At 40.6% G+C, this 57,556-nt stretch overlaps 2 protein-coding genes across 4 annotated transcripts; one reads left to right on the top strand and one right to left on the bottom strand.

Annotated features, from left to right (window-relative positions):
* Positions 1 to 28,487: 28,487 nt before the first annotated feature.
* Positions 28,488 to 42,599, top strand: echdc1 (enoyl CoA hydratase domain containing 1). Of its 2 annotated transcripts, none has more exons than XM_048531230.2 (6): positions 28,488 to 28,913; positions 30,317 to 30,551; positions 31,430 to 31,572; positions 34,927 to 34,979; positions 39,132 to 39,212; positions 41,793 to 42,599. In XM_048531230.2, the coding sequence occupies exons 2-6, from the start codon at positions 30,329 to 30,331 to the stop codon at positions 42,193 to 42,195; spliced, it is 903 nt and encodes a 300-aa protein (XP_048387187.1). In that variant the 5' UTR covers positions 28,488 to 28,913; positions 30,317 to 30,328; the 3' UTR covers positions 42,196 to 42,599. The 2 variants fall into 2 exon arrangements, with proteins under 2 accessions (XP_048387187.1, XP_048387186.1); XM_048531229.2 differs by having other exon boundaries at positions 28,490 to 28,714.
* rnf146 (ring finger protein 146) lies at positions 40,600 to 55,463 on the bottom strand. 2 transcript variants are annotated; one of them, XM_048531769.2, is made up of 3 exons: positions 55,309 to 55,463; positions 50,828 to 50,936; positions 40,600 to 47,760 (listed from the first exon to the last, which is right to left on the bottom strand). In XM_048531769.2, exon 3 carries the CDS (start codon positions 47,757 to 47,759, stop codon positions 46,677 to 46,679), a length of 1,083 nt encoding a protein of 360 aa, XP_048387726.1. In that variant the 5' UTR covers position 47,760; positions 50,828 to 50,936; positions 55,309 to 55,463; the 3' UTR covers positions 40,600 to 46,676. The 2 variants fall into 2 exon arrangements, with proteins under 2 accessions (XP_048387726.1, XP_048387725.1); XM_048531768.2 differs by having other exon boundaries at positions 40,603 to 47,760; positions 50,832 to 50,936.
* Positions 55,464 to 57,556: the final 2,093 nt, after the last annotated feature.

The raw sequence follows: 57,556 nt of genomic DNA, 5'->3' as shown, positions 1-57,556 counted from the left end.
ACAATATTACAGTTGAAATCAAACCAAATCTGTACACCGCATTTTTAAAGTATGCAAAGACTTTTCAGAAGATGCAGAAAAGTATCAAACAAATAGTTTGGGAGATAAGGGACTTCTGTTACATGAATAGTTCAGAGAAACTGGGTTTGATCTCTTTAGGAAATGGAAGGTTAAGAAGACAATTGATGGAGCTGTTAAAGATCATGATGAGTAGGGATAGAGAGAGGTAGAATGATGCAGAATTTTTTTCCACTGTCAGAAGAATCAAGAACCAGATATTACAGATTTAAAGTCAATAGCAGATGAACCAAAGGATTTTTTTTAACCCAGTGAGAGTTTACTACCTGGATACACTGCCTGTGAATGAGCTGGAGGGAAATTGAAGTATGGTTTTCAAGACAGAACGAGAAAAGCAGATGAAAAGAATAAATTTACAAGTCTTCAAAAAAAGGGCTAAAACCTGAAATTAGTTAAATGGCTTTTACAGATTCAGCAATATCTCAACATCTCCTTGCTTCCTTTTGATCAGGTCCAATGAACTACAAGCCAACCTGGCAGTGAAGAAGTCGCCTTTAGGGCTTTTAGAGGATTCTGGGGCAAAGGTCTCACTTATTATCAAGAGCTGTTGACCAATCAGAGGCTAGGCAGCTGTTCTACCTAGCAACGCTATTGGAGAGGTGGTGGCTGCTGTCTGAATGAAAGACAATCAGGTTCCATGATGGAGGACTGATCCATGTGACAGGTAGGTAATCGCCAAAAGGATTTTACAGGATGGGAGGTCATAAGGAACAGGGTAGAGGGAAGGTCAGCAGAAAGAGCTGGGGCAGGTCTCAGTGGGCATTCCCGTCCCAGTGTCAAGTTCCTCAATTAGCCACTGAATGCCCCCACTCATTTAATCCCAACCATAGGAGGTAATAAGCTGGTTTTACTAGCCTATCCACCTGCTGCGTTTTCCATGGGACAATAGGATGGCCATCACTGGGTTAATCTGTGCAGTAGCACAAGAGGACTTCAAGTGGCCATTAATAGGTGGAGATGGGAATGTCAGAGATGGAAGAGAGTGGAGTTCAGGTACATCACTATCCTGGTTAATTAAATACCCTTCCCACATACAAATGTACTGCAATAGAGTGCCAAAATTCTGCTTACGGGTTTGGAAACCCATGGGTCTGTGAACTGATAATTTCACAGCGTACCCATTATTTCTCAATAATCTCAATGTAGATTCAAATCAGATGGGTTAAAAATATAGCACATCTAATTGCATCATTTTCCCAACAGGGATGTGAATTTATGATTGTCCCTATAGGTCAGCATGTATGATCCATGTTTCACCTGATCCCATAGTTTTACTCACTCAACACATTAGGTAAAAATGGCCCTTATGATTAACACTCTAGCTTTTTCCCTGGTGGTTCAAGTTTAACAGCTGTGGTCAATAGGTATCCTCTCCTTGCAATTGTGTGAGCACCAAGGCTCGACTTTCCAAATTAACATTCTGTAGCTCTCATCATCACTCTAGTGTTGTAGTGGAGAAAAAAGGAGTGTTTAAACATTAAGAATTGGAGAGCTTAGTCAAACGTTCACAGAATGATCACTAGCCCAGGTAAGGTATGACCCAACAGACAACATGCCCATGTTGTATTCTGAGGCATGGCGGCAGCCAATTTCCTGACCCATTTCAGGAAGGATTACTCCAATCTAACAATGTGAAGACTGGCAAAATTTGCCTCCTGGGCTTCATTCAATACTCTACTGCTTGGTATCTGATTAAACCCAGTTGCAAACATGTGGTTAAGTTTCATGGAAGGGATTTTGATGCAATATTATGACTGCATTTAGGGCAGGTGCCCTAAAGTATCCTTATGAGAATTTTGATCAGGGAAAGCATCCCCTGTCATTCCTTGCCCAATCCTCGCCAAGAGAGGTGACAAGTTGATCCATTTTTTTTTTAAACCATCCCACACCAACCAGAAACATCAACTGTCCTGCTCCTCTGATGCTGCCTGGCCTATTGTGTTCCTCTAGCTCCACATTGTTATCTCTGACTCCAGCATCTGCAGTTCTTGCTATCTCTGATGTTATGACATTGGTTGCTTTTAGTACAGTCACCCGTTCCCATGTACTTTTCGGTCTATTATCACAAACTAGAGGGCATAGGTTTAAAGCAAGAGAGGAAAAATTTAAAAGGGACCTAAGGGGCAACTTTTTCAGACAGACGGTGGTGCATGTATGGAATGAGCTGCCAGAGGAAGTGGTGGAGGCTGGTATATTTATAACCTTTAATGAGCATCTGGGTGGGCATGTGAATAAGAAGGGTTTAGAGGAGTATGGGCCAAATGCTCAATTTAGGATATCTGGTCAGCATGGACAAGTTGGACAGAAGGGTCTGTTTTAATGTATGCTCGATGACTTGATATGGGTTGCATTCAGCACAGCCACCCTCATCCACTCATTCTGGTAATTAGATTGATCTGCCTTCTTCATTGAGGTGTACAAAATAATGAGCAATTTTGATAGAGAGAACAAACATGTTGCCCCTGGAAGGAAGCCCAATTACCAAAGGCAGAGATTTAAGATGACTGGTAGGTTAGAGGAGTCATGCCAGAGGAAATGGTGGAGGCTGGTACAATTACAACATTTAAAAGGCACCTGGATGGGTATATAGATAGGAAGGGTTTAGAGGGATATGGGCCAAATGGTGGCAAATGGAACTAGATTTATTTAAGATATCTGGTCAGCATGGACAAGTTGGAGCAAAGGATCTGTTTCCCAGTTGTATATCTCTATGATTCTCTATGACACTGTGAGGTTAAACATTTTCACCCAAAGGATGGTGGACATCTAGAATTCACTGTCCAGTTTGATGGTGGAGTCAGAGGCGCTGAAACTTAGTTAAACGGGACTTGAGTCTTCACCTGAAATATTATAACCTGCAGGACTATGGAGCCGATGCTGGAAGGTGAAATTCAGATAGGCAGCTACCTTTTACCTTGGAGAACGCAGATACTATGGATGAATGGCCTCTTTCTGAGCCGATTAATTTTTTACAATTTTACAGTTCTATGCAGTGTTTCTTTTCCAATTTCTCATGTTATTTTCTTCCTTATCCTGTCTACTACTCATAGTTGTCCCTCACAAGAGGCTCCTTGTATATTATTTATTAAATTTAAAGTGCAATCAATTAATAACATTTGAAAGGACCTGAAAGAGTCTGTGAATCACAATCCTGTTGAAATCTCTGGCATTCTAAAGGTCAAATCCTATTCCTCACTCTGGAGCAGTGCAAAGGCTGGTCATCTAAGCTGGCAAAGTGCCTAGTTTTCTCTGCTATGTTCTCATTGCTATTTAAAGACGTTTGCACAGAACACTAACAAACAGAAGCAAATCGGCTGATCAGTGGAGATGCGTGCATTTTACTTATTTAAAGGACAAAGTAATTTTATTTTCTTACTTATAAATTTGTATTTCTTCTGATTTGGCTCATGTTTTAATAGCTAACCTTTAAACTAAATAGTTATGTTGAGATATTTTTGTTTCCATCAATTTTGCAGTATTTTAGCCGATTCAAGTAACGAATACAATGATATAAAGCATTTAGGTTGAAAACACTGAAGACAAAATATATGCTTTGTAATAATTTATTAGATTTTTTCCCTTCTGGGTGTTTCCTTGGCCTGAAAGAACAATTCCCACAGTAATACCAGCTGTCAGACAGTATGGAGGAACCTGAGAGACTGCCGCATAAATATGGAAATGGTAAGGTTTGTCGACCAAACAGTGTCCTGAAACATCAGACTGCACACCAGAGGCACAGACCGCCTACACCAGTTATTACCAGTGCAGCCAGTACAGATATTGAATGCTGCATAATGATTACTATGATTCATGTGTAGATTCAATGTTGTTCATTAGCTGTCTGCCAGTAGGAGTATCCAGTGAGGGGGAGTGAGGCATTATTAAGAATGTAGCAGCGAGAATCTTTTAAAGGGAAAGTGTAATTTATTTGTAAAGACTGTGCAAAAACATGATGAACAAATGGACGAAGGAGGAAATGAGCAGGTACCAACGTTGTACCAGGAAGCTTAGTGCACCCAGCAGAGAGTAGCAGGGCTTGTCTCTTGGGTTGAAGAAACTCTCCAAGCCTTCTCTAAGGAGATACTGGGAAAAGATTGCTGAGAATATGAAAGCCGGGAGAAATGCGGCAAGAACAGCAACCTGAACTGGAAAAAAGATAATTGATTTAATAATCAGAGCTGTTAGAACATAGAACATAGAACATAGAACAGTACAGCACAGAACAGGCCCTTCAGCCCACAACGTTGTGCCGACCATTGATCCTCATGTATGCACCCTCAAATTTCTGTGACCATATACATGTCCAGCAGTCTCTTAAATGACCCCAATGACCTTGCTTCCACACTGCTGCTGGCAACGCATTCCATGCTCTCACAACTCTCTGCGTAAAGAACCTGCCTCTGACATCCCCTCTATACTTTCCACCAACCAGCTTAAAACTATGACCCCTCGTGCTAGCCATTTCTGCCCTGGGAAATAGTCTCTGGCTATCAACTCTATCTATGCCTCTCATTATCTTGTATACCTCAATTAGGTCCCCTCTCCTCCTCCTTTTCTCCAATGAAAAGAGACCGAGCTCAGTCAACCTCTCTTCATAAGATAAGCCCTCCAGTCCAGGTAGCATCCTGGTAAACCTCCTCTGAACCCTCTCCAAAGCATCCACATCTTTCCTATAATAGGGCGCCCAGAACTGGACGCAGTTAAGGTAAGTAGACAGCTTAAGTTATTTCTCATTATAGTTGCACCATTCCTAATCATTACTTACAACTCTCATGACACTAAAAAAATGCCCTCCCCGCCCTACTAAACTGACCTGCACCCACTGTACTACACTTCAATAAACATACTTATCATACATTCATATACTCACACTGATCATAACTCTCATTTACACACAATTTACCTTTCACAGACAAGCTAACCTATGATTACATCAATATTCTCCAAGCACCACACAAGACTACCATTGACACGGATTCTTTCTCACAAGGAAAGGTTTTTCACAACATCAGGCTAACTTTGGATGAAGAAGAGCTTGCCTGTACACTTTCCAGCACCTTGAAATGAGTACTGAGACAATGGGAAGCAGAAGACCAGCAACTGTGGTCGCTAGTAAGATGTAACAATAGAATGAGGAAATTGTTACATGTCTTGCATGAGCTTTCCAAATAAGCATCTTACTTAGTTCTAATCTCCTGTATCTTGCTACAACCTGCATGCTCTTTCTTTTCAAATAACTGTAAGCCTATCTCTCTGCCTCCACCATACTGTCAGGAAGTGCTTTCCAGAAGCTAACTGCTCCCTGCGTAAAAACATAGTTTCTCATTCAATTTTTGCTTTTTTACTGATTGCTTTAAATCTGTGCTCTTTGGCCCCACTCTTTTCGTCCAATTTATTTTGTCCAGACTTCTCACGATTTTCACTTCTCAAGATCTCTGTAGCCTTCTCTTCTCCAAGAAGAACATACCCAACTTTTTTCAATTTATCTCCAAAACTGAAATTCTGCATCCCTGCAACAATTTTTGTAAACCTCTTTTGCACTCTCTCCAATGCCTGTATATCCTTCCTAAAGTGTGGTGGACACAATATGCCAACTGAAGCTGACTTAGTGCCTGATATAATTTCAATATAACCACCATGCTTTTTATTCTATGCCCCTATCGATACATTTCAGGATACAATATGTTTTATTAACTACATTCCCAATATGTCTTGCCACTTTTTAATGTCTCATGCACATAATACATAGACCAGAAGACATAGAACCACAAATAAACCATTCAGCTTATCAAGTCTTCTCTACCATTTGCTGACATCATGGCTGATGTGATCATCTTCAACCCCACATTTTTTCCTTTTTGCCATAACCCGTGATTCCCTTACTGGTTGAAAATCTGTTTCAGTTTTGAGTATACACAGCCTCGACAGCACTCTGCAGTAAAGAATATCACAGATTTACTACCCTCTAAGAAAGGAAATTAATTCTCATCTCTGTTTTAACTGGGTGACCACATATTCTGAGACAATGCCCTCTGGTCCTAGACTCTTCCACAAGGAGAAACAATATTTCCTCTTCTACCCTGTTAAGTCCCTAAGAAGCTTCAAATGTGCCTATAAGGTCGTCTCTCAATTATTTTAAACTCTAATCAATACAAGCGCAACTAAACCACCCTCTTCCGATAAAACAATCCCTCCAAATGTAGGACCAACCTAGTGAACCTTCTGTGGACTACCTCCAATGCCAATACAACTTTCCTGAAGTTGATAAAGCCCAAAACTGTTTATAGTATTCCAGCTGTGGTTTAACTATTGCCTTCTAAAGTTTTGGCAAGACCACCTATTTTTAAACTCCAGTCCCTCTCTGCTCCTGCATACATGAAGGACACTGATAAGGTGAATAGTAAGGGTTTTTTTTCCCTAGGGAAGGGGAGATCAAAGCTAGGAGGCATATTTTTAAGGTGAGAAGAGAAAGATTTGAAGAATACATGAGTGGCAACATTTTTATACAGAGTGGTGTGTGTGTGTGGAATGAACTGCCAGAGAAAGTGATGGATGCAGGTACAGTTACAACATGTAAAAGACATTTAAATAAGTTCATGAATAGGAAAGGTTCAGAGGGATATGAGCCAAGCACAGGCAGGTGGGACGAGTTTAGTTTGGGAACATGGTCAGCCTGGACCAAAGAGTCCATTTCTGTGCTTTATGATTCTATGATCCTTTGGAGTTGCATCCTTTTTTTTAATACTGTCTCAACATATTCTTCTGACTAAAATGTGTCACCTCAGATTTTTTGGTATTGAACTTCATTTGCCACATTTTTGTGCAATTTATGATTTTGTTGTATCTAATTCTCTTTGTCTCTATTGATCTCTTCTTTACCACATGCACACACTCTGTTAGCAAGCTACTGAATATTTTAAGGTTCATTTCATTCCCTATCCAGTCCATTGCAACACAAAATACCACATTTTTGTCTGCTTCATTGCAGCTGCTTAGAATACTGATGTCCACAGCCAGCAGAGGAAGAGGAAAACAGTGTTGAGAACATTCACTGTGTCTAGATCTAACTTGTGCATTTGCCAGCTGACACACTTGAACTTCACAAGGTTTCTCAGTTAGAGGAGAATTATACACTTGGTGACTCACTAGATGTAAGGCTACAGAACAAAAATTCCAAGTGCTGGAGAAAGTGAACAGGTCTGACAGTATCTGTTGAGAGGAACAGAGTTCATATTTCAATTCTCTTCCCTTCGAAACTGAAAAAAGATGGAAATGAGATAGATGTTACACTGTTTAAAAAAAGGGCAAGTGGAACAAAAGGGAAGGTCAGCAGAATTTTAAAGAAAAGAAATATTACACTTCGAAGGTGTCATGAAGCAAAAGACAGAGGGAGTTGTAATGGTTCTGGAGAAGCAACAAACTATTGGTTCAGAGTAGATAAAATTAGCAGAATAAAGTCAGCTCAGACTGAAGATGAACATGGTAACAAGATACAGGCAAGCAAATAAAGAAAAAATAAAATGGAGGATAGAGCTTCCGGTATAAAGCTGGTTAACTCTGATTTGAGTCTAGAATGCTGTGATTGGAAAATGAGGTTTCTCCAAACTTCACTGCAACACTGACCTAGGACAGAATTGTGAGCTTGAGCAAGATGGTATATTTCTCCCTAACCCAACCTTTCCTTTTCTTCCATTTATACCTCCCCCTTTTTTCCAACAGGATGGTATCTAGAACATTTCGATCTCTCTCCAGTTCCAAAAAAAAACAAATATTGGACCAAAATGATTAGGTGAAACATTGATTCTCATAGGAACCAATAGCAAAACTGTAGTTAGGTTTTGTAGGGTGTTCCCTTTTAGGGGAAAAAAATTAAAACATTACAGCTTCAAAATTGAAATATTTTACATTGTGAAATTCCTCAATTGGTAAAGGAAATCACTTTCAAAATGAAATAAAATAAAAATATGAAAGAAAAATGCGACTTGCTGTCTTCAGTTCTTCCTTTTCATCAATCAGCCTGCTTTCCGAGCCTCCTCCTTATTGATCACTGTAGACCCTCCCCTCTCCTCAACCCTCCAATATGATGCCCCACCCACTCCCCGATTCTTTGAGTTATGGGCTGCCTTCACTCCTTGATCTCTGAATTGTGACCTTTCTTCATCTTCAACCTCGAAGGAAGGGTCACTGGACCTGAAATGTTAACTCTAATTTCTCTTCAGGGACACTGCCAGGCCTGAGCTTTTCCAGCAACTTCTCTTGATGTCTCTGAGATGTAGCCTCTGACTCTCTCCTACCCATCCTCATGCCGTTTTCCTTTCTAGGCTCATGTTTCTGTCCTTGCTCCATTTTTGTGCAAAGCAGGAACACTAGTATCATGCAAGTTTGAATCCCCATGAGTTATTAGTGCTGGGCCTTTCATAAGCTGTGATTTTTAAAAAATTTGCTTCAGATTGCCATCTCCATCTCCTGACTTTTTATTGTGGTTGAGGGCTTGTGAGAGGAGCAGGGAGATAGAAGCAGCTTTGGAAGTCCTTTTTTTAAAGTGAGCTATAAGGATTCCAGCATTTCCTTCACATCACATGTTGGTGTTAGCCTATGTTTTCAACATGTCAGAAGTTGAAGTGAAAGGGCAGAGTCTTTCTAGTCCCTGAGTAATGTGGGCCGTGGCAAGGAATTTGGGAAAGTTGGGAGTGAAGAGTCTAATTTTCCATCCAAGTGTTGGACGTTGAGACAAGATTCTTGCTAGTGAAAAGGGAGACACCTTTTCCAAGGATTACCCATCATTGACAATTTCGTTAACATTTTATAAGGTAACAAGGTGCAAAGCTGGATGAACACAGCAGGCCAGGCAGCATTAAAGGAGCAGCAAAGCTGACATTTCAGGTCTGGACCCTTCTTCAGAAATGATTTCTGAAGAAGGGTCCAGACCCAAAACCTTGTTATCTCAGGTTCTCCAGCATCGGCAGTTCCTACTATCTCTCAACATGTTATGTCACCTCATTAATATGCATTGTTCCATTCTACAACCTGTTGCATAGAAACCAGACAGTAATAATTTTAGATATGAAAGTCAGAGTGGTTACCTGGCGAATCCGGCTCAACATTTGCTCTCCTGGCCCTCCGCCTTGGACAGCCAGCACCAATATCTCAGGGCACTGCCCATAAGCAGTGACAACATATTGTCTGTGCCCATGGACATTGGCATCTGACAGGTACCAGCCTCATTGAATCATTGTGTTGCAACCACATACAGTATGCTTCTGTACTTCAACGCTGTAATGAAGTGTGCTCTGGGCCTATCATTAAAAAGTTGCTGCAAGGACATTTGTGCATAGAGACAGTGCCGAGCTCATGGCTTGGAATAAGCTACTTCTCAGAATTGCTTGCTTACTGTCTTAGCTCTTTGTGCCCTTTTCAATACTCACAGCATCTTTTCCTATCTTGCCTTTTAGTGCTTTGTGCTCTGAGCCATATCTTAAGGATTCACAGTACTTCTGTCTTCTGTGCTGCTTAACATAGATACAAAGCCAGGCAGATTGTTATGCATGTCAGCAGTCCTCAGCCAAGGCACAATGTGATCCCAAACTTACACCCATTGCTAGCAGCAAGCACACTGAATCACACTGCACATGCATCCTGCTCCTCTGATGCTGCCTGGCCTGCTGTGTTCCCCCAGCTTCACACTGTGTTACTTCAGACACCAGCATCTGCAGTTCTTGCTATCTCCATGCTGATGGAATGGTGCTTATAGATTGTCTCCACCACTGTGACCTCAAAGGAGAGTGGGAAGTGTGCATGTTGATTCCACGTATCATGTGGGAATATCCACGGAATCAGTAGTGGTGAGCTCTCAGGAAGAAAGGGATGAGGAGGTTCAGAAAGCTGCCTTGATGACCAAGCTGAGCCTGTGGCTCACAGTGTCAATCATGAATTGTATTGCCCTCCGTAATATCTCGATTCCTAAATCTGAGCTGTGAATGGAAAATGTGCTGTGACCATGTTGAGAGTGGGCGGAGCCATGGGGATCTGCATGGGATCTCTCAATCATCCAACCAGAAATGTACCAAACCTGTTATCCATGCTATTTTTGCAAAACCATACCGCTTCATCTTGTTTCCTTGTTGCAGCTTAGGTAGTATGCTTTGGCAACACAGCTGGTTTTACCCAGGTGCATGGCACAATCAACTGTACATACATTATTACATTGAGACACCCATTTCATGATGCAGATGGATCTATCAATAGAAAATGTATAAGTCATAAGTGGGACCAAGGAATAGTTGAATGCATTGGATACAACACCAAGTATGGACGTAGCATTTGCCTAGCTACAGAACTGAAGAAGACCCATGCTCCAGAACTAGCCATATCAGTAGTTAAGGTGTTCCTGTATATTTATAATACTGGAACCTAGCCATCAAAATGGAATGTTTTGTGCACATGAGGAAGAACACATTCAATTTTGACAGTTACCACCGCAATAATGTCCTGTCTGTCACCAGCAAAGTGAGAGGTGTTATTGACAGCACTATCAACCAACACTAACTCAGCAATAACCTGCTCACTGATGCTCGGTTTGGTTCCACCAGGACCACTAGGCACCTGACTTCAGCCTTGGTTCGAATTTGAACAAAAGCACTGAACTCAAGAGGCGAGGTGATAGTTCCTGCCCTTTGCATCACAGTAACAATGGCTGTGTGTAGCATCAAGGAGCCTGAGTTAAAACTAAACTCAATGGGAATTTGGGGAAAACTCTCCAAAGGGTGATGTTATACCTGTACTTGAAGAATTAGTCAGAGGCTAGGAATTCTGTAGTGAGTGTCTGAGGCCTTGACTCCTGTGATATAACATTCTCTGCTGTACTTGGTGGCTGAGTGCAGCTGCAACAACATTCAAGAAACTTGACACCAGGGGAAAAGCAGCATGTTTGTTTTATAATCTTGAGCATACAAAACTGTGCTTCGGTGCTTTGCAGTAACTCACTAATGCTTTGACAGCACCTTCCAACCCCATGACTTCAACAATCTAAGAGGCTAAGGGCTGCAATTGGAAATCTATTGGCATTCCTTCAGCAACACTGGGTCAAAAGTACAAAACTCCCTACCAAATATTACAGACTATAATTGGTCCCTGAAATGGTTCACTAATGCCTCATCAGGTATAATGATAAAATAATTACTTACAAATTTTGAGCGGGTTAAATTTACAATACAATAGTGAATAACATAGAATTGTTTAGCAACCAGCCTTCAGTTTCAAATTTCTTTTATGTTTTCATCAAAATATCCGGATGATTTTCAAATTCTTATATGCTGAAATCTAAGTTGCTATTGAACTTTGAACTGTGTTTTCTTTCTCCTTGAAGCTTTAGATCTTCAATGAGTGAAGAAATAAACAGAAAGGACAGAACACAAGAATTACAACAGGAAGTGCAGGCACCATAAAAAACACAGCGTTTATCACACAAGATTCAATAATAGTACTCGGCAGCACTGTTTCCCAGAAAACGAAAGTGGTGGCATGTCATTTAATTGAAAGAAAGAAGTCATTGATCTATTTCAGGACAAGCTCAGCCTCTTTTTTTCATTAAACAGCTCTGAAACAAAATGTGCTTTACTTCAATCTTTGCAGGACACTATTGTCAATTATAGAAAGGCTCTGCTGTAGTCCAAAACAATTCACAAAGGCAATTATGCGCTAATAAATCTGGTCCTTAGAATAATAGACTTTCTGTTTACCATTGAGATCCAATCCCTCTACATCTCATTACCGCCCCACCACACTGTCAGGACAGTTTGAGAACTCCCTGCTTCTGCCTGAAATGGAGAGCCAACCAATTTCCATCTTTCTCTGTCTAGCTGAACGTGTTCTCTCATTGAAACAACGTTTTCTTCAATTCCATGTTTTTCCTACAAACATTTTGTGTTTCTATTGATACTAGCACAGGTTCTAGCTAAGCCTAATGCTTTGTTCCAATTTATTCAGGTGCCTTTGCCCACCTCTTTATTCAGGTGTATTGATGACTGCTATTTCATGGTTTCATGCTAAACTGGAAAATACTTTGCCTACACTTTCAATTTAATATTTCTCTTCCTTTTGTCCCCATTTCTGGGAATAATTTATCCACTAATATTAGTTTCAAGTCCTTGAACTCCCACAGCTACTTTGATGATATTTACCTTTGCCATATTTACTGCGCTCTCCCAGTTTCTCCATCTCTGTTGCATCCCTTTTTGAATATTCAACCACCATTCTATTGTTTCTGATATGGCTTCCTTTTGGTCTCAACAGAGTTTACTGACTGGGCTTTATCCCCAGTGGAGAAAGGGCATCATTTATCAATATATCCCAGGAGGGTAGTTAATCATGCCTAATTGGCTGTCTATTGCTGACAGAGTGCAAGATGCGACCTCCCGCAGGATTCACTGCAGCAGGAACATGCCCTATTGTAAAGCAGCTATCATTTTGCTCCTGGTCTTGTCCTTGCCTTTTTCTGTATGACTAGGAAAATTCAGACTTTCATCTTCCAAATAAACAGCATAGTAATGTCAAATAAACATTCTAAATGTGAAAAAATAACAATGGTAACTCGCATGAACCAGGACACAAAGTAGTTATAAAGTAAAACAGGAGACAAAATACTTAAATAAAGCAAAAAGAAAGAATTGGTAGAGAGAAAACTAGGATCTCATAAAGTTCCAACAATACAGCGGCAAATTGATGCTTTATATTTTATACTTGCCTTTCCATAATTTTAATAAAGGGGTTAATCTATTCATCAGACAACACATTGGCATATAAATATGTTAAAAATTCAAGCCCTCACATTGCCAGAAATATCCAGACTGGGGTGAACAGAAGTAAAATGTTTCTTAAAATGCATTTACACTTTCTTGTTTTATTTAGTAATGTGAGGTTAATTGTACGAAACTAAAACTATTCTTGACATCTGAATACTTCTTTTTTGCCTTTGGTTTCATCTGAATGCTTTTATTGTTAAATTAGTTTCAGGTTTTTTCAGAGTCTGACAATACAATTGTTAATTGGTGATTTAGTCTTGATCCACTGATTTGTTATATGTTACAGAAATGGCAGAATGCTTTTATTTAATTGGGATATCAATCACCTGAACACTCTGTACACCACTGATACACTCACTTTATCCAAGTAATGCCTAGGTTCTTGAAACCTGTCTCTAGAGTAACACATTTTTAAAGCCATCAATAGCTACTTACAATTTAATTGTGAGTTGTTTTCTTTCAACTAATGCGATGATTCTAATAGCGTTTGGTGTTTCCAGGTTCTTTCAGTTTGTAGAAGTCAATATAGAATGGAATAGTAAACATTGAAGGGGTTTTGCCAATTTCCAGGTTCTTGCGCAAATGTGTTGCTCTCAAACAAGAAACACTGTATTCCCTTTGGAATACAACATGTTTGGGAAAATGAGAAGAGACCACACAAAATTTGGCTAGCTTCTAGAAGAAAGAAGACAAAAGCACTCAGCAATATTTGGCTCAGAGTCGAACAGCAATTCGATCCGAAGGAATACTGTTTGAAACATTTGTGTTTCAATTGGTACACCCTCACTGAAATTTGTCATCTACTGCAGCTACAACTTCAATCTTTGCCATTACTATAACCAAGGTTCTACCCTTGGCCCTCATGTACATATAGCTCACAGATTTTTAGCTCAAAACAGAGTATCAGTTTTCACATGTACACTGGCGAAAAGTAACTCTACCAGATCAACCATCTCTCATTACTCTTGCACTGTCTCTGAATCATCAGGCTGCTTTTTTTAACATCAATTATGAAATTTTCTCAAAATGATAATTGGGAAAACCAAAGCCATTGTCTTTGGTGGTCACCAAGTGCTCCATTCTATAGCCATCAGTTCTATTGGTGTCCCCTACAGCTGCCTGTGATTGACTGTACTCTTCGCAACCTTGGTGTCATATTCAAGATATTTCATGCCTGGTTCATTTCTTCTTGTTTCTGTACTGTGACCTTTACTTTATCTTGCCCTGCTTCACTTCATTTGTTGCTGTATTCCTCATCCCATCCCTTTGTTACTCTAAATTTGACGATTGTGACTTCTGGCTAGCCTCTCATATTCCATCCTCCATAAAATTAAAAGTCATCTGTACTTCTGCTGCCTGTGTCCTAAGTGTCAGCACAGACACTGGGTTCCACATGGAATAGGCAGCGTGTGTATGCAGAATCATCCAACATAAGATCATAGCAATCGATGATACTGATAGTGTGAATTCAGGTGGCATTTTGTCAGAGGCTGAAATCCTCTCCCAGCTCTGCAGAGTAACACAAAGGTGTAAACTTCAGGAGGCTGGTCAAGAAATGCAAACTGTGTCTAAAGCAAGAAATTATATCAGCATAGAAAGGCATGGCAAGGTATTTCGATGCCATGACTGAAAAGATGGAAGAGCAAGTTGGACATGAATGGAGGATGAATACTGTTCATGAATGCTATTGGCTAGAGATCTGGGGCTCTGAGGGAGAGGAAAGCCAACTGTTACTATAAATCTCGGCACTGAAGAGGTGGGCCCAGCAGTGAAAGATGTGATTCCAACATTGGTTGGTCTGGCGCAGGTGGCGGGGGAGACGGTGGTGGAGGAATGGTGGTGCAGGTATTGTCAATGATGAGCTGGCTTAAGATGGATGATTGTCTCTAAGCTATATCTTTCTTTTCTTATTCTTAAAACTATTGAAAAAGACAGTGTTGTATGACCCAACACTGAATCTGCACAGCTACTGACTCTGTTGTTCGATGTCAGGTATCTCTGGACATCAGAGTTCATCTAAGAACTATCAACAAAGAGCAAAATTCACCTTGGAGAAACCCATGTGGCAGATCTCACAACAGGGGAGCAACTAGGTGGTTTATTAAAGTGTAACCTTACCTTTCATTTTGTAAAGATACAACAGTGAGTAGAATGGGTTCTTTTTTAATTATATGCTTTATTGCAATCTGTCTCTTTATTAAAGTTTAACAATATAAAATATTGGCACTGAGTTGGCCTGGAGCAGTGTTTTTTAGAGCAGTAAGACTGCACTATTTTCTGGGTCTGTAGATAGTTAAGGTGCAAAAATAGTCTTTAGTAGAGTAATGTGGTCTTCCTGTCCGATGTGGAAGATTACTGATGATGATGTCTGCAGGAAATGTGTTTGGTTGCGAACCCAATTGGATTGTATGCATTGGTTGGAGCCGCTGTTGGAGAGGTAATGAGGAATTGAAGGACGCCGGGGGGGTGTGATGGATCGCAGCTGCAGAGAGAAAAGCTATAGATACAGTTAGTTAGATGGTTGACCTCTAGGCAAGGTAGGAGGGGTAGGTAGGTGGTGCAGGAGTCTCCTGTGACTATCCCCATCTCAAACAAGTATGCTGTTTTGGAAAATTTAGAGGGGTGATGGACTTTCAGGGAACTGTAGAACAGAAGCCAGGCTTCTAGACTGGCTGTAATGTAACAAGGGGTATGTCAGGTTCCAAGTTATTGATTGTGATTGGGGCCTTTCTAGTCAGATGCACAGATGGATGTTTCTGAGGCTGACAGTGAGACATCAGAATGGAGTGTTGCTTACCTGGTGCCAGGATCAAGGATATCTCGGAGAGGGTGAAGAATATTCTCAAAGGGGAGAGGTACCAGCAGGAGGTTGTTGTACCCATTGGCACTAACCACATAGGAGGAGAAAGGGGTGAGATTTCGAGGAAACAATACAGGGAATTAGGCAGGAATTTAAAAAGGAGGTCCTTGAGGGTAGTAATATCTGGATTATTCCCAGTGCCATGAGCTAATGAGGCTAGAAATGGGAGGATAGAGCCATGTTCTGCGCTGTATTGTTCTATGTTCTATGTATGTGCAGTTGAGGACCTTGTGCTGGGGAGAAGGATTCACTTTTTGGGTCATTAGAATCTCTTCTGGGCTAGAAGTGTCCTGCATAAGAAGGGCAAATTGCACCTGGGTTGAAAGGGAATTAATATACTGGCTGGGAGATTTGCTTGAGCTGCTTGTGAGGGTTTAAACGGGTGTGGGGTGGGGGGGGGCGGGGGTGCGGAGGTGGATGTAGGCGTGAGAGTGGTGAGTGGGACCCAGTGACATAGTGAGGCAAGAATCAGCCTGTGACTGGTACAGTTGGGGAAAGGAGGAAATCAAACAGTCAGGGCAGGCAGGAACAAAGCAGAGAAAGAGGCAGGACTGATAAATTACACTGCATTTATTTCACTGCAAGAGGCCCAACAGGTAAGGCAGATGAACTCAGGGCATGGTTGGGAACATGGGCCTGGGAAATCATAGCAATTACAGAGACGTAGCTCAGGGATGGACAGGACTGGCAGCCTAATATTCCAGGGTGTAGATGCAAGAGGAAGGATAGAAATGGGGGCAAGAGACAGGGAATTAAGGATAACATTACAGCTGTACTTAGGGAGAATATTCTGGAAATATGTCAGGCAAGTTATTTGGAAGGAACTGAGAAATAAGCAAGGGATGATCATTGGGATTGTACTATAGACCACCCAATAGTCAGCGGGAAGTTGAGAAAACAAATTTATAGGGAGGTCTCAGTTATCTGTATTGGTAAGGGAATTTAATTTTCCAAACATAGACTGGGACGGCAATAGTGTTAAAGCCTTGGATGGAGAGCAATTTGTTAAGTGTGTACAGAAAACATTTATGATTCAGTATGTGGATGTACCTACTAGAGAAGGTGCAAAACCTGACCAAGTCTTGGGAAATAAGGCAAGGCAAGTGTCTGAGGCATCAGTGGGGGTGCACTTTGGGGCCAGTGACCATAATTCTACTAGTTTTAAAATAATGATGGAAAAGGATAGACTGGATCTAAAGTTTAAAGTTCCAAATTGGAGGAAGGCTAATTTTGATGGTATTAGGCAAGTACTTTCAAAAGTTGATTGGGGCTGCATGTTTGCAGATAAAGGGACGGCTAGAAAATGGGAAGCCTTCAATAATGGTACAATGAGAGTCCAGAGACAATTATGTTCCTGTTAGACTGAAGGGCAAGGCTTGTAGGTATAGGGAATACTGGATGACTAGAGAAATTGAGGTTTAGATCAAGAATAAGAAGGAAGCACATGTCAGGTATAGACAGAAGACATCACGTAAGTCCTTCGAAGAGTATGAAGGCAGTAGGAGTATAATTAACAGGGAAATCAGGAGGGCCAAAAGGGGACATGAGATAGTTTTGGCAAATAGGGTTAAGGAAAATTCAAATGGAATAAATACAGGAGGAGCTAAAGGGTAACTAGGGAGAGAATAGGTCCCCTTAAAGATCAGCAGGGCTGCCTCCTGGAACCGTAGGACATGGGGATGAAACTAAACGATTATGTTGCATCAGTATTTACTGAGGAGAAGGATACGGAAGAGGAGAAGGTTCTGGATGTCTTAAAATACATAAATGTCCTCCAGGACCTGAGTAGGTATACTCTAGAACTCCGCAAAAAGCTCGAGAAGTGATTGCTGTGCCCCTTGAGATATTTATATCATTGATAGCCACAGGTGAGGTGCCGTAAAACTGGAGGTTGGCTAATGTGGTGCCACTATTTAAGAAAGGTGGTAAGGAAAAGCCAGGGAACTATAGACTGGTGGGTCTGACATCGGTGGTGGGCAAGTTATTGCAGGGAATATAGAAAATAAATCCTTTTCCAGAAAATACTGCCATTAGCATGTAGATTTCAATCCCTCCATTGTTCTTGTTAAAATGCGTCATATTTGACCACAGCAATTCAAGAAGACAGCTCACTATCACTTTCTCGAGGGCAACTAGGTAAGGGCAATAAATACTGTCCCAAACAGCAACAGCCATGCCCCAACGAGCAAACAGAAGAAAAAAATGAAATCAAGCCGCACTTTCTTTATTTCCAGTCGATTTATTTTATGTGCTTTTTTAATTTTTTCACGAGATGTGGGCATCGCTGGCTAGGCCAACATTTATTGCTCAATCCTTGCTGCATTTGCGAAGGTGGCGGTGAGATACCTTCATGAATCATTGCAGCCCATTTGCTGTAGGTACACCCCCAATGATGCTAGCGGGTGGGTTTTAGGATTTCAGCCCAGCAACACTGAAGGAATGATAATATATTTTGAGTCATGTTGGTGAGTGGCTTGGAGAGAAACTTGTAGGAGGTAGGGTTTCCCAAGTATTTTCCGTCCTTTTTCTTTTAGGTGGTAGTGGTTTTGGTTTTGGAAGATGCTATCTGAGGAATCTTGGTGAATTTTTGCAGTGCAACTTGTAGATGGTATGTAATATTGCTATTGAATGTTAGTAGTGGAGGCAGTGAATCTGCGTATGATGCCAATCAAGTGGACTGGTTTGTTCTGGATAATGTTAAGCTTCTTCACTATTGATGGGGCTGCAGTCATCCAGGAAAATAGGGAGTAAACCGTCACAATGTTGACTTTTGCCTTGTAGATAGTGGGTGGGTTATAGCCTCCCACCTGCTCTTGTAGCCATGGTATTTATATGGCTAGTCCAGTTTAGGTTCTGGCCAATGGTAACGCCAGGACGTTGATATTGTTGATAATTCAGTGATAGTAACACCATTGACTGTCAAGGGGTAATGGTTAAATATCCTCTTGTTGGATATGGTCATCACCTGGCACTTGTGTGGCGTGCATGTTACTTGCCATTTGTCTGCCCAAACCTGGATTTTCTCCAAATTTTACTGCATTTTGACATGGACTGCTTCATATCTGAGAGGTGATGAATAATGCTGAACATTATGCAATCATTGGTGAACATCCCCACTGCTGACCTTTTCATGGAGGCAAGATCATTGAGGAAGCAGCTGAAGATGGTTGGGTCAAGGACATTACCCTGACAAACTCCTGCAGCGATGTCCTGGAGCTGAGATAACTGATCCCCAACACCTCACATCCACTTTCTTTTTACCAGGTATGACTCCACCCAGTGGACAGCTTGCCCCCTGATACCCATTGACTCTGGTTGAGCTTGAGATTCTTGATGCTGCACTTGATCGAATGCAGCCTTGATGTCAAGGGAAGACACTCTTATCTCACCTCTGGAATTCAGCTTTTTTGTCCATGTTTGTACTAAGGCTGTAATGACGCCAGAAGTGGAGTGCATCTGGTGAAACCCAAACTGGATGCAACTAAGCAGGTTATTGCTAGGCTGAATGAAGAATGACGGCAAGGGCACCAACAGAACCTTTTGTTCTTCTTTGAATAGTGCCATGGACCATGGAAGTTTAATGTTGACCTGCATCACTGGGAGCAGGTAAATGCAAGATTGGTTTAATATCTCATTTGCTGTAAAATAACTTACGGCCTATTCTGCTTACTGAGCCATGAATTTGGCAGGTTCTGCATTCTACTTTGCTAAAACGCCCTCTAGTGTTCATGTTCTCATTTGTTCTGTTTAAGTAGAACAGCAGCTCTGTGGCTGATTTATTTTAATATGTTGTGCCTCCATTATGTTCTGTGGATATCAGAAATGATAGCATCAGCAAACTATGGCATAATATTCCATACATTAAACAGAGACACTGATAACCTTTCCAATTGACTCTGCTTCACAGCAATGTGGCAAACTAAGATTATAAATGGAAACAAAAAGGAGTTATAATCCCAGAGTATTTCAGCCTTTCTCTCTGTCCCCAGTGCCTCCCACCCTTAAAGAGGTGCTCAACTACGGATAATTATCTCAGTGACTTGTATTGTAATGCACCTCACAGCAGATGGCTCAAAGTGATCCAAGTTGCAGAGGAAGTGACTGTTGACTTTCAGGAAATAAACAGGAAAATTAGACAAGAGACAAAACAAGAGAATTAGAAGGATGGCCACTGAGAAAGTTGTGAAGCTTTTGAAATCTGGGGACAAACAAAATGATTGAAGACTCTGGGGGAAAATCACAAATTTAGGAAGAAGAGAGGATTGGGGTAATTATGTATGGAAGTAGTACGTGTATAGATGAGATTTTCAGCACCACATGAGCTGAGACAGTGGCAGAGAGGTGTAATATGAGACTATAAGTGTTACCCTCCCCTTCCTTTGGTATTTCTTGCGAATTGTTCTGATGAATACAATACAAAACATTTCCACAAAATATGCTTTTCTCAGCTATTTATTACTCAATGATTTCTGTTTGAACGGAGTCAACCATTGTCCTAAAGTTACCAGAAATAATTGATTTTCCAGGATCTCTTCTAACAACAATATATTCGTTGGCATTTTCAATGTAAAACAGATCCATGCAGGACCTGTAGGGTAACAGGAACAGTTTAGACAAAATTGGTGAGTTCTTTAGCTGTGAAAAACAATTTGCATCACTGCTTGAATGAATCCTTAAGCATCCACTCTGGCTTTTATTTTAGTCATAGTGACAGACAATTTTCTGGGTTTTAGTGGGACCTAGGTGCGCAGGCAGACTGCTGAAATGAACCTGCCTTTAGTATTTGCATTGGCCTCTTATTGTTTCATATCTTGTGAGTTTTGGAGATTAAAGTTTTTGAAGGTGGCCCATTGCTTGGCTACAGTTGTTTTCCACCCATCTTTATTGTCAGTTTATCTAGCTGAGCTCTTCTCATTGATATCAATTCCTCCTCGTTTGCCTTTTGTTTTTCTCTACCTTCATCCTAAACTTGCAAATGCAACAATTGCTACCTCCTGCAAACTCACCCATTGTCATATGTTTTACCTGGCCCTCCTCATTTCCAAGAATTAGGTCTTATTGGACTGGACAGATATGGTGGAAGAAGATTACCCTGAACTCAATCTGGGAATGCTTGCCACTTTCTGATCTTACCATTACTTCTATCCCAGTCTATATTCAGGTAATTAAAGATCTTAATAACTACTCTATAATGTTCACAGCTCTCTGTAATCTCCTTGCAGACTTGTTCTCCTACATCCCTACATCTTATCCCAGGTAAAATGCATACGTCGCTTTTGTCCTCACAAGGGAGGATTTGAGTAACTTTCCAGAAATGATAGGTAACACAGGATTTAGTGATAGAGAGGAATGGAAACAAATCTGTATTAGTGGAGAAATGGTGCAGGAGAAATTAATGGAAGGCTGATAAATCCCTAGGGTCTGGTAATTTACATCGCAGATCACTAAAGGAAGTGGCCCTAGAAATACTGGAATGTGTCGGTGGTCATCTTTCAAGAATCTTTAGACACATTAACTGTTCCAACAGATAGGAGAGTAGCTAATGTTACCCCATTATTTAAAAAGGGAGGTAGAAAGAAAGTAGGAAATTACAGACTAGTGAATATGATATCAGTAGTGGGAAAGATGCTTAAATCTATTATTAAGGAGTATATAACAGAACACTTAGAAAACACTGTTAGATTCAGATACTGTCAGCATGGATTTACAAAAGGGAAATCATGCTTGACAAATCTGCTGGAGTTCTTCAAGGATGTAGAGTTGATCAGGGGGACCCAGTGGGTATGCTTGTTTGGACTTTCAGAAAACTTTTGACAAAGTCCCACAGAAGAGATTAAAATGTATAATTAAAGCACATGGGATTGGGGTAGGTATTGAGATGGATAGAAAATTGGTTGACAGACAAGAAACAAAGAGTAGGAATAAATGGTCATTTTCTGAAAGGCAGGCAGTGACTAGTGGGGTACTGGGAAGATGAGTACTAGGATCCAGCTATTCACAAGATGTTAAGTATTTAGATGAGGGGATATATCAACATTTGTTGATGGCGAAAAGCTGGGTGAGAGAACTGTGAGGAGAATGGAAAGATGTGGCAGTGTTTGTTGAATGGGTTAAGTGAGTAGGCTAATACATGATAGTATAATGTGGATAAAATTGAAGTTATCTACTTTAGCAAAAATGGGAAATCAAACTAATATTTGAATGGCAGTAAATTGAGAGAGGGAAATATTCAACAAGATCTGGTATCCTCATGCACCAGTCACTGCAAGCAAGCATGCAGGTACAGCAGGCAGTAAGAAGACAAACTGTATGTTGGCCTTCGTAGTACAAGAATTCAAGTACAGGAACAAGGATGTCTTGCTGAAATTACATAGGGCATTGGTGAGGCCACTTCTGAAATATTACGTGCAGTTTTGGTCTTTTTATCTGAGGAAAGATGTTCTTGCTATCGAGGGAGCGCAGCAAAGGTTTATAAAAAAGATTCCTGGGAGATGAGGACTGACATATGAGGAGAGCTTGAGTCGGTTAGGATTATATTCACTGGCTTTTAGATGAATGAGGGGTGATCGCATAGGAATGTATGTAATTCTAACAGAACCAGACGAGTTAGATACAGGAAAGTTATGGTGGGGAATTCCAGAAACAGTGGTCATAATTTAAGGATAAAATGTAAACCTTTTAGGACTGACATGAGGAGAAACTTTTCACCAAGAGAGTGGTGAGCCTATAGAAATAATTATCACAGAAAATGATTGATACTAAAGCTTTGAGTGTTTAAAAAGATGGAGGTAAATATAGCTCTGTGTGCAGTCAGTGATATGTTGCTAAATTCAGTTTAATAGTTACCCAGGAGATGGAGTTGGTTTTTCATCCTTCAACCCCTGGGTAATTCTTAAGTTTAAGTTAGTCAGGACCTTCTGAAAACTCTGATGCTGAAGGACCTTTGTTTCGACGGTTCCAAAGGCAGAGTGATTGCCCAAAATAGATGCCAATTTCTCAATTAGGATTTTTGCATGACCCCCAGCACCCACACCCCCTATCCATCCTACAGTAGTGTCTAACTGGACAGGAAATTCTGAATCACTGTTCCTGTGATTTGTCAACATTGTGATTTATGTTAGTATCACGTTTGTTATCAATTTCGAGGGTTGATTTTTCCTTGAAATTGTCTCTATTCTCTGTGATGTTATGCTGGTCCATGCATCTTGTGATACGGTTGGAGAAGGAATTGTGTGACACAGGAATGTTTGGGGCTGCTTTCCCAACCACAACCAATTAGAATTAATGTCTTGGGTCTGGTGATCCTCCCTTAGAATTGATGATGGCTGGCAAAACGTTGGTTTGCTCCAGGATGAAGCAGAGAGCTCAGAGACCCTCCTGGTGGGGACCGGACATGTAAAAAGATTGCTAAAGAGGAGGCTTTAGTTTTTTGAGAAGGTGACCAAACAGATTGATGATGGCTGGCAAAACGTTGGGGTAGGGAGTAAACGATAGGATAGAGCCCAAAGACAGAGAAGAACAGTCGGATAGACAAAGGAGTTGATAACAATCTGGCTAGGAGGGTGAATAGTTGTTAAGGGGACAGTTAGAGACTAACAATAGGGAGTGTGTGATGGCAGGCTGTGTGATAACAAGGCCTGGTGTGTGGGGTAAGGGGCTAGGACATGGGAGAGTTTAGGCCCTAAAATTATTGAACTTGATATTGAGCCTGGAGGGCTGCAGGATCACAAAACATAAAATGAGGTGTTGTTCTTCCAGCTTGTTTTGAGGTTCACTGGAACACTGCAGCAAGCCAGAGACCGATATGTTGGCCAGGGAGCAAGTTAGTGAGTTAAAGTGGCAGGCAGCAGGTAGCTCAGGGTCTTTTTTGCAAGCAGAACATAGTTGTTCTGTGAAGAGGTCACCCCGTCTATGCTTCGTTTCCCCAATGTAGAGGAGATCACATTGTGAGCAGCGAATGCAACAGATTAGATCCTGGGAAGTGCAGGTGAAGTGTTGCTTCGCATGGAAGGTATGTTTGGGCCCTTGGGTACTGGGGAGGGAGGAGGTAAATGGGCAGATGTTACACCTTCGCTGTAGGGCTGTGGGGGTGTGTTCGGGGTGAAGGAAGTGTGGACCAGGGTATCCTGGAGGGAATGGTCCCTGCGGAAGGCAGACAAGGGAGGAGAGGGAAATATGTGTCTGATGGTGGAAGCTTGCTGGAGGTGGCAGAAATGGTCTTCTGGATGTGGATGCTGGTGGGATGGTAAGTGAGGGTAAAGGGAACCCTATCGCTGTTGCAGGAAGGAAGAGAAGGGGTGGGGGTGGAAGTGCGGGAGATGGGTCGGACCTGGTTGAGGGAGCTGGGGAATCCTTGGTTGAGGAAGAAGGTGGACATTTCAGAGGCTCCCTTGTCAAAGTTGGCCTCATCTGAATATATGTGACAGAGACAGAGGAACTGAGAGAATGGGATGGAGTCTTTACAGGAAGCAGGGTGTAAGGATGTATAGACCAGGTAGCTGTGGAAGTCAGTGGGTTTAAAGTAGATATTAGTGACCAGTCTATCCCCAGAAATGGAAACAGAGATATCCAAGGAAGGGAAAAGAGAAGTCCAGGTGAAAGTGAGGACAGGGTGAAAATTGGAAGTGAAATTGATTAACTTTTCCAATTGACGACGAGAAAGTAGCACTGATGATATCATCGATATTTCAGAGAACGAGTTGTGGGTAGGGGCCGGTATAGGACTGGAACAAGGAATGTTCCACATACCCCATGAAGAGACAGACACAACCCATTTGAGTACCCATAGACACCCCTCTTTGAAGAAAATGACAGAAGATAAAAGAGAAGTTGTTGAGGATGAGGATGAGCTCGATCAAGCAGAGGAGGGTAGCGGTAGGTGGGGACGATTCAGGTCTTTGCTCCAGGACGAAGCAGAGAGCTCAGAGACCCTCTTGGTGGGGACCGGACATGTAAAAGGATTGCTAAAGAGGAGGCTTTAGTTTTTTGAGAAGGTGACCAAACAGCTTGATGAGAGTAAACCGGTTGATGTGGTGTATATGGATTTCAGCAAGGCGTTTGATAACGTTCGCCACAAGAGTCTATTGTACAAAATGCAGAGGAATGGAATTGTGGGAGATATAGCAATTTGGATTGGAAATTGGCTTGCTGAAAGAAGACAGAGGGTGGTAGTTGATGGGAAATGTTCATCCTGGAGACCAGTTACTAGTGGTATACTGCAAGGGTCAGTGTTGGGTCCACTGCTGTTTGTCATTTTTATAACTGACCTGGATGAGGGCGTAGAAGGATGGGTTAGTAAATTTGCAGATGACACTAAGGTCAGTGGAGTTGTGGATAGTGACGAAGGATGCTGTAGGTTGCAGAGAGACATAGATAAGCTGCAGAGCTGGGCTGAGAGGTGGCAAATGGAGTTTAATGCGGACAAGTGTGAGGTGATGCACTTTGGTAGGAGTAACCAGAAGGCAAAGTACTGGGCTAATGGTAAGATTCTTAGTAGTGTAAATGACCAGAGAGATCTCGGTGTCCATGTACACAGATCCTAGAAAGTTGCCACCCAGGTTGACAGGGCTGTTAAGAAGGCATACAGTGTTTTAGCTTTTATTAATAAAGGGATCGAGTTCTGGAACCAAGAGGTTATGGTGAAGCTGTACAAAACTCTGGTGCGGCCGCACTTGGAGTATTGCGTACAGTTCTGATCACTGCATTATAAGAAGGATGTGGAAGCTTTGGAAAGGGTGCAGAGGAGATTTACTAGGATGTTGCCTGGTATGGAGGGAAGGTCTTACGAGGAAAGGCTGAGGGACTTGAGGCTGTTTTCATTAGAGAGAAGAAGGTTGAGAGGTGACTTAATTGAGACATATAAAATAATCAGAGGGTTAGATAGGGTGGATAGGGAGAGCCTTTTTCCTAGGATGGTGACGGCGAGCACGAGGGGGCATAGCTTTAAATTGAGGGGTGAAAGATATAGGACAGATGTCAGAGATAGTTTCTTTACTCAGAGAGTAGTAAGGGAACGGAACGCTTTGCCTGCAACGGTAGTAGATTCGCCAACTTTAGGTACATTTAAGTCGTCATTGGATAAGCATATGGACGTACACTTCACTCAGTCACTGCCTCCCACTTCACTCAGTCACTGCCTCCCACTTCACTCAGTCACTGCCTCCCACTTCACTCAGTCACTGTAGGTTAGATGGGCTTGAGATCGGTATGACAGGTCGGCACAACATCAAGGGCCGAAGGGCCTGTACTGTGCTGTAATGTTCTATGTTCTATGTTCTAGGTAATTGCAGGTAACAGGCCAGAGGGAGAGGTCCGGGCGGAGGGTGAATATTGGAGTTGGGCAAAAGGGACTGTGGGACAGGTAGAGGGCTCTTGCCCAAAGAAATGAGCACAGAGGCAAAGACAGTGGAAGAAGATTTCGACGTCACATTGTGCCAAAAATTCTTTAAGGTGGGGACACAGAGGAATAAAGCTGAGGCCTTTGCTGAGTACAGAACATTTAACATCAAGAGCAGAGGCTTAGGAGGGATGGAAACTAACCGACAGGAGTAGGGGTCGGGAGAGGGGATGGAGCCAGAGGGAAGGAGAGGCAAGGAAGGTTCCAGAGGTCCAGGGATATTTTTGAGTTGCTGCATCTTGTGGGCCTTGATGCCTGAAAGGAAAAGAAAAAGTTTCTTGTTAGCCCAGTGAATGAGCCGGTGGATGAAGAGGAATGGCAGAGTGGTGCAGCCCCGAGCCAGTGTCATGCGATGCTGTTGGAGACAGAGGTCGAGAGTGTGCATGTGGCACCAGATGGCACTGAGTGTGGATCCAGTATATGGCGAGAGCAGCCCTCTGTGGAATGTTGAATATCACTGAGGCATAAAATGAGGTGTGGTTCTTCCATGCTTGTCTTGAGATTTGCTGGAACACTGCAGCAAGCCAGACGCGGGATATTGGCCAGGGTGGTGTGTTAAAGTGGCAAGCAACAGATAGCTCAGGGATATCGTGCTGCTTCCGTCTCTCATCCAAAATTGGAAAGGTTAAACGATTTCACTTCCAATTTCCACCCAGACACCTCCCCTCCCTTGTCCATCTTCCACAGGGACCCTGTGGAACACTGTGGAGCATACTTCCTTCACGCCCAACACACACCACCCCCACACCTCCATGGCACCTTCCCCTGCAACTGTCAAAGGTGCAACACTTACCCATTTACCTCCACCCTCCACAGTATCCAATGGCCCAAACATACCTTCCAGCTGAGCAACACTTCACCTGCACTTCCCACAATCTCATCTATTGCATTCATTGCTCACAATTTGTTCTCCTCTACACTGGGGAAATGAAGCACAGACTGGGTGTCTGCTGCGCAGGACTTCTACATTCAGCTCACAAAAAAGATTCTGAGCTACCTGTTACCTGCCCCATTAACACACCACCCTGTTCCCTGGTCAACATCTCTTGTCTCAAGCTTGTGGCAGCATTCCAGCAACTCTCCCATGTCCCAGCCCCCTATCCCACACACCAGAACTTGTTATCACATAGTGTGCCATTACACACTACCTATTGTTAGTCACTAACAGTCCCCCTAACAATTATTCACCCCCCTAGCCAGATCATTATCAACCCTAACCCTAACCCTATCACTTTTCTGATGAAAGATCTAGGCCCGAAACGGCAGCTTTTGTGCTCCTAAGATGCTGCATTTATCCAGCTCTACACTTTGTTATCTCATTATCAACTCCTTTGTTCATCCAACTGCTCTTCTCTCTCTTCAAGGTCTAACCTATTGTTGACTCCATATCCCATATCCCCTCCCTATTTTCTGCAAATAAACCATTTTCCCAGCCACCATCAGTGCTGAGGAAGGGTCACTAGACCCGAAACTTTAAATCTGATTGTTTCTTCACACACGTTGCCAGACCTGCTGAGGTGTTCCAGCAACTTGTGCTTTTGTTCCTGATTTACAGCATCCACAGTTCTTTCAGTTTTTACAACCAATTCAAGAACTGTGAGCTGCACAAGACACGTGACCACCACTTGGCTAAAAATCAGAGGTATTGCATGACTATCTGTACCAGTCATTTAAAAAAAACACGTTTAATGTCTAAAATAAGATCAGGAAATGTTGGAAAAATTTATAGTGGTTCGTGGAAAGAGACAGAGTGAATGATTCAGTTCGATAACCTTTGAACAAAACTGTAAGAAATTAGAGATTTGAAATAAAAGCAGAAATTGCTGGAGGAATTCAGGCACTTCCTGCAGCATCTTTGGAGATGTTAACTCTTCTTCAGTTTTCAAAGATCCTGCTAGATCTGTTGAGACTTTTCCAGCATTTTCAGTTCTTGTTTCAGATTTCCAGCATCCACAGTAGTTTGATTTCACTGGCAATTATAAATTTTAACGCTTTTATGCAAGTACAGAGGATTGGGGTAAGAGTAGAATTTGAAAGGAGAAATTAGAAAGCTGCATTCCTGTGAAAAACAGGTTCAACTAAATAAAAACAAGAGCTGACAACGCAAAGCACAGAGGCAAGGGCGGTTTGGTGCTAAATGGACAACAAAAGCTGAGTCGGGAGCTGCAACTACTTTCAGCAGAACCAGCAGCAGCTGTCCCATAAAATAGGAATAGTGGTTAGGATCTGAACACAGCCCAGGAGGATATGACATATCTGATGTGATGATGTCTGGAGAATGGCAATGTAGCAGGGCTGATGCCAGTGTCTGATTGACAGCTCAGGACGCCTGAGGAGAGCAGTGGAACATAGCTGGCTTTGTGGCGTCATAATGACCCATTGTCCCAGGGATTCGAGAGAGCGGAACGTTATTACAAGGAACGTTCGATCAGCGCGTGTGGTCCTTCCGGGTCACTGTTGTGGCTGGGAGACTGGTCTTCAAGTGCGAATATTAACTTTGGGAGGGAAAGGCAAATAAATCAGCGTTTAGATTGCGAAGCATTGTACTTTTGTAGAGTGCGGTACTTCGTCTGGAAGAAGGTGACGTTTACGCGGAGTTACATTTGAACAAACTGTGTTGAGCATCTGCAGCAGCAATCTTGCCAGTACAGTAACGCGTGAAAGAAAGCAGGCCTCTCGTGTTATTTTGAATCTTTCGGATTGCCGGACAGATGAGAATGTAGTATATCGTAATAGTTCGCACTGCACCTTTTTAAGAATTGTCTCTACCTTTTCCTGGGTATTTAAACTTTCCCATATTATCTACAGGTCCATAGATTATTTCGTATTTACTGTTACATTCATGCTACAGCTCGTGGAATCTCGAATGAGCGTGTTTACATTGGTTGGCTGGATTTCCAGACTTTAATATCAAGATTTCTGAAACAGCACATATTTAGTTTATCCTTTAGCAGTTGCATTTTGAATATTCGCAGTGTGTAGACTGTTTGCATTCTTATTAAACGTTGATGTGTTTTAATCAGACTTATTTAAAAAGAAACTCGTGGAGCTCTTTAAATAGTTTCTAAGCTGAACTGTTATTGAATGAAGTGGCGGCATTCTTCTGGTCGTGTTACGAGAGCGTTGATTCACGGCTTTGAGATGCGACCAAAAATAGATCTGTGCTTATTTAAATGTAATTTGACAGTTTTCTACATAAATAAAAGTAGTTTGCATTTATAGCTCTCGAGTCTTTGTATGATGTGTTAGCCTTTTATTCTGGATTAAGGAAATTGCAGTCAGTTCAAACAATGTCCATGCCCACCTAGCATACGCTTTTTATTTCAGTGGGGGCCCTTTAGTAACAGCCAGGAATAAGGATTCTAGGCAAATTGCAATGTCTGTTCTCTGTAAAGGGGATGCAAATTAAATAGGCCAAGTGCTCCGAAATACTCCTCTGCATATATTTAACCTGCTGAAATGGGAAATGAGAAGAAATGTACTTTTATTAAGGAACTTAGTTATTATTGTTACTTAAATGAGCTGCCTTTATTACTTGTAAAGTTATTCCATGTCTTTTAAACAATGAAAGCTTTGAACCCTAGATGACAAATCTTTAAATGCATACTTTTTCCACCTATTCCATGCGAACCGACTTGTTTGTTTCTCCAAATTTTGGAGGCTTTTCTCTGATTCTTTTGACAGATTCGGGCCCAGGTTGTATAGTGCTTAATAGTTTGTAGCAGGTGCAACCTTTGTTTCGTACTGTGTCCTTTGAAGGGGAATGTTGGTTGAAGTATTTTTATGCAGAATTGGTAACGCTTGTTGGTGATAAGTGCTCAGTTTCATTCGTAACTTCATAGTTGGTAACGCAGCTTGGACCTCTGCGCAGTGAGGCCTGGACAACAGTCATTCCAGAGCCCGAGTGGTTAGTGCCACGTAAATGCCGTATAAAGACTATTTTCAACAACAGTGTCACACTCTCTCTCCTTGAAAGTCAGTAAATCGCCATTGCCCAAACCTTCCCTTAATGACTATATGCTCAGATCTATTTTATATTTAACATTGTATTTGTTCAGCAGCACCTTCCAAACCTTTGATCTCTTAGGAACGTAAATTCAATAATTACACGTTATGAAAAATAGTAAAGAGGAAAAGGTTTTTTTTCATAAAGCTAACTTTTTAAAAAAAACTTATTTTCAGTGTCGAGTGCAAATGGCGATGTTCTGCATCCACAAATGTCTGAAATGTGGTCTAAGGAATCAAATGCTGCAACAGAGAAGTCTATCTGTGTACACGTCTGTTTATAGAGTGAATGAAGATGACATAAAGGAAAAACTTCAGCAACTTCCTGGTGGATCCATTGATTTGCAGAAAGATCAAAATGGAATTGCTACCCTGATTATTAACAACCCTGAACGAAAAAATGCATTTTCTGGTATGGTTATCTGCTCAGTTAACTGTCCAGTTAATATATATTCTTTTCTAAGGAAAAAGAATCACTCTTGGTACTTATTTTTCTAGGGGAGGTGAACAGTTTGGTGACTTTTTTAAACCATAGCAATGCTTTTTGTATAATACTGAATGGGTTACTGAAATTATTGACTTATAACAAATGGAAAATGAAAGTCAAAATCTAATACTTGAATTAATTAGTTATGCTAATTGGTTGTCTTAATTAAAAATAAATATATTGGCTTCCATGTTAGTTTTGAACTTGGCACACATGAACAACGCAATTAAAAAAACTTCTAACTCTGATACATCTGAACTTCTCTCCAATTTCTTTCCCCGTTTAATTTATTTAAGAAATGGCTTGCGGTTTGAATGAAACTTGCATACGGTTATGGAATGTCATTGGCATGATATTGCTAGGTTAATTCACAAACAAAGCACTGCTGTATCCAATCTTTTCATCTGAGATTTCAGTTTTCTCAATTGAGACTTGTTAACATTTGCTGGATAAATACGGAGGGACAATACTTCACTGACAGCTGTGTGTCTGTGCTGACTTCTAATATTTATTCCAATAAGATACTCCTGATTTGGATAAATATACTGAATTAAAACAAAACCTGGACCAACTGACGCTAACTGGAAAACTGTCAGCATTTAGTTGTGTTACAGCATTGTCTTCAGGTTATCTGGTTCTGTTTTATCACCTTTGGTAAGAGCAATTTAATAATTGATGGAGAGAATCACAGAAATGTTTGAATATGTTAAATACTCTAACTGTATGTCTTGTGATCATTAGTGACACATTTTTGATGCGCAAATCACTTTTCCATTTACAAAAACTTTCTTCTTTCTTTTGAGGAACAATGATGTTAGATTTCCGGGATAGGGTAGAGGAGCTGGAGCACTGGACTAATGGAAAAGGTCTTATCGTGAGAGGTGCAGAGAACACATTCTGTTCTGGATCTGATCTAAGTGCAGTTAAAGCGATGTCAAACCCTGAGGTAAGTAAACAAATGAGGAATGACTCCTTGTTTTATTTCTGATAACTTACTTGGGAATGGGGAACCTTTTTATAAAAAGGCGTTTCTATCTATAAATCTTTCATGCTTCACTCTGAGAATTTTATAACGTTTTAGGATAGATTTTCAATTTCTGTTGTTCCATTTTTATTTGCTGTATGCCAATCTTTCACCTGCATTATAGGATTATTGGAAATTTCACAACTTGCTGTGAAACTGTGCAAAATAATGACCCTCTGAACCGTGTAATGTTATGCTGCTTGCAGCACAGTTAATATAAAAAGTACAACATAATACATTTGGAACATATTTTGTTCTTTTTTTATATTGCCAATGGTTTTGAAATTTAATACAGTCACTTTAATACAGCAGATGGATTGTTACAATAATAGTTCCTGAAGTGTTTTATTCAATCCATTTATTTAAATGTGCTGGTATATTTATTCCCCATGAAGCAACCACTGTTCTTTATTGGCCTGACTAGTTACATAATCTTGAATGTGATAGTATAGGAGACTGGAAAGGATTCTTAGCTGGTTGCTTTCCATTTTCAACACTGTTTTGCATATTCTAATCCAAACACAGATTTGTATTGATTATTGTGATCAGAGATAATGGGAACTGCAGATGCTGGAGAATCCAAGATAACCAAGTGTGAAGCTGGATGAATGCAGCAGGCCAAGCAGCATCTCAGGAACACAAAAGCTGATGTTTCTGGCTCTCTGAAGGGTCTAGGCCCGAAACGTCAGCTTTTGTGCTCCTGAGATGCTGCTTGGCCTGCTATGTTCATCCAGCTTCACACTTGGTTATCTTTGTTTTGATTATTGTCTGCATAACACCGCACTTGCTTTCGCTTTCTTTTGGACATCTTTGAGAAACTACGTGAAACAAAGTGGTGCTCCCTCTTATCTGCCAATTGGAAAACCACGTTTTATAGATAAAAATTAAAAATTGCCCAACATTGGGTCACTTTGAATTGGCACAATGGTACGCTTGACTAATTGTTGGCTTCCTGCAGTGGCTGTCTTGCATTATGGGTGGTCCCAGTAAGCACTGACCCACTCGACCTGACTTGCATTGAGTCTGAGCTGACTGATCTGTCTGAACAGGGAGAAAGTAATGAAGTCTGCATCAGTTCCACTGATTGTGTATGAATGAAGTGAGTATAGTTAATAAGATGGGTGATTGACGGATATAGATTCCCATGTGGAATTATGATGCGGCAATGACAGTGACATGGCTTGAGGAATGGCAGGATTAGGTATTAAATATTCCTGTTACAAGTTTTTCAGAAAACAAGGAAGATGAGGCATTTTTTGGCTTAGGAGAGCATTGCCATATTGGAGAACGAAGATGTTCCAGATTATAGGATTGATATGGGGAGAACTAAGGAACAAAAAGTCCACAATTGCATAGTTCACTGTGAGCTGTAGACCACCAAGTGGGAAGGACGTAGAGGAATAAACCTGCAAGGCATTTACAAGAGATGTGTAAACATAGAGTAGTCTTAATGGGGACTTTAATTACAACCTTGGACTGGGATAGTGGTAGTGAGGGACAAGCATTCCTTTCTCTCCAAGAGTATTTCTGTCAGCAGTATGCCTCCAGTCCAGCTAGCAATAAGGCATTTTTAAACCTGGTTGTTGGGAATGAGGTGAGTCAAGTACATTGAGTCACAATGGGGGAACATTTAGGGGGTAGGTCAGGACAACGTGGAAGTTGTTAGTCAAGCATACAGTATTCTTGGTTCATGAGTAGGGGGAAGAGTATCAGAGCAGGGAAGTTATGCCAAACTTGAATAGACTGTTAGGTAGATCTCAGCTAGAGTATTGTGCACAACCGTGGAAAAAGAACTGGCAGCTAACAAAGTAGAATCTCAATCTTCAACAGGCATATAAATTGTTAAGGATGGAAAATGAGTTGTGCAAATTAGGGGCCAATTATGACATTTATAATTAGTGTTTGGTGCATGGCTGAGGTATATTTTCCATCTGTCTTTACCAAGGAAGGAGATATTACCCACGATGACAGAGCAAGCAGTTTTGGTCTTTGGAAGGGTTTAGGATTGAATAAGCTGTTGGTTCCTCAAGCTGGTAAGGCTTCTTGATCAAATGACGATTTCCAAGGAAGAGAGGGCCAATGTAGCTAATGCTGTTTATGCTGTGCACGTAGAACTTGAAACAACATTCACTACAAAAGATTTGAGGAAAAACAGTAACTCAGCCATAAAACAGACTTTAGCAACACTGTAACAAAATTGGCTGAGTGAAAGAAAACAGGGAAATTGTTATTTTTCAGGCTGGAGGCATGTTTGTCACGGTGTTCAATGGTGGTCACTTGCTTTTTCTGATTTTATATTAATGTTCTAGATCTTGGAATGCAGGGGAACAATTTTAAAGTTTGTGAACGGTACAAAACTTGGAACATCATAAAGGAAGTGGACAGTGTAGAGCTTCAAACAACATCAGTCAATTGATTGAACTTCATGTCCCTGTCCATTCTATGTAGAGAACTGAGGTGGAACCATGATGGTAGAAAGAATGTAGAGAGACAGTATCAATAATTACTACAGCAAAAGGTGTGCAAGAGCAGAGGAACTTGATGCAGCTACACAAGTTGCCAAGGATGGCAGGATAGTTGGATAGAGCAATTTAAAAAACATGTTATATCCTTGGCTTTATGAATAGGGGTGCAGAGTACAGGAGCAGGAAAGTTTATCTTGCACCTGTATGAGACCCTGGTTAGACCTTCACTAGAGTACTGTAAACAGATTTGGTCACCACATCATTGGATGTGAATGAATTGGAGAGTACAGATGTACAAGAATTATTCCACTGATGGTAAACTTCAGTTATGAAGATAGATTGGAGAAATTATGACTGTCTTCCCTGAAAAGGTTTAATGGAAATTTTCACAATTGGGAGAGATCTGGACAGAGAAGATATGGAGAAGCTGTCCTGGCTTATAAAAGGATCAATTGTGTGAGCGCACCAACTTTAAAGTGATTTGGAACTGAAGTAATTGCAAAAAAGGAATAAAACTTCCATACTGCAAATCGTTCTGATCAGAAATGTGGCAGAGTAAGGTTTAATCAAATTGTTCAAAAGGCATATTAGATGATTGTTCAAATCGAAATAATGCACAGGGTTCTGGACAAATGTGTCATTCTGCTGTCCTAAATCATAATTGTCATTCAACTCGGTGCAGACATGATGAGACGCTACTTGTGCTATGAAATTTTTCACAAAATAATCAAACGCCAAAAGAATGAGCAGGAATGTTGCTGCATTAACAGGATAACAATTAGGAATTAAATCTTCTGCATTTTCTTTCTAGGATGGGTTGAGCATTTGCATGTTTATGCAGAACACCTTGACAAGACTTCTCAGGTACTAATATATAATTAAAAAGTAATGTAATAATAGAAATCAGAACAAATGAAAAAATGCTGGAAGTACATGGATCAATCAGCATTCTGAAGAGTCAACAAGTAAATGAATAATGAGGTCCCTCATCAAGGTTGATCAATCCTTATGAAGGGATATATTCTTGAAACGTTACCAGTTTTCTTCAGACTGCTTTTTAATAATTGTTGAACATTTAGATTCTGCAGAACTAAATATGAAGTCATTCCAATTTTTAAGGGGTTATGACAGTTTATGGATTTCATTTGGAATTGGCTATAATTTTACAATTCCAACTCAGAACTTTCTAAATTGGAAAGATCATAATGCAGCTTCGCATTGGAAATTTATATTTTGAAATACGTATATTGGAATGGAGAAACAGATTCTGTCCCTTTTACCTTCACTTCCATCTGCTATAGAAAATAATTACAGCTAAATTGTTTTCTTCTTTGGTTGACTTTGAAGTTTTCCTTCCTACAGATATAGCAATTTAAACGTGTTGCAATATGGATTGCTTTGCATTTATGTGGGGGAAGAAAAAAATAAAGCTGCAATCTTCACAACTCTCCAGATTTAGTTATGGTGAAAATAAATTGCAGCATCACTGCACATATCTCATTATGTTCTGCAAGATGTTGATAAGTCAACTTCTGCCATCTAGTGACAGTTAGAGGCTATTGTTACTTTTAAATTGGAAAAAGTGTTACTCTTGTAATGCCTGAGATAATGGGAACTGCAGATGCTGGAGATTCCAAGATAATAAAATGTGAGGCTGGATGAACACAGCAGGCCAAGCAGCATCTCAGGAGCACAAAAGCTGACGTTTCGGGCCTAGACCCTTCATCAGAGAGGGGGATGGGGGGAGGGAACTGGAATAAATAGGGAGAGGGGGGGAGGCGGACCGAAGATGGAGAGTAAAGAAGATAGGTGGAGAGGGTGTAGGTGGGGAGGTAGGGAGGGGATAGGTCAGTCCAGGGAAGACGGACAGGTCAAGGAGGTGGGATGAGGTTAGTAGGTAGCTGGGGGTGCGGCTTGGGGTGGGAGGAAGGGATGGGTGAGAGGAAGAACCGGTTAGGGAGGCAGAGACAGGTTGGACGGGTTTTGGGATGCAGTGGGTGGGGGGGAAGAGCTGGGCTGGTTGTGTGGTGCAGTGGGGGGAGGGGATGCACTGGGCTGGTTTAGGGATGCAGTAGGGGAAGGGGAGATTTTGAAACTTGTGAAGTCCACATTGATACCATATGGCTGCAGGGTTCCCAGGCAGAATATGAGTTGCTGTTCCTGCAACCTTCGGGTGGCATCATTGTGGCAGTGCAGGAGGCCCATGATATACTCTTGTAATGCCTGATTGTTTTCTAATGTCTACTGAATCTCTGCTACCGTTTGACCTTGGCTAATATGTTTCCCAACCCCATTATCCTGCCTTCTCCCCATAACCTTTCATTCCTTTACTAATCAAAAGCCTTCAGTCTGAAAGACACTCAATGACTTGCTGCAGCAATGGGTGCCACAGATTCACCACCCTGACTAAAAAAGGGCCTCCTCATCTCAGTATCAAGGACTCTGTGCTCTAAGTTTCCATGAGGGTCGCTCACTCTCTCTCACTTCCCTTTTTCTCACTTTTTCTCTCTCTCTCTCTTCTCCCCCCCACACCCGACCCCCTTCTAAACTCCATCAAGTACAGACTCGGGTCCTCATATGACCAACTCTTCATTCATGGGATAATTCCTGTGAACCGTCTCTGGACCCCCCCCCCCCCCCCCCCCCCAACCAAACCCAGCATATCCTTTAGATACAGGCCCAAAAACTGCTGACAATATTCCAGATGCAGTGATAGCTGAACATCATACAGTCCTGCTCTTGTATTCTAGTTCTCTTGAAACAAATGCTAACATTTCAGCTGCGTTCCTAACTGCCAAATGAGCCTGTATGTTTAGCTCAGAATCCTGAACTAGGATTCCAAAATCCCTTTTTTCTCCCCCCAGACGGCAGAAGCTTTTCCCCATTTAGAAAATAGTCTATACCTCGATTCTTACTACCAAAGTGCATAACCTCACACTCTCCCACATTGTATTCCATCCATCTATTCTTTGCCTGCTGTTAGGCTGTCCAGGTCTGACTGTAGCCTCCCTACTTCCACAATACTCCTGTCCCTCCACGTGTCACCTGTAAATTTCGCAACAGTGCCATCCATTCCTTCAACCAGATCATTAATGTACAACAAGAATAGCAGTGGTCCCAAAGCTGACCTATGTGGAATATCTACTCACTGGCTGATACCCCAAAAAAGGCCCGTTTATCCCCATTCTTTGCCTTCTGTCAGTCAGTCAGTCAGTCAATCTTCTATCAGTGCCAGTACCTTGCCCGAAAACCATGGCCTCTTTCTTAGCAGTCTTCTGTGTGGCACCTTGCCAGAGACCTTCTGGAAATCCAAATAGATCATGTCCACTGGCTGTCCTTGGTCGAATTTGCTCATTAGCTCCCCATAGAATTTTAGCAGGTTTGTCAGGCATGACCTCCCCTTGATGAAGCTGTGCTGACTCAGCCCTATTTCTCCACGCACTTTCCAATTATTTGGAAAATCTTAATGACCGAAGTCAGGCAAACTGGCCTATAGTTTTGCCTTCTGCTTCCCTCCCTCAAATGGGTGTTAAGGTAGCCATTTTCCAGTCCTCTTGTAGCTTCCCTGTGATTCCTGAAGGATCTTCATCAACACATCTGCAATCTCCTCAGCTATGAGATCCCTGGTGTGTAGTTTATCTGGTCCGGGTGATTTGTCCACCTTTTAGATCCTTCACCTTTCTCAGCTCCTTTTCATTAGTGATGGGCACGACACTGACCGCTGCTCCCTGGCTCTTGAAGTTCTGGTATGCTACTTGTGTCTTTGACCGTGAAAACTGATGCAAAGAATCTGTTTTAGTTCTTTTGCTATTGTTCCCTATTTCTACTTCTCCAGCTTCACTTTTCATTGGTCTAATATCCACTCTAGCCTCTCTATTACGTTATTATATAATCTTTCTAAAACAAAAACTCGTATTTTGTCTTGTTACTGTTTACAGTGAAATAAAACCCTCATCAGTTTGTTTCTAAATTCACCTGCCACCTTTCAAACTTAAATCATAGAATCACAAAATCTGTGTGTGAATACAGACCATTCAGCCCATTTAATCCACACCAAACCTCCAAAGAGCATCGCACCGAGACCAATCCCCCTCATCCTAACCCCGTAGCATCATTTCCCATGGCTAATCCATCTAGGCTGGACACTATGGGCAATTTAACATGGCCAGTCAATTTAACTCGCATATCTTTGGACTGTGGGAGCAAACTGGAGCACCATACACATGGGGAGAATTTGCAAACTCCACACAGACAAGTCATCTGAGGGTGGAATTGAATCTGGGTCCCTGACACTGTGAGGAAGCAGTGCTAATCACTGAGCTAATGTCTGGATCTACAAGTTTTTTGTTGACTGCCAAAATTTTAGTACTTTTAAAAAAATCTCAGGACACTGAAAGCTTGTTTTGTAACCTGAAACATATTTTACTCAGTTTTAATAAATTATTGTACCATGGATCAGGGGAAAGGGGCTATGATCTTAAACCATAGCAAGTATAAGGGGAGGCTAGTTGAATTGTTGCTGGATTATTAACCCAGCAATGCAGGTAGTATTCTGGGGGCCCAGGTTCGAATCCTACCAAAGCAAACGGTAGAATTTGAACACATTAAAAATATGGAATAGAATCTAATCATGACATAGTTGGTTGCTGGGGGAGAAACCTACCTGGTTCACTAATGTCCTTATCTGGTCTGACCTACATGTGCTTCCAGACCCACAGCAATGTGGTTAACTCCTAACTGGACAATAAATGCTGGCCTAGCCAAGGACATCCACATCCTGTGAATGAATATTTGTTAGAAAAGTTCTGCTTGGTGTTTTTTTTCAAACAAATGGGGAATTTAATTCTTGACATTTTTAAATCTTCTGGGTTGCACTGTATTCCATTCAAACTATTCTACTGTTACAAATGTTGAAGTACAAGTGAAATTACTGCACTAACAAGTGATTCATTGCAATTGATTTTGAGTACTAAATGCACCAGACATCTATTAACCTTTCTGAAATTCCTAGTGCAGACTACCTCTGATCAGTGTAGCTTTAGTCCAGGGGAAGGCACTAGGAGGAGGAGCAGAAGTTACAACAGCCTGTGATTTCCGGTAAGTAGCCAAGTTAATTAATGCCACTGATAAGGAAAAGGCAAAAGCAGTTGTTTCTTTTTGTTTTAGTTTAAGCAACATGAAGTACCAAATGATTTACAATGATACACTAAGTTAAAGGACACTTCAGTCTAATTTTTAGAACATTGTTTTCCAATTTTATCCACTTGGTAAACTGCTTTTAAATTCTGTTCTCTTGAATAAGAGCAGAGGCTAAATCAATAGCTATTTAATTCTGTTTGGAAGACAAAATGTTAATTTATATTAATCATAATCTTGTTTCTCAAGCATTTGCTGATTTCAAAAATTCACTTTAGCAATTTGTTAACAAAATAGAGATGTTCTTCAATGGTGTGGAAATTAGACATTTAGGAATAATTCTATGGTTGGTACTGGGATCTTGTAGAAGATACTGGTTTCACATTCTAATATTTGAAACCTATATGCCAAAGAAAATCTGTTTAAAGAGTGGTATGCCTCTTTTTGCATCAGGCATAAATCTTCCTTTGAAATCTTTTTGATACATGCTACATAACCCAATGCTGGGGAGAAAGTTAATGGAGATCATGGGGGGTTGCTGGTATCACTATTTTTGGCATTTGCATGATGGAGATATGGGTCAGTGGACAGGTAGGAAGAAAGTGATTGTGTAAAAGACTGCCAATTGGTCAGAAAGGAAACAGTACTGAGGGCATAATCACAGCTAATATAAATTCTGGGTATTTTTGTGTGGCAGGGGCACATAGCACATTGGAATGATTCAAGCATCAGGTTTCCAGAAAGATGGGCATGGACTTACTTGGGAGGTTATCATCATCATTCACGGAGCTTAAGTATGGCATGATGATTTACGATTGCAGATAAGTTGAGTGTGGGATTTTTGATGATTGAGTTAAGCTAGTAAGTGTAAATCATAGAAACCCTGCAGCCTGGAAGTGGGCCATTCAGGTCATCAAGTCTACACCAACCCTCCAAAGAACATCCCACCCAGACACATCTCTTCCATCCTGTCTTTGCAACCCGACATTTACCATGGCTAATCCACCTGGTCACCCCATCCCTATGGGCAATTTAGCATAGCCAATCCACCTAACCTGTACTTGGAGGAACCTTACACAAACGCAGGGAGAATGTCTGTCTGTCTGTCTGTCTAAGTGGAGTTAGCACGATCACCCACGGGTGGAATCAAACCCAGGGCCCTAGTGCTGTGAGGCACCCCTGTGCCCCAGATTGTAAGCAAGTGTGGAGTTCTTGATTATCCTCTTGGCATCATTTATAAGTGAGGAGAAGAAAATGCTTGATTTTTTTAAACCATCACCTTCACGGTTGGTCTTGTGCCATGTCAATGACAGTCTTACTGTACTAAGTTCTAGTTTATTCAAGCAATGGATAATCTAAGCACTTACGACAAGTACAGAATACCACCTCTTAAAACATTAAAGGTTCTTTGTTCCATCACTGAGTCCCTATTTCAGGGCTCCTTTCATGATTATTGCTCCTAGGTTCTTGCCGCTGATTGACTTTTTTGGTTGCGGAGTTAAATCCTGTTTCCAAGATCCACCCAACATGTTTACTCATCTTCAGATAACCTATTCTCACTACCTTCTGTTGCCATTACTTCTAGATGTTTCCTACACTTGTTCCTACTCCTGTTGTTGTGTGATTTCCTATTTCTGAAGTTTCTGTACGTTCCATTCTTGGAGCCCAGTTGTTGGTTCCTGGAGGCGCAACACAGTTCATGTGTTGACTATTTTACTCATAGTTTTTTATAATATGGTCGAGTTGTTAAAGTCCACACTCTTGCTCATTATTAGAAGAATGATAAAGGACATTCACAAAGCTGAACATCATTTTAGTATCATATAATAAAAGAGAAAGGAAAAATTAAGATTACAAACATCACATTTGAGCCTGTTCAATATATAATCTTCCAAATTACATGTTGAGTAAGAATCTGCTTTACTGTCAAAAAATAGCACAGGATTCAAGAGACAATCTGGCAGGTTGTGGAAGAGGTGTATTTTGTCTGACTTTTTGAGAGAGGTTTTAAAACAGACAAGCCAATAAACAGCTTGAGGGGCCCTGGGTTTTTGTTCGAAAATTTAGAATGACAGAAGCAACATGACTGGGTGAGCCAGGCTTCCACAGAACAAGGGTTTTAGCTCAGCTTTCAGTTGTTGGGGCTTTGAAGCTGGTTTATGGAAGGTGTCATTTATCTCTCTCTCTCTGGAATTTTCTCTGGTTAAGGGTGTGTTTATGGGATGCTACTATATTGGAATAGTTGCTGTTTATTAGTTGAATAATTGGAGTTTCCCAATAGATTTGAATTATTACCAATTCTTCCATCTTTTGTTTAACTGGGTTTAAGGATAAAGCATGTTTTGCCTAAAGCAGAGTAGCATGACCAATTGAATTACATCTGGAGCACAGTACCTCACACTTGCCTTTTAGTAAGACAAATTAGAGTCTACGCTATTGCTGTTATATTTGAAAGGGGTTTGTTCTGGTCTAGTCCATAACAGTACCAATTTCTAAAGACAGGCACTGTAAACTCATCGACCTGTTTGCTTATTTTACCAGGCTTATGACTTCAGGAAGTGAGATTCGCTTTGTTCACAAACTCATGGGATTGGTACCAGGGTGGGGCGGAGCAACCAGACTGATTAAATTGATTGGCTATCGAAATGCTGTTAAACTACTGAGCAGTGCCCAACAGGTGGACCCTGCAACTGGTCTCAAGATTGGTCTTGCTGATGAAATTTTAACATCCACTGAGGGTAGCTGCCTTGAAGAGGCAGAAAACTGGCTGAATCAATACACAAATGGATCTTCACAAGTCATTAGAGCCATTAAGAATGTTGTGGTTTCAGGGAGAGAACTGTCACAAGAAGAATCACTAAAGAATGAAAAGAGTATATTTGGTACTCTGTGGGGCTCTCCTGCCAATCTGAAAGCGTTGGCTCAAAATATCAAACATAATTAGTGTCAATCTAATATAACAGTCCAGATTAGCCTCTACTGTGGCTTCAAATGCCAGTTGAAGTGTAAAAATTGTGTGGAAGGTCGTACTTTTTCTATGAACAAGAGCTGAAGACAATATTCCACCTAGGATGAAACAGTGTTTTTTAAATGTATGGTAAATGTAACAGTCAAAATATGCCTTAAGTTATGCATACAGTTCAAAAATTACTTTAGGCTGTAAAGTACTACGGTGTCCTCAGGATGTACAAAACACTGCAAACTGTTTTTGTTTCTTTCAGACAAGTCTAGTAACCATGAAGCCTACTGTATAAATGTATTTCTTACATTTAAATTCTTATCCTCTCATTAATTTAACTTTGTCAGTACAGCTCATTTCCACAGCAATAAATCAGTACTGGTAACAGGCTAAGTCTATTATTTACAATAATTTCTGCTTAGAGCTGGAAGACAACTCGTTGACAAAATGGAAAAGATGCATAACCTGCACTCCATTCAAACACTGCATTTGGAAAAAGGCTTGAATGTCCAGATGAAGTCCTTTTTATTTTGCTTAAGTGTCGGAATCATATTCTACATTTGTAGAGTCTAGGCAATTTGGATTCCCTCAAACAGCTGTACACATTTTCAAGTTGTAGACAAAAAACTGTTTCTTGAAGAATAAGGGGCAATATCACTTAGATACTGAAAGGGTTTGACATGGTAGCTGTTGGAAAGTTCTCCTAGCTTTAATCTAGCATTTGATCACACCTTATCATTCCGCAGCAGCTTGAACTGAAATATGGAAGCTTCCATGAGGGAAGGTTAGAAATCTATTGACCACAAAAGAATATGATTACTCAGTCATTGAACATATTTAAATCTGAATTCAATACATTTTTGGACACTAGTGGAAAATGGAAATAAGAAGAGTGGAGTTGCTGTAGTAATCATTTGTTAGAGTAAGCATCTTAAACATGTTTTTTTTTCAGAAAAAATTAATTTTACAACTAAACCTGTTTAAGTGGCTGCTTAGAAATTGTAATTTCTGTAGAATAAAGTTTTCACAGTACTCAATCAGGAATGACTGAACAAGACATGGTTCTTTCTCCTAAAGGATAGATTCTGAGTTTTTCTTAAAGCAATTGTAAAAGGGTTCTGCAGGACAGTTATGGTAAAGGAAGGAAGAGTGACTACAGCTAGGGGACCCTAAAATAGTTACCAACTAAATCCAACTTGAAATTCGGGAGAAACTTCTTTGCAAAAGTAATTTGAATTTGGAACCCTACCACATGAAGATGAAGTGAATGCATCAATATATTCAATGAAAAAGCTAGATAAGAACAAGACAGAAAAAAACAGGTTACACTGATGGTGTTAGATGAAGGATTAGAATAGGACCTGATGGAGCATATACACTGGCACAAGGAGGGGTACTGTTTGTGCTGCAAATATGATTTTGAAACTAGAACTTAATTGTGTTTGCAAGTGAAGCTATTATGGCAAATGCAAGATAACTATGTCACTATTTATTAATGACTTGGATAATGGGATAGAAAGTCAGCTATTCAAATTTACTGAAGAGATAAAGGATATTGACAAACTAGGGGAGTGGCAAAACACAGAGGGACTTGAATGTGGACTTGGGTTTTAAAAAAAGGACAGATCAGGGTACTTCCTAGATCTTTAAAATGCCAAAAACAGGTGAGAAAAATATCAGCGCTTATGGAATTCTGAACATATATCTAGAGGACGGGAGCATAAACTAAAATAAAAACACTGGTTAGATGCCATTTGGAGTACAGAGAGCTAACAGGCTCAAGGGGCTCAATGGCCATTCACATTTCTATATCAAACAATAAGCTGGTCTCTCAATACTTTCAGACAGTCCTACGATATCAATTGAAAATATGTCTGAATTTCATATGTACTGAAAATTCCATAATCTACGCAAGTTACACCAATATCAGGCACATCGCACCAAAGCAAAATTGAATGGAATCTCAAAACCATACGAATTACTATAACAAATAAACCTGTGGTATCTTGAACATTCAAAATAACTCACTCATTAGTTTGGAAATTATCCTAAAGTCTTCACTCAGTGCAATTAGAAAATATTCAGATACATCATGAACTCAGCACCTTGACTCAACTATCTGATTCACCTGAAAGAGAGATGCAAGGCCATTAGTTAGAAGAAATCACACTGCCAGCATTAATTTGAAAAGATAATCTTCACTCCAATTGATGTTAATGTTTAAGTTCTTCTGTAAGTTTTCCACCTGACTTTAAAGTCTGCATGTGTTTCTTCAGCAATGATATTGGTACAGAGACAGTTTTCATGGCATTGTACCTTTTTTAAAAAAATATGATGCTGTTTAGGAGAAAGAAAATCAAACTGCTGGAAACGCTCAGCAAGTTTGGTAGCATCTGTGAAGAAAAAAAAAAATCAGGATTGACATTTTGGGGCCGGTGACCCTTCCTCAGAACTGGGGAAATTCTGAGGTAGGGTCACCGGGCGTGAAACATTAACACTGATTTTGTTTCTTCACAGATGCTGCCAGATCTAATGAGCTTTTCCAGCAATTTCAGTCTGTGTTCCTGATTTACAGCATCTGCAGTTCTTCTGCTGTTTAGGAGGAGTTTTGTTCAAATTTTTAATTACAGTTTGAAACTGGGAAGTACAAAATTAGATTCCAACATCACTTCCGTTTCGCTTAAAATGGGGCAGGGCAGGACATGCCAATGGCAATGGCAATTCAAATATGCAAGTAAAAACTTCAATCCAATTACTTTTAAAATTTATTCAAACAATATGGCCACTGATGGGGCCAGTATTTGTTGCCTCATCGCTCACTGCCCTCAGGAAGCACTGTTGAGCCACTTTCTTGAACTGCTGTATCACTGTGGTTTGGATACCATTGAGTTACATGCAGAGGGTACTCAACCAATCAGTCACATTATTGTGGGTCAGGGAGCACATAGACCAGGTAAAGTTGGCAGATTTCCTTGCCTCAAAGACATCAATAAACCAGATCCCTTCTTACAACAGCTTCTTGATAAATTATCATTGGTAGTCTTTTCCTGCTGGTTTACTTAATTAATTGAATCTAAATCCCCAGTTTGTGGTGCATTACTAGTCTAAAGGTTAAGTTAGTTGCACTCATGGTATATACAGAAAGACTTGGTATGACAATTTTTTGTTCTACTTGAAGACAGTGTTATGCTGGTGTGGCTAAAAGCACTGTTTCGCATCTCCTCACCACACCCCCAACATTCACCAATTGCACCATGGGAAGCTCCAGTGGAAAGTAATTTTAATAAATAAAGAATACCTTACTAACAACTCAGCATTGCTGCTTCTTTAAGGAGGTATCTCTTGAGGACTATTACAGATCGACATGAATATGGAATCATTCACGACATTCATTGTTACACTTTCAAAGCAAAATCGAAAATATATCAAATTATCAATTTACGTCAGACTGCAGGATGGAGAATATATCATTTGCAAAAGAAAAACTTGTGTCTTTGGGCTAAAGTTTTAGTATTTGCATACTAAATTTGCATTTTAAGTAGAACAATGACTATTTAACCATTTTAAAGCTTTGTAACAAAAATTGGGAAGTGCGAGCAGTCACAAATGGCAAAAACGGCAAAAATTGATCTTTGCTCAAGGGTAGTTTCAAGGGAAAAGCTGACACCAAGCTAAATGACCTTTGTCTGTTGAACAGAGGTCATATTATTATTGCTAATATTGTTGCTAAACTCGCTGTCAGAACTTTGTTTTTTGTACAAAATTGGTTTGCAATGCAGAGAACCAATGTGACGACAACTTTTAACAAAAAGTTTAAGCTTTATTTCGACCATTGCTATAGTCAGAATAATGTAAGTTTGAAGTCAACTAATTGTTTCTCCTAGTCTAACACTTCACTGAATGTCAACTATGTAGGCAATGTTACTTGTACAGCTATTATCAGCCTCAATTACAACAATACGATAGGGTGATGTACTTTCTCACCAAATTAATAAAAAGGGAGAAAAGGAAAACAATGATTCTTAATTTGGCTATGCAAAACAAAAGATCTATTCACACACTTGCCTGACAGAACCAGATAATTCTACATAGATGTAGTTTTTAAAAAAAGTCACAAGAGGTATCGCTACAATACCAAAGAGAATGAAAAGCCTTCAGCACAACTGGTGCTTGCAAGTTCAGATTTCACATTTTATATCATGCACAAAGAGTGAGTCATTCTGAAATTTAGCACTAAGATATTTTAAAGCAATGAAAATAAAGTTAATGCTACCACAATAAATATCGTGCAATTCCTACGTTAGAAACCTACAAATTGCAATGGCGCCAAAATGAAGTAAAGCAATTAAAAGTTAGTTTTAGCTTTAATTGAGTGCAATTCTGGTTGAGAAATTCTACATTCCTCAATTGCCCTTAGTCTCGCAAGTGTTAACATTTGTTCCTTTTAGAAGTGAGAACTGTCAGATCTAGACCTCTGTTACAGTGCATTGCCCATCAGGTTGCTGCTCCCTGCCTCGGATGCTGCTGCTAGGCCCTTCTGCTGGAGACGGCTCCTCTCCTGGTATCTCAGTGTTCAGAGAAGTGAGTCTTTGCCTGCTGTGGTTGGAGGTTGGAGACTCGTGATGCTGACTGGTGTTATCATCCTCTGTATCAGAACTTGTTGCAGACTCAGTGTTATCATAAGACATTCTAGCTGCATGCTGTGCAGCTGAAACTCTACTTACAGAAGCTACATATTGCTCTTCTCCTTCTCCTCTATGACTCCTGGTCAGGTTTTGGCCACTTATTTGCAACTGCGCAAGCGAGTTCACAAGCAATACATCTGCATCTGGTGAAGGAGTTATTGGGCTTACTGGCTGATCAACTAATGAAGTTGCTGGTCTAACTGTGGGCCTCATGATGGAAACAGAAGGCTGTATTGATACAGATCCAGCACCAGCAATGCTAACTGCTCCATCTGCTGAATTCTCTCTTTCTGAGGTTAATCCACTAGAATCACAGTCTAAACGAAGACCTGCCACTCCCTTTTTGGGAATATCTGCTATGTCACGTTTCATCTTTCTGCGGCGACCATGCTCATTACGTCTAAACTGAATCATGTTCTCCAGGTCTGCAACGTACAAATAGCCAGCTATGAGCATTTCAATTGTCTTTTTGCCTTTCAAATGAGCATCTTCCAGCTCTATACTTGTGCGTTCATCGTATTGCCACCAGCCGTTTGTGCCTTCATAGTACCAAGCATACTCCCCATTTCCTCGGCTTGCTGCTTTGAGCTCTTCGGGGGACAGCAAAGCTGGCTTGTCGAGAAACTCCTCAGGAATTTCCTGACGACACAGTGCACACCGTCTGCTTTGCCAAGATGCTCCTTTCACGCACAAGAAACAGAAGATATGTTTGCATGGCAATTTAACAGGATGAACACAAGTCTGAAGACAGATAGCACACTCCGGTACAGTCAGAGAAGGTGCTATGTTTGAGCAAGACTCATTTAACTTCCTTCCTCCTGGAATCATGTTTGATGCATGGTCGATATCCCCACAGCCAGCCATTCTAAGGAGAATAAAGATTTTGTATTAGCAATCCAATGTTAATATAAAACAAATACTCAAGGGAAAGGACTTCCTTTGTCAGCTATGTATAATATAGTCATAAAGAGCACACAGAACTCCAAAACATTGTGCTAAAACTATGCAAGGCACTAATCAGACCATAGGAGAAATAGTGTAAGCAGTTTTGGGCCCCTTAACTGAGGAAAGATATAATGGTATGGGAGGCTGTCTAGAGAAGGTTCACTATGCTGATTCCAGGGATGGTGGGACTATCTTAGGAGGACAGATTGAATAGATCAGACCTGTATTCAGTGGAGTTTAGAAATATGAGTGGCAACCTTTTGAAATATACAGGAGTCTTTAGGAACTTGACAGGGTAGATTGTCCTGACCCCACCACCTCTGAGGGCTCTAGAGGCTGCATTAAGTATGTTCAATTCTAGGCTGAGGAATGTCATATTAAAACTTTGTTCAGCACATTATCACTAATGTTGGTAATAGCAGTCTCTCACACATTGCATTTCAGCTATAGATATTACAGGTTTCATACTAAGGCTTAGGGAACAAGACATCAGAGCTTGCTTCTATATTTTAGCTTGCAGTGTAACAGTAATAATATCACTGCTATTGTACATTTACTTCTGTGGAAAACAGCTCTCACGTATGTTTCAAACCTCAAGTTTCAGATAGTTCCTTCCCTCATATTGGTTCTGTGCATTTTATTTCCGATACAGTTCGTAAAGCTACAAGCTTTAATCGGTCTGTAAACTGTGCATCAACAGAACACAAATGAAGAAGACCTAAAAAGTTCTGAGTGTGTCTTCTGGGGCATGTCAATCAATGTGAAGATTACTTTAAAAAAGGAACTTCTCATTACAGAATAAGGAAATCACAATTTCTTGTTAGAAAAGTTGCATTAGCTACTACAACATGTTTTAAGCTTCATTTGTATGGGGAGTACAGCTCAGTTTCAAATGCAGTACGGCATCATTTTTAATCTTAACTTTAAAGCACAGAGACTGGATCAATTCTCTATTTGCAAAAATATTTTTTAATCAAGGAAAAGTTGCTTTAAAAATAATGTTCATAATATTCGTTAGTGTTCATCAGTTCATATATACTTAAATCGTTGCTCACTTTTGCTTTTAAACAGAACTTTTACTAAAATGAGAAAGACAAGTTGGCAGGTCATCAATGAGTTCTTTCTGAGCTTATAAACTGTGTTAACAATGAGAGTGCATACAAACTTCCAGCATGCTCCACCTGTTTCTATTCTATAATTCATGAATTAGATGTGGACTTTACTGCCTGGGCCATTACTCATTGCCAATCCCTACTTATTATCAAGAAAGTGGAGACAAGTTGCTTTCTTCAACTGCTGCATTATATGTAGGTAGACCCACAATGCTGCTAGGGAGGGAGTTCTGAGATTTTGACCCAGCGACAATGAAGGTACTGTTTCTAAGTCAGGATGGAGAGAAAAAAGCAGGCAGTGGTGTGTCCATTTATCTGATGTCCTTGTCCTTCTGGATATTAGTGATCGTGGCTTTGGAAGGTGCTGTTTATGCAACCTCTGATTTCTGCAGTGCATTTTGAGTGTTGTTGAAACTGCACTCATCTACAGCAAGTGGGGGTCATTTCATCACGCTCCTACTTGATTTAGGAGTCATGGAACAAGATACTTACTGCAACATTCCTAGCCTTTAACCAGTTCTTGCATCCATAGCATTTGTACGGCTAGTCCTGTTCAGTTTCTGGTCAACGACATTGTCAGTAGTTGTCTAACCATTATTTTAAAGTCAGAGATCTATGCACGTTGAAAAGCAAAATTTCTTACATGCATAACAGATGCACAAGGATGTTGCTGGAGATGAAAAAATGCTCACTGAAACTTTTATTAAATATAGAACAAATTTCTTTGAGCAAAAAGAAGTATGCAAAATATATACAAGAGTCCTCATCTTGCATTACACTCACAACATACATTATAGTCACAAAATTATGCTTTGGGATACTAGGTACCATCTTTGTACCAGTTTGTCAGAAACTATTCTCTTTATTACATTTGTCGAGTCATTGCCAATATTAAAATAAATAAGTAAATTTGACCATTAAAGTAATAGAAGTGGAATTCTAGATGCATGATTAGGTATTACGCTGGTATCCACAAAATCTTTTGTATCTAGAGTTTCTTTCACTCAATAAGGTACTTTTACAATAATATTCAGTATTCTTCCTTCTAATGTTTATTTTAGAAAATACAATTTAAATCTCTAACATACCTTCTGCATTCAAGACAATTGTGATAACTTTAAAAGAAAACTACTCCTCAGGAAATTAACTGGGCATATTATGGATATATTAATTCATTTTATACACATAAAAAGACAAATTAATTACTTATGTTATACTGAATGGAGAAATTCAAGAGTGAATTGGGTTTTTTCATGAAGGAAGCAATAGAGTATTATGACAGGCAGACTACAGCACTATATTCTTTGATGGGATATTACAGTTTTTTCTTCAGTCTTGTAGATTCTTGCACCTACTCACGGAATGAATACAGGAGATCCTTCAGCCCAGTGTGTCTACATTTGCTCTCTAAATGAGCAATTCATCTCATGCCACTCTTCTGCTTTGTTCATGTAGCAAACATGAAAATCTTTTGTTTTCAAACAATTCCCCTCAGAAAGTCTCAGTTAACGCCAGCCTTCATCACACTCTTAGGTATTCAAGATCATAACCACTTGGTGCATGAAAAGGTTTTTCCTCATGTTATTATTGCTTCTTTGGCCAATTATCTTAAATCCATGTCCAATGGTTCTCAAGTTTCCACCAGTGGGAATAATTTCTCCAAAGTCTACTCTGTTTGGACATTTCATAATTTTGAATCTTCTATAAAATCTCCTCCCAACCATCTCTTCTCGGAGGAGAACGGTCCCAAACTATAATCTTTCTACATAAGTTCCTCAACCGAGACCAGGATAAAATATTTAGTACCAGATTGAAACATCAATTTTGAAGTACCAGTATGAACAGAATTCAATGTCCAAAAATATTTAAACATACTAACAGAACTATGGATCCAGTTACAGATTCTTGCTGCAAGTTCCTGCAGAGATCAATGGATTCAAAAGATGTTGCCGCCCTTCCTCAAGTTTCTGATTCCACAGGACCTCTAAATGTAAAAAAAGCAAGACAAGAAAATTACAAATTCCATAATTTAATATTCTATGTACAGTAATGTTACAAAGATATTTATAGACTATTTTGTTCTTATACAAATGAAACAGCTAGCTGCTATGATGATTGACTTCTTCATCTACTCAAAAAAAAGTGCAAAAGAACATGATTGTAAAGGAGAAACCTAGTGAGAAGAAAAGGCAATTTGGTCAAGGTGCGGTGACTGAAATACAGTTAAAACTTGTAACTTTAGTAACACCAGACTCTTTGACTAAGCTTTTGGCTTCTTCGGTTTATCATCTGGCTTTTCTTCACAATTGTGAAGCATCTTGCATAACTTTTGACGTCTTTAACAATATAAAAGCAGTGTGTTGTTTGAAGCAGGTAAATGAGCACTAAAACTATAAAGGTAATAAAGCATTCAGTTCTCTTCTAATGAGAAAGCTATAAGGTAAGCATTTGAGGTCTAATTTAGTTATCATACAAGCAAATATATTAGTATTAGCTTTAGATTCTAGCCCAATGTATCAAGAGTCACATTGGTTAGTATTTTTTCTGAAGAAGGGTCCTGACTCAAAACGACAACTTTCCTGCTCCTCTGATGCTGCCTAGCCTGCTGTGCTCCTCCAGCTCCATACTATTTTATCTCTGACTCCAGTGTCGGCAGTTCTCTTGGTCAGTATCTCAATACTTTTTGTTAAGGCTTGAATTATAACATAGAACACTGTAAAGGCAGAATTGTATCATTAGGGACAACCTGAAAGCAAGAGTTGTACATGAATTCTGCCTAATGTAAAGTTAGCCCAGTCATATGGAGCTCTGATCACTCAGTTGCAACCTTACGTATAATTTTTCAATTTACATTTCCCAAAATTGAAAAGCCAAATTTTCTCCAGTCTTTCCTCATCACTCACTCCGTCCTCCATTGCTACGATTCAGCCTTGCGGCTCCTCTAAGTATCTCCGGCATCTGAAGTTCTTTGTGCCTCAGTGACCAGGTGTATGTAGTATTTAAAATATGATCTACTCAAGAGTAATAAACAGTTCAAGCGTGACTTCCTCTGCCTTTTAAGCTATTGTTTTGGCAATAAAGTTCTGCAATCTATTTAGATTTTCTGTAGAAAGAACTCTTGGTTAGTGCCACATCTTAGTAATCTTTTTATTCATGCTCTCAATAGCTTCTTCAAACTTTCATGCATCAGAAATTGCTTTTGGCACAAAGTATCTAAAATGGTATGCCATAAGGTGAATAATTAATTTATTTTATCATTGAATTATGCATCATAAACATTAGACAAAAACGACATCAGGTTAAATAGATGCTGCTCACACTGGAAAACAATTTGAGTGTGGTGTGCTCTAGGAATGCTGGGCCTTGTTTGTTCTCCATATTTAGAGAGAGTGTATAGACTAGAACATGGGTAACAAATTCGCACAACATACTGCGAGCAGACAAAGAGTACGTTTGACAGTGAGGAGTACTGAAAACAATTTCAGAAAAATAACTGACAGTGAAATTGTCAAACTGGCAAGGATACTGTAGGTAACTGTAACCTTTTAGGGGAAGAAACAAGTAAAGGCTGAAAAGACAATCGAAGATCTGATGACCAAGAGTTCAAATTGAATTGATTACTCAGATCAGGAACTTAACTCTAGTTAACCCCACTGGCCATACAAATACTATCAGAGAAGGTCAGAGGCTGAGAATTCAGCACTGACTCTCCAAAGACAATCTACAGGGCACTAATCTAGAACCTGATGGAATACTCTCCAATTGTTCGGATTAACGCACCTGCAAAACTGTTAAGAGTCTCAACACTATCCAGGACATTCCAGTTTCCTTGACCTGCAGCTGACTGACCATGTAAAACATTTATTCCCTTAACTATGAGTGCACAGAGCAACCGCAGTTTATACTCTCTAAAGTCTATGAGACTGATACCCTAGATGGAAAAGGTCAACAGGCACAATGCAAATACCATATGCATGGCCCCCTAAGCAAAGCTACAAAGTCATGAAATAGGAGAAATCCTTCTACATATACCGTAAATGTAGATTAGCAGATTTTAGTAACTAGGTTATATTCATTAGTTCACAAGGCACTGAATGCAACATAAGAACAACACTGTTTACATAGATGGGTGCAAATTTACTGTGAATGTAAAAATCAGCCTGCAGGGTCTGTATCATGATGTCTTTCATAAAGAATCAATGCTGGCAAACAAAATGGAGAACAATTAGAATAAAAGCAGAACAAAGATCAAGACCCAAATAATAAGATGGAAAAGGCAGAGAATGGTAAGAAAGACACTAATGACATCTGGCATTACATGTGCAAACCCTTGCTCAGACATTTAAGAAAAAAGTAAAACAAAGCAGTAATGATAGGAAGTGAACATAATGGTCATATTGGAGCTCCATTTTGAGATCTATAAGTCAAGTCAAACAAGTATATATGTCATTCATGAGTTTCACTGGTCTTTACTCTGGTTGAGTGTGCCACTCAAAATTTCCAAGTTTCAAATTTTATAACAAATATCAAAAATTAAAAACAAATCTACTGCAGGGTTCTTCGTGATATTGTGAAAATTAATTAAAAATGGAAACTTTCCTTACTTGGAACAGAACAAGGAATACATTGATACATGTGCACTTTCCATTTGCCTCTCTAGGGAAGCAAAGAAAGCAATCAAAAATACTGTTCAAAAAAGCTTTAAAATAAAATGTAAAACTTAGCCTTGTCAATCTTGCCTTGTATTTTTCCAGCTGACTGTAGCTAGAAATATGCTTAGTGCTCTGCCTTTCACGTTCCCACTTGTTACTTTCCCATTTACTAAGGCAGTCATTTAGGTGGCATTAAGTGCAACAGTTCACGTGCGGCAAGGTACATGCACATCAAACCTTTTACTATTTTGACCATATTTCTCCCACAACAGTGGAGGGGAAAAGAAGTGTCTTCTTAGGCTGTAACATTTAGTATCCAAAAATTCTGCAAAGAAAATTAGTAAATCTTTTCTCCAGTAAAATACGGTTCTATTTTTCTCCCACGTGCACAAAGAAAGCTTTTAAACATCGGTTTCCAATGCTCCTTATAATGACCTGACTTGAAGCTATCAGTCTGTGGCTTATGATTGATAGCTTCAAGATCCTGGGAGGTCACACCACATTTAAATGCCATTGGAACCAGACGAACAGTTTCATTCAGGACCTCTTGGGGTGGGAAAGAAGGCGAGTTTCGTTCTACCTGAATGCCAGACTCCCAATCAGAAAACTCATGCTTCTGATGTTGGGCTCTGAAGTTCCTTAATTAGGAGTGAGCTGAGCACATGGGCACAGACTGCTGGAGTTTACGTTACAGCATTTTGGAGGAGAAACTATATTTAGCTCCAAAAAAAAGGATTACAAGTGACCAATCTCAATCAAGTATTCTGAGTTTGATTTACTCTCAAAGCATTTTATGTTCCATAAACCCAAATAATCATAAAGGATTAATACATTTTCAACATTTTTTCTAATATAGATCCAATTTTCCAGTTAAACAAATAGACAGAAAGAAAGGGTCTAGATTTCAAATTTTTCACCCAAATCTTTCAGTAGACCTCTACTGATTTTGTTGGTACACGTTGGAAAAACACAGCAACAACGACAAAGTTTTTGAAAAAAAAAGCCTGTACATAGCAACAAAATCGAAATTAAAAGGCGGCCCAAAGTGGGAGATAAATATAGCAATCATCGATCTCAAGTTTGAAAGCCTGTAGATACACTGGATCCAACAGGCCTGTGGGGAAGAGAAGGGAGATTTCATTTTATTCCAACAGTTATTCACAATATAAAAATACAAGAGTACAAATTAATGGGGAAAGTTTACTCACCAACAACCATTACACCGCCCCCCCCAAAAAAATAATATTTGATAAATGAACCTAATGAGGACAACAAAATACATTCGCAGAATACGGATAACATTTGAGTAAGGCCTTGCGCTTTACACAGCCGAAGTACATGCATATTTTGCGATGAGGGAGAACCGACGAGTATGGCTCCGGCGACGAAACCACGCTGGACCGGTCAGCCCAGTTGGGTATGTGACAGTAACAAGAAAGTGCAAAGTGGGGGGAGGAAGGAGGCATAACAATGGAAAGAGGGGATTGCACAGGAAAGGGAGCGGGGGAGGGTCAGGTAGCAGCCCGGCGCCCCACTCTAATCCACTCCGTGCTCCAAATGGGAACATTGGTGCCGCCACGTTCGAGTGGAACTCGGGGCCTGAGCGATACAATCAGTCACCATAGCGCCCGAGCGAGGCCGATTGTTCCTTTGTGAGCCAGGCAACAGCACCGGGTTCGATGCCACTGAATGTTCCTCACTTACCCGCCAGCGCCTACAGCCAGGGGCTTTTGCCTAGCCACTGTCACCGAAACACTCACTAAACACCACAGATGGGGAGGGGAAAGAGAAACAAAAACAAACACAGCCTCTCGAGCCCCAGCTTAGTTTGGCCCCTCCGCACCCCAGTAGGCGCAACTTCCACACGTCAGCACGGCGGAGCGTGCTGACGCCAAGGCCACACCCACTCTCGAAGAAGTTGTTGCTCCGGGCATTTAGACATTTTTCTATCCCCACCCTTGTCTGCCTTCTGGAGAGACCGCTCACTCCCCTCCAACCTCACCACACCCGGCACGTTCCCCTGCTACATCTGCCCCCACACCTCCTCCGTCACCCACATCCCAGGCCCCATGATGACTTTCCACATCAAGCAGATGTTCACCTGCACATCTGCCAATGTGGCATACTGGATCCACTGTATTCGGTGTGGCATCTTCTACATTGGGGAAACCAAGCAGAGGATTGGGGACCGCTTTGCAGAACACCCACGCTCGGTTCGCAATAAACAACTGCACCTCCAGGTCGCGAACCATTTCAACTCCCCCTCCCATTCCTTAGACAACATGTCCATCCTGGGCCTCCTGCAGAGCCATAATGATGCCATCCATAGGTTGCAGAAACAGAAACTCATATTCTGCTTGGGAACCCTACAGCCCAATGGTATCATTGTGGATTTCACCAGCTTCAAAATCTCCCCTTCCCCCCCGCATCCCAAAACCAGCCCAGCTTGTCCCGCCTCCCTAACCTGCTCTTCCTCTCACCTATCCCTTCCTCCCACCTCGAGCCGCACCTCCATTTCCTACCTACTAACCTCATCCCACCTCCTTAACCTGTCCGTCCTCCCTGGACTGACCTATCGCCTCCCTACCTCTCCACCTATCTTCTCTATCTGCCTTCAGTCCGCCTCCCCCTTTCTGCCTATTTATTTCAGAATCCTCTCCCCATCCCCCTTTTCTGGTGAAGGGTCTAGGCCCAAAACGTTAGCTTTTGTGCTCCTAAGATGCTGCTTGGCCTACTGTGTTCGTCCAGCTTCACAGTTTGTTATCTCTGAGTCAGAGAAGGCTTGCTACCGCTGTGTGGAATGGCAGCAGCACTGGCTCCTAGCCAGAGATGTGCCATAGGTTTTATCTTGGAAGGCGAATCGTCCTTAACCAATTTACTAGAGTTTTTAAAAATAATATTTTAAGAGAGTAACACTGTACGTGGACTTCCAACAAATTTCTTACTCAATGTTGTTCCCTCATAAGTTTGAATATGCCCTTTGAATCATACCTATAATGCATGTGGATTCCTCACTTCTGTCTGTTTCCTGAAAATTCTGACTTTAAATGATGATTGGAATTAATCATAGATCTTGAGTTTCCATGAGAATCGCTGTCAAAGCCATTTCAATTAAAGCACTATGCATCCATAGCTAAAATAACCACTGAAATAAAATACATCACAAAATATGAAAGCATTAAGGGACGAAATATAATCTATAAGTAAATATATAAGTAAATGAGGGTCCCTGATTTACAAACATCTGATTTACAAATGTGATCCCATCTGGGGGTGTAAATTTGAAGACTCAACATACAAAATTTTCCTGTACCTACAACAGCTGCTTTACATGGTCCTGCACTGTGTTTTGACTGGTGTGAAAATTGACTTATAAGTGGACCCGAGAACAGCATCTGTTTGCAACCGAGGGACTGCGTGTAAGTTACTTTTGGACTCACCAAGATCCATCTAGTGGCAGATGTTGGTTGGTGGAGGTAGCCGATGGAATCCCAGTGCTTTCTGCACCAACAAAATTCCGTCACTAGATGGAGCCAAGGACCCCCGTGCATATTCAGAATATTAATCGCTGCCTCTAACGCATTCACATCCTCGAGGAAAGGAGACCAAAACTGCAAACGGTATTTGAAACGTGATCTTGCCAGCGCCCTGCATAAAGGAAGCATAACATCATTGCTTTTATGTTATTAATATGGGATAGCATTCCATCAGCCTGCGTATTACTTGCTGTACCTACATAATATTTTGGAAGTCATACACTGGAAGACTTAAAATTTACCTGTACGTCCGAAGTCTGCAGTTGTCCTCCATTTAAGTAATACTCTACAGTTTTATTGTTCCTGCCAAGGTAAAAATAACATTTCCCAATATTTTATTCCATCTGCCAGATCTGCCCATACACTTAACCTATCTAAAATTGCTTGCATCCTTATTTTATCATTTTCATGACGTA

Source organism: Stegostoma tigrinum, chromosome 4 (assembly GCF_030684315.1).
Source record: "Stegostoma tigrinum isolate sSteTig4 chromosome 4, sSteTig4.hap1, whole genome shotgun sequence".
In the NCBI taxonomy this organism is placed as follows: Eukaryota; Metazoa; Chordata; class Chondrichthyes; order Orectolobiformes; family Stegostomatidae; genus Stegostoma; species Stegostoma tigrinum.
This window is presented reverse-complemented; position numbering and strand designations above follow the sequence as displayed.

Excerpts from the sequence above, each read along its gene's own strand:
- echdc1 (XM_048531230.2), top strand. The coding sequence starts at position 30,329 with ATGGCGATGTTCTGCATCCACAAATGTCTGAAATGTGGTCTAAGGAAT. Across the intron at positions 30,552-31,429 it reads ACGAAAAAATGCATTTTCTG|GAACAATGATGTTAGATTTC; the intron begins GTATGGTTATCT and ends CTTTCTTTTGAG. Across the intron at positions 39,213-41,792 it reads ACAACAGCCTGTGATTTCCG|GCTTATGACTTCAGGAAGTG; the intron begins GTAAGTAGCCAA and ends TTATTTTACCAG.
- rnf146 (XM_048531769.2), bottom strand. The coding sequence starts at position 47,759 with ATGGCTGGCTGTGGGGATATCGACCATGCATCAAACATGATTCCAGGA.